At 40.9% G+C, this 72,089-nt stretch overlaps 1 protein-coding gene across 1 annotated transcript; it reads right to left on the bottom strand.

Moving 5' to 3' along the window:
* Positions 1 to 22,483: 22,483 nt before the first annotated feature.
* On the bottom strand, positions 22,484 to 45,087 carry LOC119515291 (guanine nucleotide exchange factor MSS4-like). Its single transcript, XM_037811153.1, has 2 exons — positions 44,986 to 45,087; positions 22,484 to 22,888 (listed from the first exon to the last, which is right to left on the bottom strand). The coding sequence occupies exons 1-2, from the start codon at positions 45,085 to 45,087 to the stop codon at positions 22,484 to 22,486; spliced, it is 507 nt and encodes a 168-aa protein (XP_037667081.1).
* Between the last annotated feature and the right edge of the window lie 27,002 nt (positions 45,088 to 72,089).

The raw sequence follows: 72,089 nt of genomic DNA, 5'->3' as shown, positions 1-72,089 counted from the left end.
GCTAGTGACCCTGGTTTTACTAACATCTGGATGGCCTCATCAGTTCCTATTTGGCTCATCATCTCATCTGACACATTAAAGCAAATTCCCTCTATTAAATTCCCTTCTTTGAAGTACCTGGTGTAGGCTCTGTTTTCCTGGCTGGTCTTGGAAATGGTTACTCTGCCTGATATACTCATCTACATTCCCTGAGGCCCATGTGACCATTTAAGTCAGTGATGTGTCTGATCAACACTCATTCATTCACTCAGCAAAGATTCATAGTGATTCTGTTCTGTCAAACCCTGATCCAGGCATGGAGGCCTCAAAGATTCAAAGTTCAGTCCCTGGCCTTGAGAAGCTTACAGCATGTGGCAGATCTGATGAATATGTGAACAGACAATAGTAACCTACCATGATAACCATGTACAAGGGGTGCTCTAGGGCTGTGGGAAGGGGCAACTCCCTCTAAGTGCCATGGTCTGGATATTGTGTGTGTGTGTGTGTGTGTGTGTGTGTGTGTGTGTGTGTGTGTGTGTGTGTGTGATATTTTGGAATAGTTCCTATTTTCCTACAGCTTTCAGGATTTGTCTCAAGGGACCTGGGGAGGATTCCGAGTCAACCTTTTCTGTCAATGATCATTAATGATCTTCCAGGGCTTAATCTGGACTTTGATAGGTCAGGAGAAGAAAAATCTATGTAACTAAGGAATGAAGTAAAGAGTAGAGGGCGAGACCTCTGACTGCATTCATGAAAGCTGGGAGGAGACAGTAAGGTCAGTTAACCCTTCAGGGAATGGATCTGAGGACCCAGTGCTTGTTCCCCAGGACCAGAAAGACCCTGACTTTATTCTTTACTGGGGAAATATATATATGGATTCAACTCCTAGGAGAGAATATACAAATAAAATGTAAATGTGTTCAGAAAAACTTAAAACCCTTGATACAGATGCCTAAGAGGCTCTGCATGGATAGATGGTATGTCTATGCAGATAGCTTATCTGAGCAACCAGGAGAGTATCCAGTGACCCTGGATGAGGAAAAATCCAGGACTAGATCTCTGCAGGCCAACCTACTGGTGAATGGTTCTAAGGGTCTCTGTGGTGGCTTGGAGAGATGTACCCCCCAAAACATGTTTTTAGTCTTAATCCATTCCTATAAATAGGACCTGTCGATGAGGTTACGTCAGTTAAGGTATGGCCCAACTGAATCAGGATGGGTCTTAATCCTGTTACTGGAGCCTTATAAGGAAGGTCATAGAGACAGAAAATGTGGGGAACAGCCAGAAGCTGGAAGTTAATGGAACCTGTAAGAGAAAGGGGAAGATGCTGCTATGTGCATTGCCATGTGATGGAAAAGCCAAGGACCAAGGATCACCTGCAGCCAGCCCTAGAGTGCCATCATCGCCTTGCTGACATCTTGATTTTGGACTTCTCTTAGCCTCAAAACTGTCAGCCAATAAATTCCCATTGTTTAAGTCAAACCATTCTATGGTTTTTGTTTTAGCAGCTGGGCAACTAATAGTTTCCCTTCTGAACTGACAACTCAAGAAACATATAGCGCTTTCCAGAAGCCCTCCAAGAATTGGCCATGATGCTTCTCTTTTTAGTCTAGGATGTGACCCCATCCCAGCTTCTCACCACTCTCCCCCATGACCCTAGAGTCCCACCCTTTCTTCTCGGCAGCATCTGTGGTGGAAAATGGAGACCTCACCCATGGAACCAATAGCGCACGTGTCCAATCCAATTGATTTTGAATTTCCCTGAGAAATCTTGAAACTTGATTTTGGAAAGCTCCTTCTTCAGGTTAGCAATTCCATGATGGCGGGCTGGCAAGAAAGAGAAGGGGCTTCGAGTTAGCGCATTTGGTGGGATGCAGCTTAGTATGAGTTGGGTAGCCAGGCTTTGGAAACACATGGACTGGGATTGAATCAAGGATTTACCACTTATTCTTGGTATAATCCTAAGCAAGTTCCCTAACATCTCAGGGCCTCAGTTTCCCCATGTATAAAATGGGGGATAATGTTACCAACCTGAACCTGAGAATTAAATTAGTTCATGAACTCAAAGTACTAGATAAATGGCAATCGTTATTAATTCATTCAACAAGATTTTGGAAGCAATGATAGAATATTTTGGGGTTTTTAAGGAATCACTTACTGTGGTTGTGAGTAAGCCTTCTGGTTTTTCAGTATTACCTGGGCCATATATGAACAATATAGATACCCAGGCCAAACTCCAGATATTTTTAAATGGATTCCAGGAATCTATATTTTAACATGTATCTCAGCAAACCTAATGTCAGAAAAATGTTGGGAAAAATGCTGATAAAGTCCTATCTTTACCCTCCTGTTTTCAATGGAGGAAATTGAAGCCCAGAGAGTGACACACCCAAAGTTTCTAAGCCAGGCAGTGGCAGAACTCCAATCATGGAGCCCTTGTCCTTGTTACCACTCCAGTCTGGTGGGCAACAAAGGGCACCAGAGGGAACAACCAAGCCCCCTTACCATATTTCAGGCCTTTTCTGGTGATCCTGACCACAATCCCAGGATCAGAGTTCTCTTCTCCAAAGCTGGAGACCTCTGCTAGCAGCAGTAGGGCCACCACCACACAATATAGTCTGGCTATCATCCTTGTCCTCAGCTCTTTCCTGGGAAGAGGTTGGTTAGAATCTCTTTGTAGGTGACAGCAGAGGCTGGGGTGCTTATAAAACCAGGGACCACATTAGGAGGTGAACAGACAAGGAGGGAAAAGGTTCAAGGCTTCGGGGTAGCCCAGTTTCCAGCAACTTGAGATGGGGAGAAGGTTGCCTGTGAAACCATTTGAGGTTTATTTCTGGCCTGAGAGTAGCGGAAGTGGTACCAAGGCCTCCAACCTCTTCCTTCTCTAATCTTTCCTGTCCAGGGCTGACAGAGGAGCTCCCCCCACCCCCCAAACCTCTGTCTACCTGAACACCCTCCATTCGTCCCCCCTTATCTGACTCTGAAATCCAGTCACTCAGCCTGGCAGCACAGGCCGCCCGCCTTGCCTACAGTGGACCCCTCCAGCCAGATCTGCCACTACCCCAGCTTGCCTGAGCCCTGCACTCTAGCTCTGCAGGAATCTGCTGTCCTCCTCTTATGTCACACACATTCCCATATTTGTCTGCCCCTCTTCCCCTGCCCAGAATGTTTCCCCCTTCTTTGGTCGCCTTGCAAGGCCGTCTAGTCTGGTCACAAATACAGTGGATGGATTCCACAACTTAGGCTCCAGACACTTTCACATTTTCTCTTGCCTACATCTGTTTTTACTCAACTTTATTCAGGTATAAATTATGTGCAGTGAAATGTACACATTACAAGTGTACAGTTCAGTGAATCTTGGCACATGTATACACCTGTGTAACTACTCTGTAATCAAGATAAAGAACATTTCTGTCACCCCAAAAAAGTACTCTCGTGCCTCTTCCCAGCCAATCTCCCTAGACATCTCTTGCTCCAGACTACCACTGATCTGTTTTTTGTTACCATAGATTCTTTTAGTCTGTTCTAGAACTTCATATAAATGGAATCATACAGTAAGTATTCTTTTGTGACTGGCTTCTTTCATGTAACATTCTGTTTTTGAGATTCATCCTTGCTATTGCTTGTATCAGTTCTTCATTTCTTTTTATTGCTGAGTAGTAGACTACACAGTAGATAGAACAATCCTTTTATTTTGTTTTATTATGTTTTAATTGTCTTCAATTAGGAAATAATTCACATGGTTCAAAAAATCAACCAATATACAAAAATATGCTGTGAAAAGTCTAACACTCATCCCTCCTTTGCATCTTCCCAGTTCTTATCTCCTCTCCATCAAGTCAACTTAGTCTTCTACTGTCATACTTGCCAGGAGACATAGAAGGTGCTTTGAGAGCTTACATTCTAGAGGCAATGGGAGCATTGAGAGGGAGCGATCAAGATAGCAGAAGTGCTTGAGCTTGGCTTTGAAATATGAGTAGGAATTTGACAAACAGACATAGAGAGAAAAGGTATCCTCGGAAAGAAAACAACGCAAGCTAAGACGTGAAAGCCTGAGACACACTGCCCGTTGGGGAAGGAACAAAGAATTGTGGGAGAGTAAAGGGTGAAGGGGGGGATGGAAGAGAGAGTCGTGGATGAGGAGCCTCAAACATTGGCAGGAAACTCATCTTGAAGGGCCCTATTAACCAGTCTATGTTGAAGTGTGGGCATGGAATTGTTTTTCTTTCTTTTTTTGTGTGTTGAATATCACTATGGTAGGGGTAGGGGAGGGACTGGTTCCAAACTCACACATATTATGTCTGTGCAAATCACATCCCTTATAATTAAAAAATATATATTTTTATCATGGCAACCCGTATACAGTTCAAATTTTCCTATTTTACCACTTCAAAAGTATATAATTCAGAGTGTTAATCATTTTCACAATATTGTGTACCATCACCACCATCCACTACCAAAATTTTTCATCACCTCGAACTGAAACTCTCTAACCATTAAGCAATAACTCCTCATCCCCTACTTCACTCAGCCCTTAGAGACCCGTAATCTACTTTCGGTCTCTATGAATTTGCATATTCTAGGTATATCATGTAAGTGGAATCATGCAATATTTGCCATACAGTATTTGTTTCTGGCTTATTTCACTCAACCTGATGTCTTCAAGGTTCATCCATGTTGTCATGTGTATCAGAACTTCGTTCCTTTTTATGATCAAATAATATTTCTTTGGATATATATATCACATTTTTTTAATCCATTTGTCTGTTGATGAACACTTAAGATTCCTTCCACCATTTAACTATTGTGAATAATGCTTCTGTGCCACTGATGGACAAATATCTCTCAAAATCTCTGCTATCAATTCTTTTGGGTATATATACCTAGAAGTTTGATTGCCAAGTTATATTGTAATTCCATGTTTGACTTTCTGGGAAACCAACAAACTGTTTTCCACAGTGGCTGCACCATTTTACACTCCCACCAGCAATGTTAATTGGTGCTATTTCTCTGCATCCTCACCTTGCTATTTTCCATTTTAAAAATTTTCACCATCCTAGGGGTGTGTGAAGTGGTATCTCATTGTGGTTTTTATTTGAATTTTCCTGATGACTAATGATGTTGAGCATCTTTTCATGCCTTATTGGCCATCTGTTTATCTTCTTTGGAGAAATGTCTATTCAAGTTCTTTGCCCACTTTTAAAATGGATTGTTTGCTATTTTGTTTGAGTTGTTAAAGTTGTGTATATATCCTGGATATTAAATTCTTATCAGATACATGATTTGCTATCATTTTCTTCCATCCTTTAGATTGTCTTTTCACCTTTCGATAATGTCCTTTGACATACAAAAGTTTTTAATTTTTATGAAGTCCATTTTATCTTTTGTTTCTTATGTTGCTCATGCTTTTTGGTGTCATAGCTAAGAAATCACTGCCAAATCCAAAGTCATGAATGTTTCTCCTTATGTTTTCTTCAAAGAATTTTATGGTTTTAGATCTTATGTTTTTGTTCTTGATCCATTTTGATTTAATTTTTGTACATGAAGCAAGGTAGTGGTCCAACTTCATTCTTTTCTTTTGCTTGTGGCATCCACACCATTTCTTGAAGAGACTATTTTTTCTCCATTTAATGTATATGGCACCCTTGTCAAAAATCAGTTGCCCATACATGTGCGTTTTCATTTTTGGTCCCTCAATTCTATTCCATTGGTCTGTATGTGTATCTTTGTGCCAGTATTACACTGTTTTGACTACTGTGGATTTGTGGTAAGTTTTGACATTGAAAGTATGAGTCCTCTAACTTTGCTCTTTTTCAAGACTGACTTGGCTATTTGTGGCCCCTTTTGATTCCATATGAATTTGAAGATTGGATTTTTCATTGACCTGCTGCAAAAGAGGCTGCTGGAATTTTGGTAAGGGTTATGTTGTATCTGTAGATCACTTTTGGTAGTATTGACATCATAACAAAATTAAGTCTTTCAATCCATGAACATGGGGTGCCTTGCCATTTATTTAGGTCTTCTTTAATTTCTTTCATTTCAGCAGCGTTTAGTAATTTTCAGTGTACAAGCCTTTTTTTTTTTTTTAATTTTTTAGTGAAATATATTCACATACCATACAATCAACCAAAATGTAAAACAGTTGTTCACAGTATCATCATATAGTTGTGCATTCATCACCACAATCGCTTTTTGAACATTTTCATTACTACAGAAAATAAAAATGAGAATAAAAATAAAAGTAAAAAGAACACCCAAATCATTCAAACCCCTCCTCTCCCGTAATATTCATTTAAGTGTACAAGTCTTTTACCTCCTTGGTTAAATTTAGTCTTAGATATTTTATTCTTTTAGATGCTATTGTAAATGGAATTGTTTTCTTGATTTCCTTTTTGAATTGTTCATAGCCGGTATAGAGAAACACAACTGAATTTTTTTTAAATGCAATTTCATTGAAATATAGTCACACACCATACAATCCATCCAACGTATACAATCTGTGGCTCACAGTATCATCATGTAGTTGTGCATTCATCACCATGATATATTTTAGAACATATTCATTACCCGAGAAAAAGAAATAAAAAAGAAAAAGGAAAACCCAAAACATCCATACCTCTTCCTCCCCCCCCCCATTATTGACACCTAGTATTGTTGTGGTACATTTGTTACTATTGATGAAAGAATATTAAGATATTTCTGTCAACAATAGTCCATAGTTTGGAATAGGCACATTTTCTCCCATATAACCCTCTATTATTAACTCCTTGTAATAGTGTCATATATTGTTCTAGTTCATGAGAGAACTTTTTTATCTTTGTATAATTAATCACAGTCATTGTCCACTACAAGATTCACTGTATTATACCCTCCCATGTTTTAACTTCCAGCTTTCCTTCAGGTGAAATACATGATGCTAAACTTCCCCTTTCCACCACATTCCTCACAATTCAGCACTGTTAATTATACTCGTAATAATGTGCTACAGTCACCTCTGTTCATTTCCAAACATTTAAGTTTGACCTAGCACTACTGATTTTTGAGTATTGATTTTTACCCCACAGCTTTGCTGAATTTGTTATTAGCTCTACTAGTTGTTTTTTTTTTTGTGTGTGTGTGTGTGTGTGTGGATTCTTTGGGAATCTATATAAAGGATTATGTCATCTGTGAATAGAGATGGTTTTACTTTTTCCTGTCCAATTTGGATTCCTTTTATTTCTTTTTCTTGCCTAATTTCTCTGGCTGGAACTTCCAGTACAGTATTGAATAGCAGTGGTGAAAGCAGTCATCCTTGCCTTGTTCCTGATCCTAGGGGGAAAGTTTTCACTATTGATTATAATGTTAGCTGTTTAATATGCCCTTCATTATGTTGAGGATGTTCCCTTCTATTCCTATTTTTCTGAGTATTTTTATCATGAAAGGGTATTGGGTTTTGTAAAAACTTTTTCTGTACCAATTGAGATGATCATGTGATTTTTTTTCCTTTGTTCTATTAATATGGTGTATTGCATTGATTGATTTTCTTATATTGAGCCACCCTTGCATTCCTGGGATAAATCCCAGTTGGTCATGGTGTATACTCCTTTTAATATGCCTTTGGATTCTCTTTGTTAGTATTTTGTTGAGGATTTTGGCCTCTATATTCATAAGGGAAATTGGTGTGCAATTTTCTTTTCTTGTGATATGTTAACCTGGCTTTGGTATCAGGGTAATGCTGGCCTCAAATAATGAGTTAAGAAGAATTCCCTTCTCTGAAAATTTTTTCAAAGAGTTTGAGAAGAATTGGTGTTAATTCTTTTTAATATTTAGTAGAATGTACCAGTGAACCTGTCTGTCTCTGGACTTTTTGTTTTGCAAGGTTTTTGATTACCGGTTCAATCTCTTGTTATTGTTCTGTTGAGACCTATTTATTCTTGAGTCAGTTTTGGTAAATTGTGTGTTTCTAGGAATTTGTCCATTTCACCTAGATTATCTCATTTGTTGGCATACAAGTGCTTCTAGTAGTCTCTTATAATCCTTTTAATTTCTGTAAAATCAATAGTAATGTTTCCACTTTCATTTCCGATATTAGTTATTTGCATCTTCTTTCTCTTTTTCTTTTTCAGTCTTGCTAAAAGTTTGTCAATTTTATTGAAGTTTTCTGAAATCCAAGTTTTGGTTTTATTGATTCTCTCAATTGTTTTTCTGTTGTCTATTTCATTTCTCTCTAATCTTTATTATTTCCTTCCTTCTACTACTTTTTTTTTTTTTTTGGCTTAGTTTGCTCCTCTTTTCTTAGTTTCTCAAAATGTAAGCCTAAATTATTTACTTGAGATCTTTCTCTTTTTTTAATGTAGGCATTTACAGCTACAAAGCCATAAAGTGTCCAAGGTAACACATCAGCAATAAGGTACCTTCACTGGAGGATGGCCAATGGCGTCCGGAAAACCTCTGTTAGCTGGGAAGGCATGTGGCTGGTGTCTGCTCCAAAGTTCTGGTTTCAAAATGGCTTTCTCCCAGGATGTTCCTCCCTAGGCTGCAGTTCCTCAAAAATGTCACTCTTAGTTGCACTTGGGGTATCTGTCCTCTCTCAGCTTCTCTGGAGCAAGAGTCTGCTTTCAATGGCCGTCTTCAAACTGTCTCTCATCTGCAGCTCCTGTGCTTTCTTCAAAGTGTCCCTCTTGGCTGTAGCTCCTCTTCAAAATTTCACTCACAGCTGCACTGAGTTCCCTCTGCCCATCAGCTCATTTATATGGCTCCACTAATCAAGGCCCACCCTAAATGGGTGGGGCCACACCTCCATGGAAATGTCCAATCAGAGTCATCACCCACAGCTGGGTGGGGCGCATCTCCAAAGAAACACTCAAAGAAATCTAATCAAAACTGATAATGTCTGCCCACACAAGATTACATCAAAGACAATGGCGTTTGGAGGGACATAATACATTCAAACTGGCACAAGGTCTATTGGATTTATATTATTGTTGAAATCGTTTGTTTCCTTATTGATCTTCTCCCTAAATGTTCTATCCATATTGAAAATGGTGTTTTGAAGTCTACAACATTATTGTAGAACTGTTTCTTTCTTCCTTCAGTTATGTCAGTGTTTGCTTCATGTATTTTGGGGCTTTGTTATTAGGTGCATAAATGTTTATAGTTGTATTTTCTTGATTAATTTATTCTTTTATTAATATTTATTATCCTTCTCAATCTTTTGTAACAATTTTGACTTAAAGTCTGTTTTGTCTGATATTATTATAGCCACCGCAGCTCTATTTTGGTCATGATTTACATGTAATAATTTTTTATCCTTTCACTTTCAACTTATTTGTGTCTTTGGCTCTAAGGAAAGTCCTTGTAAAAAGCGTATATCTGAATTACATTGTTTTATCCATTCTGCCAATCTCTGCCTTTTGATTGGAGAGCTTGATCTAGTCACAATTGATGTAATTACTGAAAGGCCAGACTTACTTCAGCCATTTTGACATTTGTGGTTTTTTTTTTTTGTTTGTCTTATAACTTATTTGTCCATCATTTCCTCCATTGCTTCTCTACATTTTTTGCATAGTTGATCTTTTGTTTAACAGTTTAATTGTCTTCTCATTTCCTTTTCTGTATATTTTTAGATATTTACTTTGTGGTTATAATGTGGTCTACATTTAACAACCTAAATCTATAAAAATCTAGTTTGAATTGATACCAACTTTATTTCAAAAGCATACACAATCTTTGCTCCATATCCCTCCATTTCTCTTCTTTATGCTGTTCTTGTCACGGATTACATCTTTATACTTTTTGTGCCCAATAACATAGAATTGTAATTATTTTTATATATTTGTATTTTAGATCTTCTAAGAAATGAAAAGTAGAGTTATTAACCAAGAATATAACACTGCCATTTATATTTACCCATGTAGTTACTTTATTTCTTTATATGGTTTCAAGTTACTGTCTAGTATTTTTTCCTTTCATTCTGAAGGACTCTCTTTAGCATTTCTGTTATGGAAAATCTAGTGGTAACAAACTCCCTCAGCTTTGTTTATCTGGAAATTTCTTTATTACTTTCTCATTTTTGAAGGACATTTTTCATGATATTTAATTCTTGGTTGACAGTTTTTTCTTGCAGCACTTTATATATGTCATCCCACTCTTTTCTGCCCTCCTTGGTTTTTGATGAGAAATTGGCACTTAATCTTATTAAGGATCCCTTGTATGTGACAAGTTGCTTCCCTCTTGCTGTTTTAGCATTCTCTCCTTGTCCATGACTGTTGGTAGCTTGACTATAATGTGTCTTCATGATTTGTTTGCATTTATCCTATTTGGAGATTGTTGGGCTTCTAAGGTGTGTATATTCACATCCTTTGCAAAAATTTGGGAAGCTTTTGGCCATTATTTGTTCATATATTCTTTCTGCCTCTTTCTATTCTCCTTCTAGGACTCCCATACTGTGTATGTTCATATACTTCACGGTGTTTCACAAGATCCTTAGGCTCGGGTTTGAAAATTTTTTTTCTTTCTGCTCTCACACTGAATAGTTTCAATTATTCTGTCTTCAACTTCACTGATTTTTTTATTCTGCCTGTTCAAATCTGCTGTTGATCCCCTCTAGTGAATTTTTAATTTCAGTTTTTGTTTGTTTTTTGTCTCCAGCATTTTTGCTTGGGTCCTTTAAAATTTTTCTAATTTCTCCTTTTGTTCATGTATAATTTTACTGATTTCCTTTAGTTGTTGTCTGTGTTTCCTTTAGTTCATTGAAATTTTTTAAGAGAGTTGACTTAATGCCTTTGATTAGTAGTTTCAATGCCTGGGCTTTCTCAGCAGATAGTTTCTTTTACTTTATTAGGTCCTTTGGATGGACCATTTCTTCCTGTTTCTTTGTATGCCTCATGATTTTATTGTTGAAGTCTCCACATTTGAATATTTTTATCTGTTAATTCTGGAAGTCAGATTCTTCCCATTCTGTAGGGTTTGCTTTTTTTTTTTTTAATTGTTGAGGGCTGTATTTAGATTGGCCCTGTGTTGAGCTTCTCCTTCAATGCTTACTCAGTTTGTCCTGAACTTACAGATTACCCTGTGGTGAACAGTTAGGTCCTTCTCATGACTTTCTGAGCGTGTGTGGTAGCTTTCAATAATCCCACCATATTCCTGGGAGTCCTCATTCCCCCCAACTGCCCAAGAAAAGAAACTACCCAGGTATTCTTCCCATGCCCCAAGCACTGTATTTTATGCCTCATCCACCATCTTTCACCCCTAGTTGCAGCAGTTTGCTTGGTTTTGTACCTCTTCTCCACACCACTTCTCCATTCTGACTATATTCTAGGGTACGTGACACAAATGAATGCCTTGAGTCAGTCTTTTAGGGAACAAGCACACTAAATTTTCACATTAAGTATGCTAATGTGAAATCTAATGACTAGTTTCAAAACTTTTTCATCATCTCAGGAAAACACCCTGAGCTCTTTAAATAATCACTCCCCATTTCCCTCTTTCCTTAGCCCCTGGCAACTACTAACCTGCTTTTTTTCTCTATGAATTTGTCTACTCTGGATAATTCATATAAATGGGATCATACAATATGTAATCTTCTATGCCTGGCTTCTTTCACTCAGCACCATGTTTTCAAGGTTCATCCAAGTTATAGCATATATCAGAACTTCATTCCTTTTTATGACTGAGTAATATTCCATTGTATGGCTATACTATGAATTATTATTCTCTTCATCCATTGATGAACATTTGGGTTGTTTGCACCTTTTGGCTTTAATGAATAATGCTACTATAAACATTTCTCTACAAGTTTGTGTGTGAACATATGTTTTCATTTATCTTAGTAATGTACCTAAGAGTGGAATTTCTAGCTCATAAGGTAATTTTAGAACTTAGAATAGTTTTAATTTTTCAGTAATTTCCTCATGCTCTGTTTAACTCTCCTTTTCCCCTGGGAAATCGGCTCCTTTTGTGACATCTCAGTCCTGATTCTATCACAAAAAAAGTGAGGCCTTTTTTTTTTTTTTTTAAAAAATCCAGGAAATAGTTTAATCAGAAGAGTGGTAGGGTCAGGTTTTGGGTTCTCAGATAGGTTGAGCAGTAGTTGCAGGATGGAAAAGACCTGCATTAAGGATGTAGCATGGGGATAGACCCCAGATCTGTTTAAGGGACAGAACAGAGTACCATCAGTGGTGGCAAGAGAGGGAGGCAGTTAAGGTCATGGTGATGCTGAAATTTGAGTCCAGCTCCTTTACTACTGCTACTCTCTGAGGCTATTACTACCCCCCACCCCCACCCCCAACTCACACACACACACAATGGGTGTAATAGTACTGACTTCACAGGTTTCTTGAGGGACTTAGCACCTGCAGCCACTTATCCTGGACATGAGGTCACCTAAACTGGGGACCATCCTCTGAGCTGACTCCTGAGACACCACATATTGCTGGAAATGTGGAACCAAGAGCTAAGAAGTACTCCTAATCATGGCTTTCACATCTCCTTTGGCTGAAGCTTGAAGCTAGGACCAGGAAACTGGAAGCTAATACTTCAGAGCTCAAGGGTTAAAGCCTCTTAGAAGCTCTGGGCTGAAAAAAACTGCCTTCTTAGAGATATTTTTAAAGAAACTGTTCTCTTCATTGGACCCCTCAGGGCATCTTGGGCATGTCTGACTTGGTGTTCCCTTTGCCACCTATCCTGGGATTGGTCTCCCCACTCTTCTCCATCCAAATCGCTTTTCTCTCAAGGACAGAGAGCTCACTCCATCCTGTGAATGCCTGTGGCCGGCCTAGCCTTTGCATTTTTCTCCTCTGATCAGGTAGGGGACCACCTGACCTCTACCTTGTGACTACTCCAGTGCCTTAAAGATCTTGACCTGCAGTGGGAGCTTTGTGTCCTCTATTGGTCTTTTACTCCAGGCTCAATTTCATTCATCTGCTTCTTTCAGTCTAGACCGAAGCTCGGTTTTAGCAGATTAAAAAATATTTCAATAAGTAATACCTGTGCATGATAAAAATGGTACAAATGGTATAAAGGGGTGAAAATAACTCTCTCCCACAGTGGCAGTCTTTCTCATCTTTCAGAACACCTCATGACTACACAAGCATAAATTGCCCTCTACACCTTGCTTTTTGTGCTTAGCAATAGAGTTTGGACATGGTTCCATATCAGTACATACAAATCTGGCTCATCTATTTTAATGACTTGAGTATTCCGTTATATGGAAGTTCGCAATTATTTAACCGGACTCCTTTTTTTTAATGCAATTTTATTGAGATATATTCACAGAACATAACATCATCCAAAGTGTACAATCAGTTGTTCACAGTATCATCATATAGTTGTACATTCATCACCACAATCATTGAACATTTTCATTACTCCAAAACATAAAATTAAAATTAAAATAAAAAAGAACATCCAAAACATCCCCCCTCCTCCTCACATTGTTCATTTACTTTTTTAAAAATACAGTTTTAATGAGATATATCACACACCCTACAATCATCCACAGTGTAAAATCAGTTATTCATAGCACCATCATACAGTTGTGCGTTCATCACCAGAATCAATTTTTGAAGCTTTTCCTTACTCTAAAATAAAAATAAAAGCAAAAAAGAACACCCAAAACTTCCCATCCCCTCCATCCTACTCTATTCTTCATCTAATTTTTGTCCCCATTTTTCCCCTCATCTGTCTATACACTGGATAAACGGAGTGCGAGCCGCAAGGTTTTCGCAATCACACAGTCACACTGTGCAGGCTACATAGTTATACAGTCAACTTCAAGAATTAAGGTCACTGGGTTGCAATTCGACAGCTTCAGCTATTTCCCTGTAGCCATTCCAACACACTAAAAACTAAAAGTGATATCTATATAGAACATAAGAATACCCTCCAGAATGACCTTTTGACTCCATTCGAAATCTCTCTGCCACTGAAACCTTATTTTGTTTCATCTTTCTTCCCCCTTTTGGTCAAGAAGATTTTCTTAATCCCACAGTGCTGGGTCCAGGCTCATCCCCAGGAGTCATTTACTGCATTGCCAGGGGGATTTACATCCCTGGGAGTCAGGTTTCACAAAGGGAAGAAGGCAGTGAACTCACCTGCTGAGTGGGCTTAGACAGAGAGGGGGCCACATCTGAGCAACAAAGAGGCTTTCTGGGGGAGACGCTTAGGCACAATTATGAGTGGGCTTAGCTAACTAGTCTCCTCTTGATGGACATTTGTACTGGCTCCATTCCTGCTATGACAGACTATACAGCTGGTAGTATCAATGTGCAAATGCATTTGTGTACGTATTTGAATGTATCTGTGGGAAATACCCCATCACCCAGAACATTTGTATTCACACAGTTTGTATATTTTACTATATTCTTGTCAAGCCAGTTGTACTCATTCACACATCTCTGTTTCATTTTGGGAAGGGCTGGGGACTTCGCTCTGAAAGTCGGGCCAGCAACTGCAGCCCACTTCTCATTTCCCGTCACATGTTCACTTCCTGCCCACATGGACCATTTTTTCTTTTAAATTTTTATTGTGGTAACACGTATATATAACATAGAACACTTCACTTTAACCACTTTTAAGTGTACAATTTAGTAGTATTAATTACATTGACAGTGTTGTGCTACCATCACCACTGCTCATTACCAAAATCTTTTCATCACCCCAAACAGACATGCTGTACTCTTTAAGCAGTAACTCCCCATTCTTCCCGACTCCTGGCCTCTGGTAATCTCTAATCAACTTTTTGTCTAAGTGAATTTTCTTATTCTAGATATTTTATAGAAGTGGAATCATACAATATTTGAAGGGCCATTTTTTTGTAGCTGTTTATTTTGTAACAGTTTCGTAGCTGTTTTTGGTAGTATTTGCTGTTACACCATTAAAAACACATACCAAAGTACATTTACCCTATGGGAGATAATCTTCCTTATCTTATTACAACTGCATAATTACCTGCCAACACACTATCTGACACATGGTAGGAACTTAAATATGAATGAATAAATGAATGAGTGAAGGGAGACTAATGAATTTAAGACCTTGATTTTTCTTCTCTTACACTCAAGTAGGAAATATGAAGAAATATTGTGTAGTAGTGTCTATTGTTTGCCTAACCCAAAGCAGTTTTCCCCTTCCCCTCCCCTGCAAACAAAGCCTGGATTTTGTTCTAGTGCCCACTCCTCCCCAATGTGATTTTAAGAGATTTTGATTTGTCTAAGTCAGTCTTGATAATACAAGTCCCTTGCCAGTGATTAGCTTAGAAGAGGCATGTGATTCAGTTCTGACAACTGATGGGTGTAGAAGTCCTCTGAGGAAGGCTTCCTGATAGATGTTTTTAAAAATCTGCATAGGAAGATATAGCCCCCCTTCTGCTGGAGGTTGTCATGTTAGTACACGATGCATGGATCTGTGGCAGCCATACTGGTACAATGATGGGAGCCAGCCAAGGACAAGCTGACTATGCAGAGCAGAAAGCTAGAAAGAATCTGTCTTTGGTGAACCATGGAGCCACTGAATGAACCAAACCTGGAGCTGATAACTGTGGCACTTGCTGTTATGTAAAATACTAATTTTCTCTTATTTGCAGCCAGAAGCCTAAATGAAATCTATTACTTAATACTTTATGAAACTGACATGCCTGAAGTGCACTTACTGTATAGATAGTACTTTTCTGGCAAGCATAAATATATTTTTTCTCTCTGCCATCAAATACAATTTTTGGTGGTTGAATGTATTTCTGGGAAATGCTCAGTAGGATTTCCTGTTACAGTCCTCTGTTCTCCTGTTAGGAATGTCTAGTTCCTTCACCCGCCACTTCTCTGGTTGCTAATAGACCAAAGGATGGTGGCCAGATGTTGTGATGAATGTTTCTTTCTCAAAGTGTTATCTTCTAGTCACCTGAATAAAAATCACCTGAAGAATATTAAAATGTAGATTTAATGTCCCACCACTGCCATACTAAAGAAGACTGTGGTGGGGCTTGGGGATCTGCAACTATAACCAGCTTACTGGATAATTCTGATGCATGCTGAAGTATAAGGATAATTATTGTAATCTTTGACCACTTGCCAGGTGAAACCTGCCTACTCGGTACCTGAGTTGGGATACCTCTTCCTTGCCCATCTTGGGTGGGGTAGGTTTTATGCCAGTTCCTCCCTCTCCCAGATTGCACTGTTCTTTTTCACTCTATAGTCAATTGTCTTATATCTCTTCTATTATCATCACTCTTCTATTATCAAAATGCTAATTGATAACTCTTTCCTGCTTCCCTGTAACTTCCACCTGTTGACCTCAGTTCTGGCCTCTAGAACTGCCAAGAAAAGGTCTGATCCTTTTCAAATGCAACTTTTCATTCATTCATTCTTTCACTTGTTCATTCAAATAAATGCACTGTGCACCTACCCCTTGGCAGTTACTGTGCTAAAGCTAAGGTACAGTGGTGAATGAGACATCTCCCAAGCCTGGCTCCTACTCATCCCTCAGGTTCCAGCTTAAATGTCCCCTTCTCAGTGAGGCTGTCCCTACTGACTCTGCATAAATGGACACTACCTCCATGTCATCCCCATTATTCTCTACCTTAGCACCTTCTTCAAACCTTTCTTTGTTTCATCTTCATTCTTGATATTTTTTGCTGGATGTAGAATCCAGTTTTTTCTTCCGACACTTTGAAGATGTTGATCCACTGCTTTATGGCCTCCATCGTTTCTAACGAGTTATTGATCATTCAAATCAGTGTTCAAATCAATGTTCCTCTATATGCTCTGTGGCTGCTATCAAGATTTTCTCTTAATTGTTGGTTGTCAGCAGTTGTGTTATGATGTGCCTAGGTGTGGTTTTCTTTGTATTTATGTTGCTTAACATAAATTAACATCCTGAATCTGTTCATTTATATCTTTTATTAAATTTGAGAAAATTTTGATTATTATTTCTTTAAATATGTTTTTTTTCTGCTTTATTTGCTCTCTTTTCTCCTTCTGAGATTCCAATTACATATTTGTTAGACCTTTGGGTAAAGTCCCATAGGTACCTGAGGCTCAGTTCATTACTTTTTCAATCTTTTTCTCTCTGTTCTTCAGAATGGATACTTTCTATTGAGCTTTCTTACTCTTTTTATCTACTATCTTCAATCTGCTATTGTTGCTCCAGTGAATTTAGAAATTTCAGATATTGTCGTTTTCAGTTCTTGAATTTTGATTTGGTTCTTTTTTTCTAGTTTCTATATTTCTGCTGAGGTGTACTATTTTCTCCTTTATATACTTGAGCATAGTTATAATAGATATTTTAAAACACTTACCTGATAATTCCAACATCTGGATCCTCTGGGTGTTGGTGTCTTGATTATCTTTTCTCTTGAGGGTAAGGTCATATTTTTCTATTTTCTCATGTTAAGTTTTATGTCCCATTGAACCAACAAGAGGACTAGCCCCTAAAGAAAAAATAGGAGAAAACCCACCTGGGACTGCCCCAAACTGGCCTGTATCAGGGCCAGTTGAGATTCTGAAGAAATAGGATGGGCAGTAGTCTTAACACAGTTCTTCATGCCAGAGTGATCAATCCAAAACCATTTATTAGGGGAACACAGAGCTTCAGCTACCTTGCAACAGACAGCAAGACGGCAAGAAGTTCTCTCAAGTATGTCTGCATCTATGGTAATCGCTCTACAGATTATGTATGTTTGAAGAACAAAGGTGGCTAAGTGCTAGGGGCTTGTGAGCAATTATTAGGAAAACATCAAATAATCCCACCAAGAGAATACATACTGTGCACTTCCCTCTCCAAACAGGCTCACTGAAGGGCACTGGGATTGTGTCTGATATCCTAGAGTACATCCAGGGGAAGCTAAATGTACATCACCCATCCACCCAGGTGGTAGCCATGACCATGTGTTTGTGCTACATGAGCACTGTGTACTGTTAGGGGAAATCCTGTAGATGCCAGGACATCAGCTCCAGTCAGCAAACAAGTCATTGCTAGTTAAGACAATGGTACGGGAGCATCCCATCTAGCTTTCCCACAGGCGAAACCAGGCTATTGAAAGGAATCTGGGATGGTCAGATAATTTGTACCTTTTCAATTCCAATACAGTTGCAGGTATTTCTCTGTGCCCCCCAAGCAGGTGATATTGTATAATAGCCATCTTTCTCCTTGATCATGGGAGAAGGACAGGTTCCCACCTGGCATGCCCTGCAGCACCACCTTCAAGCCTCTCAAGCTTAGGTAAAATTCTCCTATAGTGATGTCTAAGGTGCCCTCCTCCTTGGGGTGGAGACAGTTGGTTTTAACCCTTGTCTGTGGGGCCCTTTAGTGTATCATATTCTGGCTTTAGCCCCTTGCAGTATTTCAGTAGGATAGCATTGGGTTCGTTGTCGGTTTTCTCCTGTAGCACTCCAGTTTTCAGCTACAGGAAACCCTTTTTGCACTGGATTTGGGGGGAGGCAGTTTTCCTTTTCCTTGTATTTCACTCTCCAATTTGGCACTCCAGATCCTGGATGTCCTGGCATCCATCTCTTTCTATCCTATCTCATCAAGGGCTTGTCATACATCATGTGCAGGGATACCGACAAGAGGACGTAGAGCAGGGAGGAGGGTCCCCTTCCAAACAGGAGGTGCCACTTTTAATAATTTATTCCTCATACCTGCCGTGAAAGTGGTGTTTTCAGGACTCCAGAAGAGTGGGGCGTAAATGGCACATGTATTGCTAGTTCTCTCATGCCAAGTGTTATTTCTAGTGACCAAGGGTCCCAGTCACCTTAATACAAGATTGGGCACAAAAGGAGGGGAAAACATGAGAGTTTCATTTGTTTTATTGCCCTCAAGGGGATGGCCTAATACAGAGGAAGAATGGCCTACTAAAGAAAGGTCAAACTATGCATTGGACAGACATCTCTGAAAGGATGGGCAGTAGTCTTACCACAGGCCCTCAGAAACCTTATGAAGCACCCACCAGGGAGGTAAACCAGCCTTTGATAGGATCCTTACAGCACAAGCCCTCATACAAACCATGCATGTCTGGAAACAGACGGAGGAGGCATGTAGCAACGACCTAAATGCCACCCAATATGGGAAAACACTAAAAACTAATCACTATCATCCCAGGAACTGGAATACCTTGTGGTCTGGGTAGACAGCACCCAAAGGATGGATTAGGATTCTCTTGCCAATAAGGCAAGTAAGGCAGGAGGCTCCCCCACCCTAGAGGTAGCACCAACATTCCTGGAAGAGAGATTCTCATAGAGACATGGTAGCAATAGACAAAGGAGCATCCAATCCTGAAAGGCACGTCAGTGGCAATGGTGCACTGGATTAGGGTTAACACTATTAACATAGAGTGGCAGCCTCCTTCACACTTTCATGGTGGGATGAAAGGTATGGTATCGTCAGCTGTGCTGAAGGAGGAATCAACACTAGTCTTATAGTAATAGAAGGGTGAGATAGCTCAACCTGTGTTCCTAACAAGTTGTTATCTTTTTGCTGCTAGGTTATGCTGTCTTTTATGGTTAATTGCTTATGCTAATGTTTGGGGCACCATTGAAAAGATGTTTTTAGCCTGAGCCGACTACATGGCAGACACATACACAGCCTGTCCAACTTTTGGGTTTGTAGCCTCGTGCCTTTGAGCAACTATGGAGACGCTCCATCATGGGTCAATCCGCTTTGAGTTCATGACTGGGAGGCAGATCAATGCTGGATTCAAGAGCAAGAGAAGGAAATGTCAATCTTGAACATCACCAACACCATAAGTGATATAGTCAACTCGTGGAGGGGGTGGGTGGGGCGGGAATGGAACTAAACACCCTGGGGCACAACCTAACCTTTTCCAGCAAAGGCTTGGAAAGAGAATCCATCAGGAAGGCACATAATGCCACAAAGGACAGCACCTTCTTCCAGTGGAGGTCCTATGTCCAATTGTGGGATGGATTTATTTGGCTAACTCCTACCATGGGGATATTATCACAACCTACTGCTTGTGTTGGCAACAAAGAAACCACACAAAAGACCATGAACCAATTATTACTAGATATCTGGGCAGTCTATCTCCTGAAACATACTCCCATTCCATTGTCCTAACTAGCAATGACTGGCTTGCTGACTGGAGCTGACGTCCTGGCATCTATTGGATTTCCCCTAACAGTACACAGTGGTTATGTGGCACAAACACGTGGCCATGGCTACCACCTGGGTGGATGGGTGATGTATTCTTAGCTTCTCATGGATGCACTCTAGTGCCTTTAAATGAGCCTGTTTGGAGAGAGAAGTGAAGCAGGTCTGTATTCTCTTGATGGGATTATTTGATCTCTCTTTTTGTTCCCCAAGGAGGTGATACTGACATCATGCTCAATATGGGAACATTCCAAAAGTTTGTAACCATGGTGCTCAATGACACAAGACTCTTCACACTCAATCAAGAAACTATGCCTATGTGCAAGGTGATGCTACAAAACTGTATGGCCCTTGATGTTATCACCGCAGAACAAGGGGGTTCATGAACTTTATTAAAAACTGAGTGCTGTGTCTACAGTCAAGATAAAGAAGCTGAAGTGAATAAGTCCTTAGCACACTGTCAAAAACAAATGCAACTCATAGATCAAACGAAGGCTTGGTTCACAGGATGGGGTAGCTGGAGGAAAACACTTTAGATGAGGCTTCTCAGGTGCTGTGGCCTCGGCCATATTATGCACTGATATATATTGTTGGTGTAGGTTCCGTCTCCAATACTCCTCCAAAGCAGGAAAAACAGTGTTACAAGCCATATCCCCACCCTGCCCATGGCCCAGGGAGCATGTGAGATTGTAAGGACTAGTCAGGGGGTTGACTATGTAATAGATATAGCCTCTCCTACCTGATCAAGGATTGCTCTCATCCCAGCCCTCCTCCTCAGACATCCCTTCCCATCACACCCTGGAAGCATGACAAGCTTTGCTGCTATAACCTGGAACACAGCCTGTTCTGAGCACATCTTGTTTTGAGAAAAGAGCACATACCAAGCTGTTTTCCTAATACTGTTCATAAGCCCATGGATTTAGCGCCTTTGTTCCTCAACTATATATAATCGTAGAACAGTTGCCATTGTTGTGTACATATGCGAGTGAACTACTTGCCATATTGCAGTCTGTTGTGAGATAGCTGCAGCTCTCTGTTCATAAGTTCCTCTAATAAATGCTTTTGAACTGCTCACCCTGATATTTAGTACTGCTTTTTCAGAATTCAACCAATACCCAATGTAGGGTGGTTTGGGGAAGTCCCGGTTGAGTCTTCCTGTATTTCTTCTTTCAGGGTGAGTCCCATTGCTGATTCAGCCGGTCACAACAATTAACCTGGTCAGCAGGATTCCCAAGAAATGGGCTGGAGAAAAGAGGAAATCCCAGACTTTCTTTATGTAGTCCTTATTTCAATTCTAGGCCTCCTGAATCTTAAAGGTAAAGATGATGGGAGGACCTGAAACCTTGGTGTACAGATTATAAGGTGGCAAATCATTTCAGAATAGAAGGGTTAAACAAGTAATCATGCCAACATTAATCTGTGAGATCAACCTCATAGCTATAGAAATCGAGGCGTCTGAATGGAAAGTTTGTATGCTGAATTGGTATAGAAATTCTGATTGAACCAAAACTCTGCGGAGACTATGCCCAGTAAATTCAGTCAAGGATGGTATCCATTCAGAAAGTTTTTCCTAAGAACCAAGGATGTTACTTGTCCAAATGAGACAGACCTACAAACTCATGTATAATTTGGCAAAGGCCTGTCCCTCAAATATCCAATATCTTTCACGAGATCCTGCGAAAACAGCTAGGGCTGAGTTTTCCTTGGGGTGGCTGTCAGTAGGGTTGAAAAGCCTGTAGCAGTGAGTAGCTGAAATAACAAAGAGAAACCATCTCAGGATTTGAAGGAAAGATGGGTTGACTTCATCATTACAATAAAACATCACAATCAACCGAGAGCGGAGGCTCTCAAACATGGCATTAGAGATACATTAGAGGTGTGTCCAAAATAATGTGTTTCTGATTAGTGGTTTAAATACCAAAGTTCCTAAGCATTATATCCTTTAAAAGAACAAATTACTGTAGATACAAGGTTAGCCATACAACAAGGTCACTGTCAGACACTTGTATTCATATATGCTTTCTTGAATGAGAGAGAAAAGGGTGAAGTTCCCAACTATGAGCACATGAGCATTATCTGTCATGTCATCATGGTTAAGAGGTTGAACACTGCTCTTCTAAAGCAAGAAACCAGGGAGCCCCTGGGTAAAAGGAGCCTAGGCAAAACACTAGGGATGAGAACAGATTTGTGGAGGTATTCCAGTGTCCCCAAACTGGAAGAAATGGAGATGAGAAAATGTTGTGATGCAAGGCTAACTAAATAACAGGCACCCGCTTGAGGCTTTAAGGAAGAAGGATTAACCTTTTGCATATTTAAGTGGACATGTTGGTACTCATAATTTTATATTAGTACATAGAAGTCTAAATGTCAGTTCTTACAGGTAGTAGCTTTAATAGCTGGAGGTAGAGTTGAGGACCCCTCCCTTCAGTTACTCATGCAAAACCCTTTCCAAGGCCACACAGAAACTGTTCTTGTCATCTAGGCAATGCCAGCCAATTGGTCCAATTTCACAGTCTGCGCAGACCACGTCCTTGGTGAAGCCTGAGTTCTCAAAGATGAACATGTCATCAACCAGCCAGTGTTTCTGGAGGACATCACCATCAGCCTGAGCGGGTTTCCTTCTCATGGAGGGAAGGAAAAGCTGTCGGCGGAAGGGAGCGGTCCCTAGTTGCAGCACCCGGGAGCCACAGCGTTGGCACAGCACCGCCTTCCGGATCCGGCCCTCCGCTGGCGCCGGCTGGTTCCGCCGCTCCCCTGGTGCCACGGCCGCTACCGCGCAGGCGCCGTCCTCTGCGCCCTGTTTCTTAACTGCGCTGGCGCGGCTTGGCAGAGGCTGGGCGGGGAGCGGACTCTGATTTTTAAAGGAGGCAGTTAGTTGCCTTCGCTGAGCTCAAACTGCAAACTCTGCCTCCTCTGTGCTGAGCAGCAGCTGAACTGTCAGGTTAGTTATTTTAGGCATAATTGGGCTATTTGGAGTCTTCACTGAACATGCTTAGTTCAGGTGTCAGCCAGAGGTTTGGGCAGAGTTTATAACAGAATTTGTAGCTCCACTCTCTCAGAGATTCTCCCCTCACTTTTTAATCACGCAAGTTGCCACGAGCTCAGTTTTCGGGTTCTTTAAAGCAGCGAAGCAGTGGGTTTTTTATCCAAATTTTAGCTGCCTCGACTGGCCCAGACTTGGGCCTTCCATCAGATTAAAAGCCGTGTAAAATGAAAAACTCACCCGGTGTTGATTGCTTATTTCATGTTTTAACTCTCCTCCAGTGTCTGCCTGTTTTGAGTTGCTTGCCAGTGCCTTCATATGGTGGTTTTCCACATTTTGTCCAGGGTCGTAAATGAGAGGGTGGTCCAGTAGTTGTAACTCTCTCGCCAATACTTGGCAATACTTTGCACTCATTTAAAAATTTGTTTATTTTTAATTGTCTGTCTTCTCATCAGACTGTAAGTTCCTTGGGAGAAGGTATTGTGCCAATTTTATTCATGTTTGTTTACATAAATCTTGATACAGAGTACATGATAGGACTTAATACATGTTTGTTGACTGTGTTGATGAAGGATTTATGGTCCATACCCTCATGGATCATACAGTATATTGGCGAATATAGTTATTAACCAAACAATTACAAGGTTTGAAGAGGGAAGAAAGAGTTAAGTAATATCAATAAGGATAGCTAATGTTACTATGTGGCATGCATTGTGCTGAGTGCTTGACAAGCACCATATCATTTAATCCTCACTATAACCTCATAGGGTGGGAAATAACTTTTTTCACAGTTTTGCAATGAGGTAATTGAAGATCAGAGACATGAAATAAGTTCATACAATGAATACGCAGCAGAGCTAGGTATTGAGCCCAGGCCTGCCTGAGTCCCTCACTATTCCCCACTGCCACCTCTCTTCAACAGGGGACACTGGTTTAGCCAGGGGGAGGGTGGTGGTCCAGGGAAAGTCTCCCTGAGGAGATGATGTTGCTGTTTAGACCTGAAGGTGGGGAGGTGGGGAGAGGAGTTCCAGAGTAGGTGGCCACTCTTCAGCTATGCAAAGGCAGTGCTCATGTTTTCCCACCCCACGCTCTTCTTGCAGTCACTCTTAGGGAAGCATGGTTTTGTTCCGCTCACTAATCCTGGCTGGCATCTCTTGGAACACTCTAGTTCTGGTCAACAGCTCTCTCCCCAAGGACTGCCTAGGACAAACATGAGCCTCCATGGGAGGTCTAAATAGAGCTGGAGGTAAGTGGAGCTGAAACCCACCAGATCCATGAAGGCCGTCTGACCCAGCCCTTGCCATGGTGCTGATTCACTGCCTTTGTTGGTTTCTGTCTGAACCTCCTCAGTCTTTTGAACATAAGTGCTCTTTGGAACCTGTATAGATATGCAGTTGATTGTTTCAACCTCTGTGCAGAACCACATAGATATTATGATTACATTTTAGCTGATTAGACTCAGTCCATTGTTACAGTTGGTGGAGAAATTTTTATGTGACTTGGGCAAAATTTAGCCCTTTATAAGTGTTCACAGTTTTCCATTCAAGTCCCATTATCCAGTAACAGATTTTTCCCTTCATTTCACAGATTTGCCTCTCTCTTAGTTCCTGAGGAGAGCCCTATCTTTGCTAATCCCCTTTCTGGACATGTGGGTGGCAGAGTAGGGAGAAGGAGTAGGTAAGGACAGGACATGAGCAGTGGAAGGAAATGAGGAAGGACTTTGCCAGAGATGCTAAATTGATTAGCAAAGAATAAACTGGGAGAGGGGGAAAGTCGTGTAGGCTGAGCCTGGAGGAAGGCTGTGGTGGACACTGCTGACTGCCCACGCAGCCATTTCCACTCCCTTCTTTCTATTGAAGTGTCCTGATTTTGTTTTGTTGTTCACCCTCTCCATGAAGACGGAGGAGGAGATCCCTTCCCAGTCCCTGAGGAGGAATGTTAATTGGTTGAAGCCAACTGTGCTTCCATTATTGCTGCCAGTAATCAGGAACTGGTATGTGATGCACCTTCTGGGAAAGATTTTTCTTCCCTGCTTAAATATTAAATTTAAATATTAAATATCTATCACATGTATGTACTTGGCATATATTTAATATACAATATATAGGAGATACTCTTCTAGGAAGGTTGGTTGAGGATGTGACATCTAGAATTGAAGCAGCCATCTTGCAGCCATGTCTAGTCAAGCCCAAAGAGGGAAGCTAACTTCCCAAGGAAGGCGGAGTAGGAAGATGGAAAGCACCTGCATCCTTGACATTATTTGCCCCTGAATTAGCCACCCCTAGAACTTCCTTTCGTAAACTGCTTGGTATGTTGGGTAATAAACTCTTTACTGTTTAAGCCATGTCTAGGTATGTGTTCTGATACTCTAGCTTTAAAGTATTTTGATTCTTAAAGACAGCTTTGGGGTTTTGGAAATGAGAGGCTCAAAATCAATCATGGAGTAAAAAAGAATTGAAGAGAAAAGGGAGATTTAAGAAAAATTGCAGTAGTTTATAAAACAAATCCCCTTTAAAGTCCTTCGATAGATACAAATAAAAATGGGATGCTATATTATGCTTCTTTATATGGGCCTTTGTGAGGCTGGGCCACATAGGTGGATATACGGGTTATATCCCTTATATCGAGGGATATATAGTTACATTCAGTTCTGATTCTGATTCTGTGATGCCAACTTATAGTTTTCTCTACTGTCTTTCTTAATCTGCAGGTTGCATTAGTAGTTCATTCATGTCCTCATACAAGTTATGTATCATAAAGTGGAGAAGGCAAGGGAGAAGAAAGAGCTCTGTTGCATTCTATAGAGAAATCATTTTAAGGCAGTCTTATTGAGATATAATTCACGTGGTATACAATTCACACATAAAGTATACAATTCAATGGTATTTAGTATACTCAAAGCTGTGCAACCATCATCACAATCGATTTTAGAACATTTTTATCACTCCAAAAGAAACTCCATATCCATTAGCTGTCACTCTCCATTTCTCCTGCAACCCCAACCCTAGGCAACCACCAATCTACTTTTTGGGTCTGTGGTGTTGGTCAGAAGGAGAGACACCTAGAGTTGTCAGCCCACTCTGATACAGGTATTAGCGTTTCTAGCCAAAGCAAAACTCCCAGAGGCTCTTATGGAAAGATGTTTTACTCACATAGGGAAGAGACAGAGCAAGGTCAGCTTCACTAGTGGGAGCTGGTTTCTCACAGTCAGTGGGTCTTAATCTGTGGCTGACCCAGGGAGATGTTCTGCATGCAGCACCCCCTCTTGTGTTCATGCCCTGTGTGCCAGTTTGAATATACTGTGTCCCCCAAATACCATTATCTTTGATGTAATCTTGTGTGGGCAGATGTTATCAGTGTTAATTAGATTGGAATTCTTTGAGTGTTTCCATGGAGATGCACCCCACCCAACTGTGGGTGATGACTCTGATTGGGTAATTTCCATGGAGTTGTTACCCCACCCATTCAGGGTGGGTCTAAATTCAATCACTGGAGCCATATAAATGAGCTGACAAACAGAAGGAACTCAGTGCAGCTGTGAGTGACATTTTGAAGAGGAGCTACAACCAAGAGGGACACTTTGAAGAAAGCACAGGAGCTGCAGATGAGAGACAGTTTGAAGACGGCTGTTGAAAGCAAACTCTTGCTCTGGAGAAGCTAAGAGAGGACAAAGACCCCAAGAGCAACTAAGAGTGACATTTTTGAGGAACTGCAGCCTAGAGAGGAACATCCTGGGAGAAAGCCATTTTGAAACCAGAACTTTGGAGCAGACGCCAGCCATGCGCCTTCCCAGCTAACAGAGGTTTTCCAGATACCACTGGCCATCCTCCAGTGAAGGTACCCAAATGCTGATGTGTTACACTGGACACTTTATAACCTTAGGACTGTAACTGTGTAACCAAATAAACCCCCTTTATAAAAGCCAACCCATTTCTGGTGTTTCGCATTCCGGCAGCATTAGCAAACTAGAACACCCTGTCACAGTAGAGGACTCCGCTCCCTCCCAGCCAGGGACAGATATACCACTAGGGTGTGAGCGGGATGTCGTAAAACCTGCCCACCAGAGTCAGACTGTCTCCAGTGATTATTTACACATGCTTGGGACAGTAGGGGAAGGAATGTCCCAGCAGTCCCCTTATCTTCCAGGGGTTTGTGTTTATCCTGCACGGGATGTATTTGTGGGTCCCAGGGAAAGGCAGCAGGCCACAAGGACTGCCCCCTACTACCTATGGGTTTGCCTATTCTGGACATTTTGTATAAATAGAATCATATAATATGTGATCTTTGCTAACTGGCTTCTTTCACTTAGTATAATGTTTTCAAGGTCCATCCATGTTGTAGTATGTATCAGTACTTCATTTATTTTTATTGCTGAATAATGTTCCATTGTATGGATGTATCACATTTTATTTATCCATTCATCAGTTGCTGGACACTTGTAATCTTTCAGCTTTTTGGCTATTATGAATAATACTATCATGGACATTCATTTACAAGTTTCTGTATAGACATATGTGTTCATTTCTCTTGGGCATACACCTAAGAGAGGGTTTGCTGGATCATATGGTAAGAGATCCATGTTTAAGAGAAATAATTTTTACTCATTTATTCACTCAACAAATATGCATCAAGTACTTACCATGCTCCTGATTCTGGGCTCAGCATTAGGTTTACAGTGAAGAGCAACAGGAGATGTGATCCCTGCCTTCATGGGCCTAGTCCAGTGGGGAAGAGACGTAATAATCAAATAACCACACAGATAAATGGAAGGATTATGATTGTGGCAAAGGCCATGAGAACATATAAAAGGGAGACTTGACCTAGCTTTTGGGAGGGTTGGGAGTCAAAGAAAACTTTTCTGAGTAAATGAAAATTAGCTGAGATCTTGGTGGGGAAACATTGGCAGAAAAGGAGACAGCATAGACAGAAAGTGTCCCAAGTAGGGAGAATAGCAAGGGTGTGGTCTGCATAAGGAAGTCAAAGTAGATAGGGCAATCCATTAGTATAATTTCATTATACTAAGTGAAAGAAGCCAGTCTTCAAAGATCCAGCCAGTTCTGAACCCATCTCTTCATGCCTGCACCCATCTTTGCCCATTCTACCCCACTGGACCTTCCATGTCTCTATCCATTGAAGCTTAGCCCTATACTGATCCTGAGTGATGCTGGAAGTCTTTAGGGCCTTGTGCTTGACTCTCATTTACGTGACTTGGAAAGTGATGGCCTTCCACATTTATTGCCTCAATGGCAGCCCCCAGCAAGCAGTGTAGTTCCCAAACGCCTGCACCCAGGTGCCCAATTTATGGATGGGTCTTTTGCTTTGGTCCCTGCTGTGTTTCTACGTATTGTTTGGTAACACACTCAATGCCTCAGGCCCCTGTGATGACTTGGACCTGCCAGGTTCTTGGACCAGAGTTTATGAAACACTAGCTGAGGTAGACAAGAAAACACACAACTATAATACATTATGTGAATGCTAAGATAGAACAGAGAAAGGGTACTGACCCCAGCCCAGGATCGTGGTGGGGACAATTCTGGGAGTACTTTGTAAAGGAAAGGATTCCTGTCCTGAAGGAAAAGTAGACTTTAGTCTGAGTCAGGGAGATAAATATGTGCTGGGGCCCTGAGGCAGGGGTGTGCTTAAGTCAGTTGCTCTTTAAGTAGAATTTGATCAGCCAAAGTGCAAGGTGCATGTAAGGGAAATGGTGAGATGAAATTAGAAAGGTAGGCATTTGCCTCATTATAACAGATCTTAGATGCTGAACTATCATAGATGCAGCTGTAATCGATGTTGAGTAAGTAAGGAGCATGGACTCTGAGAGCAGAAAGGACAATGTTGCAGAGAAAAGAAGGAGAGAAGGATTCCAGGGCTGTTGCAAAAAAAAAAAAAAAAAAACCAAGTTCACCACTTACTAGCTGTATCATTTAAGATTCTGTTTGACTGTGAGTAATAGAAAGATTAGTAAACAATCTATATTAACAAAGTGTTTTTTTTTTCCAGGCATCACATAGTTTGAAGGTACATAGTCCAGAGCTGGGGTTGCTGCTTCAAGAAGTCATTGGGAACCCAGGCTCCTTTCCTTTCTTCCTTGCCATCCTTATGATAAGTCCTTGTGGTCACAAGATGACTGTTGTACCTGGGGATGCAGGTATCATATCCACATTCCAGGTAAGGAGGTGACAGAAGGACAAAAAAAAAAAAAAAAAAAGCTTCTTTTCAAGATTTTGTGTTCAAATTCAGGAATGGGTATCTTACCTGGGAACATCCACTTTTATCTCATTAGCCAGTCCTGTCACATGGCCCCTTCTTGCTTCTAGAGAGGCTGGGAGTTGGTGTATTTTTAACAGAACCATTGTTGTTTTGGAAAAAAAAAAAATGGGGCCTTTTAGGAAAAAAATATGAAAATGGATGTAGTGTCTGCCACACTAGCTCTGTGCCATTAAGCAGGTTCCTTGCTTTCTCCATGTCTTGGTTTTTCTCACTATAAATATATCTGACTGATTGCAGCAAGGATTAAGTGAGATTATTGAGGAAAATCCTAGAGCATAGTAAATACCCAATACATGCACACTATTGGTATTAACATTTGGGTAGTCTTTCTCTACTGGGATTTGCAAGAGAATTAAGTCCTACAGAAAATGACTTGAATGACTGAAAATTTCCCCAAGGGCGGTGCATAGTTAGTATCGTTTTAGATACATGAGAGAGTTTATACATTAGGTACAATGGATGCCGTAAGGCATTAGGGCTTCATTCTGTCCAGGAACCCATGTGAGAAGGGCCTAGGCCCTTTCCTATGACTTCATCTTATTCCTTCCAGCCTTGAAATAAAGATGGGTCAGAACACACTGAACTGCTCTTTCATCAGCCCTCCTTTCTCAATCCTGGTCCAAGAGAGACTGCCACATGCTTGGCTAAAATCTTCCTTGGATTTGCCAGCCCAAAAGAAAAATGAAGGTAGCCTTAGAGAACCGGTGTCAGCTCAGCCTAGCACAGAAAGATATTGAGAAGACCAGGGAAGAGAAAGGTTTAGCAGTGAAGAGTGTGGTATGATGTGCACCAGTTCTGCCATGACTAACTGTGGGACCTGGATAAATCATATCCCCTCTATAATGTTTGCATTTGTTGCCTAAATCCTGGATAATAACGTTGGCTTCCAGGGTTGTGGTAAGGGCCAGAGGGATGTGGACGTGTTAAACTCCAAAAAAAGAGACATTGAGAATTATGATGTTCTTATAAATGCAAAGAAGAGAGATGGTATGGGATCTTAAAAGCTGCTGGACTGTTCTTTCTCGGTGGGTTTTTTCCCCATCAATTATTGTGGCTGCCAGGAGATTTCTTGTGTGCACTGATTTGTATGGCATGTTGTAATTCATCCTCAGTGGGATGGCTGCAGAAGCTTTGTCCTTTCACTGCCCTCGCTGGAGGCCAAGGAGGGGGCATCTTGGGGTGGAGCACCTCCTCTTCTTCCTTGGGTGTTAGAAGTCAACCAGGGTTCACGAAGGAAGCAGTGGTGCCCAGACAGCTGCAGAACAAGAGGGAAGTGGAGCAGGAGTTCTCAGTTGTGGTTGGGTGCCTGCATTTCCAGGGAACTTCTTACGAACCTGTCGGAGCCCCCTGTTTCAGTGGATCGGGGTGTGGGTGGGCTTGGGTCACAAAAGTTTTAAAAGTTAAAAAATGTTGATGATACCCAGAGTCAGCAATGTGGGGCCAAATGCTTGAGTATAACTTGGCACATTTTGGAAGGGCAATTTGGCAATAAATATTTAAATTTAAAATACGCATATAGTTTGACCCAGTAATTCTACTGCCAGGAAATTATTATAAGGGTATTCTCTCAGATCTATGCCAATATATATGTATAAGGAGGCACTGTTTGGGAAACGGGGGATGGAAATTTACATACAATTTGACCATGCAAGAAGGTAACTTTATTTTTTGGTAACTTTTTATTTTGAAATAATTTCAGGCTTACATATAAGTTGCAAGAATAGAACAAAAAACTTCCATATACCTTTCACCAAGTGTTTTGGTTTGCTAAAGCTGCCGGAATTGCAAAATACCAGAAATGGATTGGCTTTTATAAAGGGGACTTATTAGGTTACATATTTACAGTTCTTAGGACATATAAGTGTCCAGACTAAAGCATCAGCAAGAGGATACCTTCACTGAAGAGAGGCCGATGGTGTCCGAAACACCTCTGTCAGCTAGGAAGGCAAGTGACTGGCATCTGCTGGTCCTTTGCTCCCAGAATGTGTTGCTTTCAGCTTCTGATTCCAGTGGCTTTCTCTTTATGTGTCTGTGGGTTCTCACTTAGCTTCTCCGGGGCAAACTCTGGGCTGCTTCTCTTAGCTTAGCATCTCCAAATGTCTTTCTGTCTGCATCTCCAAGCATCTGGGTCTTTGTTGGCTCTGAGCTCTCTCTCTCTCTCTCTGAGCTCTCTTAAGGACTCTAGTAAACTAATTAAGACCCACCTTGCATGGGTGGGATCACATCTCCATGGAAACAACCTAAGCAAAAGATCCACCCACAATAGGTCTGCCCTCACAAGAGTGGATTAAAAGAACATAGTCTTTTATGGGGTACATAACAGATTCAAACCAGCACACCAAGATGCCCCAATTGCTAACATTTTACTACATTTTCTTTATCACTTTTTCTTTCTCTGTATATATATTATTATTTTACTTTTCAGAACCATTTGAGAGTAAGTTGTCCTTTAACTCCCAAATACTTCAGTATATATTTTTCAAGAATAAGTACATTCTCTTACATAACCATATTATAGTTATCAAAAATCAGGAGACTTCACATTGATACAGTATTGTTTTTTATCTACAAATCTTACGTATATTTCACCGATTGTCCTAATACTATTCTTTAAATTCTTCTGGTTCAGGATCTGATCCAGGGTCACATGCTACATTAGTTATCACGTCTCTTTAGTCTCCTTTAATCATGAATAGTCCTTTAGTCTTTGTCTTTTGTGACCTTGACATTTTTGAAGAGTACAGGACAGTTGTGTTTTGAATATCCTTCAGTTTGAGTAATCTGATGTTTCTTCATGATTGGATTCGGATTATGCATTTTTGACTGGGATACAACAGAAGGGATGCCATGTCCTTCTCAGTGCATCATAGCAGGAGGCAGGAAATGTTGATGTGTCTCATTACTGGTAATGCTAACTTTGACCACTTGGTTAAAGTGGTGCCTGCCAGGTTTCTCCACTGTTAACTTATTACTTTACCTTTGTAAGGAATAAATATCCTATGGGGAAGTATTTTGAGATTATGTAAATTTACTGTTCCTCATCAAGCTTTTACCCACTATTTTATTTACTATAAGAAAGGGTGTTCCCATTGGACCTATTTATTTGTTTGCGGTCGCAGTTGATTTATCTGGGGGGGGGGGCGGCCGGTTGCTGAACCCTCGGCTCTCGGCGTTGCTCGGAGGGTACCGGCGGCGGGGGCTCTTTCCCGGAGGCGAAGGCGAGGCGGGGGACTGGGCCCGGTCCCTGGCGGAGGCGTGCAAGGTGTGGAGGGCGGCGAGAAGGAACAGGCAGGACACGGTTCTTTGAGGGTGAAGAAGCCAAGAGAGCTTTATTAGGGGAGAGCACCAGCTTATATTGGGCGCTTAGGGGGCGGGGTAGCTGTAGAGGTCAAAGGCTTGGATTGGTTCAGAGAGGGCGCGGAGGTTGATAGACAAGGGGCGGGAGTAGTTCCGGTGACTGTGCATGCGCACTGGCGGTGGGGGAGTTGCTCTGGCAACGGGGAGTGTCCAGGCGAGATAAGGGGGTGGGGAAAAGGCGGTTCCCTCCGGCAAGCCTCTCCCAACAGTAGTATTTTGGGTGAGGAAATGGGGCCTGCCTCCGGCCTCACTTTCCCAGGCCCGGGGGGCTGTGGAGGGCGCTGTCGCCCGTGCCCACCACCCTCCCCAGGGGCTGATCAGGTCCCCCAGCCCAGGCCCGCCAAGTCAAAGCACGTAATCAGTGTCCCGCATTTGTTCATCCATCCATCCATTCATTCATACCAAGATGGAGTCACCTATCTTTATTTTATTCAATAGGTTATAATTCATCAATATCATTATTTGTTTATCCAGGGAGAGTCCATCAAGCTGGCTCATATGTCCTTTTGATATGTCTCCATCAGCCTTTGAGCACTTCTTCACTTCTGGTGCAAGAAGATGTTTCAGGCTGGTCTTATACTCTTCTTGCTCCAGCCTTGGATCAGCTCTTTCTCCAAGAATCCTGGTTTCTTTTAGGAATGGTGTTCAGAAATCAAGAACTGGACACTAGGAGTGCTCATTGCACGCAATAAGATATTATGTAATTCCTGATATGATGCAAACAGAAGTACACAGAGCTACCTATGTGTATTTTTTTTTTGCCAAAATATGAAATTTGAATCTGATCAGTCTCTAAATCTCATTGATATTTTACAGGAAGTACAGGGGAAGGGAAATATTCGATGACCTCATAGTGATGCAATTAGAAAAATTCCAAATGAGGTGTGAGAAACCAAGCACTATTCCTAAAAAGGAATAAACACTCACCCGATTGTGGAGAAGAAAAGGATTTATTCATGATCTTGCAAGAACGGGCGCACAACCAAAATGTGGGGGGTTGACATGCAGCACAATAGACCCAGCACTATTTATTCCCTATGCCTAACTTGCAAATCCCTCCCCTGTTTCTCCAGGGGCTGGATACTCCAGAGGTTACATTCTATTGGACAGGCCTAACTAGCCCATGAAATTTGAAACATGCAGCCCACCCAAATTGGAAACATTTGAAAAAAAGTCTACTGGGCAAACTTGAAACATTTGAAACAAGTCTCCACCGCTCTTTCCTTTGTTCTTTTTTTTTTTTTTTATTCAGTTTTATTGAAATATATTCACAAACCATACAGTCATCCATGGTATACAATCAACTGTTCACAGTATGATCATATAGTTATGCGTTCATCACCACAATCTATTTCTGAACATTTTCCTTACATCAGAAAGAATCAGAATAAGAATAAAAAATAAAAGTGAAAAGAGAATACCCAAACCATCCCCCCATCCCACCGTATTTGTCATTTAGTTTTTACTCCCATTTTTCTACTGATATTTTTTCAATTTTTTAACTTTGTTTATCAAAAAATTAAAAACAAACAGGCAAACAACAACCAAAAAAACCCCACAACATTTCAAACAAAGCAATGGATTAAGGAAAACAAATAACCTAAAATAACTACTTTGCTTCCAATATGTTCCTACCATACCCCAAGAAAATTAATAAACCATGTCCAAACAGAGGAGTAAGAAAAACAAATAATCTAAAATAACTACATTGCTTCCAACATGTTCCTACCATACCCCAAGAAAATTAACAACCCCTAAGAAAACAAAGGAATAAGAGAAAAAAAAAAAAAACCTAAAATAACTCTATTGCTTCCAACATGATCTTACTATATCCAAGAAAGTTTGCAAACCATAATCATTCCTGAGCATTCCCATAACATTGAGATTACCCTCCATAGTTTATCTGTTCTTATTAGATTATCATTCCCCCTCCACTAATTGGTATCTCCAGGTCCCCTACATTCTACAGTATAAAACATTGTACATTTTTCACAGAATTCACATTAGTGGTAGCATACAATATCTCTCTTTTTGTGCCTGGCTTATTTTGCTCAGCATTATATCTTTTTTTTTTTTTTTTAAATCTTCATTTTATTGAGATATATTCATATACCACGCAGTCATACAAAACAAATCGTACTTTCGATTGTTCACAGTACCATTACATAGTTGTACATTCATCACCCAAATCAATCCCTGACACCTTCATTAGCACACACACAAGAATAACAAGAATAATAATTAGAGTGAAAAAGAGCAATTGAAGTAAAAAAGAACACTGGGTACCTTTGTCTGTTTGTTTCCTTCCCCTATTTTTCTACTCATCCATCCATAAACTAGACAAAGTGGAGTGTGGTCCTTATGGCTTTCCCAATCCCCTTGTCACCCCTCATAAGCTACATTTTTATACAACTGTCTTCGAGATTCATGGGTTCTGGGTTGTAGTTTGATAGTTTCAGGTATCCACCACCAGCTACCCCAATTCTTTAGAACCTAAAAAGGGTTGTCTAAAGTGTGCGTAAGAGTGCCCACCAGAGTGACCTCTCGGCTCCTTTTGGATTCTCTCTGCCACTGAAGCTTATTTCATTTCCTTTCACATCCCCCTTTTGGTCAAGAAGATGTTCTCCGTCCCACGATGCCAGGTCTACATTCCTCCCCGGGAGTCATATTCCATGTTGCCAGGGAGATTCACTCCCCTGGGTGTCTGATCCCACGTAGGGGGGAGGGCAGTGATTTCACCTTTCAAGTTGGCTTAGCTAGAGAGACAGGGCCACATCTGAGCAACAAAGAGGCATTCGGGAGGAGGCTCTTAGGCACAACCATAGGGAGGCCTAGCCTCTCCTTTGCAGCAACCGTCTTCCCAAGGGTAAAACCTGTGGTAGAGGGCTCAGCCCATCAAACCACCAGTCCCCTATGTCTGTGGTCATGTTAGCAACCATGGAGGTGGGGTAGGCGAATACCCCTGCATTCTCCACAGGCTCCTCAAGGGGGCACTGCATCTTTTTTTTTTCCTTGTTTTTTTTTTTGTTTGTTTGTTTTTTGTTTTAACTTTCCCTTCTTTTTTAAATCAACTGTATGAAAAAAAAGTTAAAAAGAAAACAAACATACAATAAAAGAACATTTCAAAGAGACCATAACAAGGGAGTAAGAAAAAGACAACTAACCTACGATAACTGCTTAACTTCCAACATGTTCCTACTTTACCCCAAGAAAGTTACCTGATATAGCAACATTTCTGTGAACTTGCTCCTACTATATCCATCAGAAATTAACAGACCATAGGCATTCCTGGGCATCCCCAGAACGTTAAATAGCTTATCTGTTCTTCTTGGATTATTGTTCCCCCTTCCTTAATTGCCCTACATTCTACATTATAAGCCATTTGTTTTATATTTTTCAAAGTTCACATTAGTGGTAGCATATAATATTTCTCTTTTTGTGCCTGGCTTATTTCGCTTAGCATTACGTCTTCAAGGTTCATCCATGTTGTCATATGTTTCACGAGATTGTTCCTTCTTACTGCCGCGTAGTATTCCATCGTGTGTATATACCACATTTTATTTATCCACTCATCTGTTGAAGGACATTTGGGTTGTTTCCATCTCTTGGCAATTGTGAATAATGCTGCTATGAACATTGGCGTGCAGATATCTGTTCGTGTCACTGCTTTCCGATCTTCCGGGTATATACCGAGAAGTGCAATCGCTGGGTCGAATGGTAACTCTATATCTAGTTTTCTAAGGAACTGCCAGACTGACTTCCAGAGTGGCTGAACCATTATACAGTCCCACCAACAGTGAATAAGAGTTCCAATTTCTCCACATCCCCTCCAGCATTTGTAGTTTCCTGTTTGTTTAATGGCAGCCATTCTAACCGGTGTTAGATGGTATCTCATTGTGGTCTTAATTTGCATCTCTCTAATAACTAGTGAAGCTGAACATTTTTTCATGTGTTTCTTGGCCATTTGTATTTCCTCTTCAGAGAACTGTCTTTTCATATCTTTTGCCCATTTTATAATTGGGCTGACTGTACTATTGTCATTGAGTTGTAGGATTTCTTTATATATGCAAGATATCAGTCTTTTGTCAGATACATGGTTTCCAAAAATTTTTTCCCATTGAGTTGGCTGCCTCTTTACCTTTTTGAGAAATTCCTTTGAGGTGCAGAAACTTCTAAGCTTGAGGAGTTCCCATTTATCTATTTTCTCTTTTGTTGCTTGTGCTTTGGGTGTAAAGTCTAGGAAGTGGCCGCCTAATACAAGGTCTTGAAGATGTTTTCCTACATTATCTTCTAGGAGTTTTATGGTACTTTCTTTTATATTGAGATCTTTGGTCCATTTTGAGTTAATTTTTGTGTAGGGGGTGAGGTAGGGGTCCTCTTTCATTCTTTTGGATATGGATATCCAACTCTCCCAGCCCCATTTGTTGAAAAGACCATTATGACTCAGTTCAGTGACTTTGGGGGCCTTATCAAAGATCAGTCGGCCGTAGATCTGAGGGTCTATCTCTGAATTCTCAATTCGATTCCATTGATCTATATGTCTATCTTTGTGCCAGTACCATGCTGTTTTGGCAACTGTGGCTTTATAATAAGCTTCAAAGTCAGGGAGTGTAAGTCCTCCCACATCGTTTTTCTTTTTTAGAGTGTCTTTAGCAATTCGAGGCATCTTCCCTTTCCAAATAAATTTGATAACTAGCTTTTCCAAGTCTGCAAAGTAGGTTGTTGGAATTTTGATTGGGATTGCATTGAATCTGTAGATGAGTTTGGGTAGAATTGACATCTTAATGACATTTAGTCTTCCTATCCATGAACATGGAATATTTTTCCATCTTTTAAGGTCCCCTTCTATTTCTTTTAGTAGAGTTATGTAGTTTTCTTTGTATAGGTCTTTTACATCTTTGGTTAAGTTTATTCCTAGGTACTTGATTTTTTTAGTTGCTATTGAAAATGGTATCTTTTTCTTGAGTGTCTCTTCAGTTTGTTCATTTCTAGCATATAGAAACATTACTGACTTATGTGCATTCAACTTGTATCCCGCTACTTTGCTAAATTTGTTTATTAGCTCTAGTAGCTGTATCGTCGATTTCTCAGGATTTTCTAGATATAAGATCATATCATCTGCAAACAATGACAGTTTTACTTCTTCTTTTCCAATTTGGATGCCTTTTATTTCTTTGTCTTGCCGGATTGCCCTGGCTAGCACTTCCAGCACAATGTTGAATAACAGTGGTGATAGCAGGCATCCTTGTCTTGTTCCTGATCTTAGAGGGAAGGCTTTCAGTCTCTCACCATTGAGTACTATGCTGGCTGTGGGTTTTTCATATATGCTCTTTATCATGTTGAGGAAGTTTCCTTCAATTCCTACCTTTTGAAGTGTTTTTATCAAAAAGGGATGTTGGATTTTGTCAAATGCTTTTTCAGCATCTATTGAGATGATCAATTGATTTTTCCCTTTTGACTTGTTAATGTGTTGTAATACATTGATTGATTTTCTTATGTTGAACCATCCTTGCATGCCTGGAATGAACCCCACTTGGTCATGGTGTATGATTTTTTTAATGTGTCTTTGGATTCGATTTGCAAGTATTTTGTTGAGGATTTTTGCATCTCTATTCATTAGGGAGATTGGCCGGTAGTTTTCCTTTTTTGTAACATCTTTGCCTGGTTTTGGTATTAGATTGATGTTAGCTTCATAAAATGAGTTAGGTAGTGTTCCATTTTCTTCAATGTTTTGAAAGAGTTTGAGTAAGATTGGTGTCAGTTCTTTCTGGAAAGTTTGGTAGAATTCCCCTGTGAAGCCATCTGGCCCTGGGCATTTATTTGTGGGAAGATTTTTGATGACTGATTGGATCTCTTTGCTTGTGATTGGTTGGTTGAGGTCTTCTATTTCTTCTCTGGTCAGTCTAGGTTGTTCATATGTTTCCAGAAAATTGTCCATTTCCTCTACATTATCCAGTTTGTTGCCATACAGTTGTTCATAGTATCCTCTTATAATTTTTTTAATTTCTTCAGGATCTGCAGTTATGTCACCTTTTTCATTCATTATTTTGTTTATATGGGTCTTCTCTCTTTTTGATTTTGTCAGTCTAGCTAGGGGCTTGTCAATCTTGTTGATCTTCTCAAAGAACCAACTTTTGGTGATATTTATCCTCTCTATTGTTTTTTTGTTCTCTATGTCATTTATTTCTGCTTTAATCCTTGTTATTTCTTTTCTTGTACTTGGTTTAGGATTGGTTTGCTGTTCATTTTCTAGCTTCTTCAGTTGATCCATTAGTTCTTTGATTTTGGCTCTTTCTTCCTTTTTAATATATGCGTTTAGTGCTATAAATTTCCCCCTTAGCACTGCTTTTGCTGCATCCCATAGGTTTTGGTATGTTGTGTTCTCATTTTCATTCGTCTCTATATATTTAGCAATTTCTCTTGCTATTTCTTCTTTAACCCACTGATTGTTTAGGAGTGTGTTGTTTAACCTCCAGGTATTTGTGAATTTTCTAAGTCTCTGATGGTTATTGACTTCTAATTGTATTCCATTGTGGTCAGAGAATGTGCTTTGAATAATTTCAATCTTTTTAAATTTATTGAGTCTTGTTTTATGTCCCAGCATATGATCTATTCTGGAGAAAGTTCCATGAGCACTAGAAAAGTATGTGTATCCTGGTGATTTGGGATGTAATGTCCTGTATATGTCTGTTAAATCTAATTCATTTATCAGATTGTTTAGGTTTTCAATTTCCTTATTGGTCTTCTGTCTGGTTGATCTATCTATAGGAGAGAGTGATGTGTTGAAGTCTCCCATAATTATTGTGGAAACATCAATTGCTTCCTTTAGTTTTGCCAGTGTTTCTCTCATGTATTTTGTGGCACCTTGGTTGGGTGCATAGACATTTACGATTGTTATTTCTTCTTGCTGAATTGCCCCTTTTATTAGTATGTAGTGGCCTTCTTTGTCTCTCAAAACATCCCTGCATTTGAAGTCTATTTTATCTGAGATTAATATTGCTACACCTGCTTTCTTTTGGCTGTAGCTTGCATGAAATATTTTTTTCCATCCTTTCACTTTCAGTTTCTTTGTGTCCCTGTGTCTAAGATGAGTCTCTTGTATGCAACATATTGATGGTTCATTTTTTTTTGATCCATTCTGCGAATCTATATCTTTTAATTGGGAAGTTTAATCCATTTACATTCAATGTTATAACCGTGAAGGCATTTCTTGAATCGGCCATCTTATCCTTTGGTTTATGTTTGTCATATTTTCCCCCTCTCTCTATTAATATCCTTTATTGTACCCATACCGAATCTCTTTATTACTGAACCTTTCTCCAAGTCTCTCTGTCCTTTCTTTGTTTCTCTGTCTGTAGGGCTCCCTTGAGTATCTCCAGTAGGGCAGGTCTCTTGTTAGCAAATTCTCTCAGCATTTGTTTGTCTGTGAAAAATTTAAGCTCTCCCTCAAATTTGAAGGAGAGCTTTGCTGGATAAAGTATTCTTGGCTGGAAATTTTTCTCACTCAGAATTTTAAATATATCGTGCCACTGCCTTCTTGCCTCCATGGTGGCTGCTGAGTAGTCACTACTTAGTCTTATGCTGTTTCCTTTGTATGTGGTGAATTGCTTTTCTCTTGCTGCTTTCAGAACTTGCTCCTTCTCTTCTGTGTTTGATAGTGTGATCAGTATATGTCTCAGAGTGGGTTTATTTGGATTTATTCTATTTGGGGTTCGCTGAGCATTTATGATTTGTGTATTTATGTTGTTTAGAAGATTTGGGAAGTTTTCCCCAACAATTTCTTTGAATACTCTTCCTAGACCTTTACCCTTTTCTTCCCCTTCTGGGACACCAATGAGTCTTATATTTGGACGTTTCATATTATCTATCATATCCCTGAGGTCCATTTCGATTTTTTCAATTTTTTCCCCATTCTTTCTTTTATGCTTTCATTTTCCATTCTGTCATCTTCGAGGTCACTGATTCGTTGTTCAGCTTCCTCTAGTCTTGTACTATGAGTGTCCAGAATCTTTTTAATTTGGTCAACAGTTTCTTTAATTTCCATAAGATCATCCATTTTTTTATTTAGTCTTGCAATGTCTTCTTTATGCTGTTCTAGGGTCTTCTTGATTTCCTTTATCTCCCGTACTATGGTCTCATTGTTCATCTTTAGTTCTTTGAGTAGCTGCTCTAGGTGCTGTCTCTCTTCTGGTCTTTGATTTGGGTGCTTGGGCTTGGGTTATCCTTATCATCTGGTTTTTTCATGTGCTTTATAATTTTCTGTTGTTTTCGGCCTCGTGGCATTTGCTGAACTTGATAGGGTTCTTTTAGGATTTGTAGACCAATTGAAGTCCTTATCTCTAATTTATCAGATCTACAGCTTCGTGCAGTACACTTTCTCTAACTAACCAGCAGGTGGCGTCCACGAGCCACCTGTTCTCCACAAGCCAGTTCTCCCCTGCTTAGCCTTTTTGGTGAGTGGGGGAGTGAGTCTTGTGGGGTCCAATTGGTGTCCCAAGCTTGCGTGTGTAGTTGGTGTTGCCTGCCCTGTATATGGGGCGTGTTTCTGGGCAGTCAGGGAGGTGGGGGTGGCTCTAACAATCAAATCTCCCTGATGATCCTGGAGTTTTAAAGCTGCTGCAATAGTCTAATCCTTCAGTTCAGTCCTGCCACAGTTTGTCTCTGCCACTGACCCACAAGTCCTTGGTATTGGCGTATGGCTCCTGAGACTTGCAAGTGGGCCCCTCTTCCAGGCCGTGCACCCCGGGTCCTCTGTTGAGGGATGACTGTGCTATGTCACAGGTGAGTGCCGTCCCCCCAGGGCAGTTCTGGGCTGCTGGGCTGTGTAGGGAGGCTCCCAGTCTGCTGAAATGATGGCTGAATGGGGCTTTGTTAATTCACACTGCTCTACCTTCCCAACTCTGGGACAATCAGCTGAGGTTGCAGGGAAGGCTAATGTCCACGCCCAGTTTTGTGGTGTGTGCCTGTTATTTGAAGCACTTCCGTCACACTGGGTTGTCTGGGGCAGTTCTGGGCTATGGGGCTGGCGATGGGCAGGAGTGTTTCCTGTTCACCAGGATGATGGCTGTGAGCGGACACCCCCCTTTTCTTGGGAAGTTGTGGTGTTTAGTCAATTTTCTCAGCCACTGGATTATTGCATTTTGTCTCAGAGCTCTCCTAGTTCTGCTCTTGACTTGACCTGCCCAAATAGCAAGTCTTTGAAGCTTTCTGTATTGGGCTTCTTAGAGTAATTGTTTTAGAAAAAGAAAAAAGGATTAAAATAACAAAACAAAACAAAACAAAACAAAAAAACAAACAAAAAAAAAACGGGCCCTCCTCAGAGATCTAATGGGTTATTGAAATGCTAAGAGACAAAGCAACCAGGGCCATTAAGGAAAGGTCCACAGGGCAGAGAGATCAGCTTTGCTTCGGGATTTGCATATGCGCCTCAGGGCCCTTCCCCTTTCTATGTTCACCAGAACTCCAAAAATCCTCCGCTTTTATTTTGGAGTTTTTCGTGTTGTTTTTTTCTATGCCTGTCTCCTCTCTGCTGGGCTGGCTGCTCTCAGATTCTCTGGTGTCTGGTCCCAGTCTATCTATGGTTGGAGTTTGAATCAGTAGAATGAGTTTCCGATAAGGGCTGCCACTGCAGTTCTCCCTTCTCCTTCCCAGAGCTGACAGCCCCTCCTCCCAGGGGACTGAGCCTGGCAGGGAGGGGCGCGGGTTCCCTGGCCGCAAAAACTTACAGATTTTGCTGATCTCAGCAGTTCCACATTTTCATGAATGTTGTATGAAGTATGCCCAAAGTCAGATTGCTCTGTGGTGTCCAGTCCACGCAGTTCCTGGCTTTCTACCTACTTTCCTGGAGGAGTAACTAAAACATACAGCTCACCAGTCTGCCATCTTGCCCCGCCACTTTCCTTTGTTCTTAAACTGAAGAGCCAGTCTGAGCTAGTTTGGTAACAACTTATGAAGCTATTTTAGGAACCTCTACCCTGGAGTCTCCACGTTGCAAAGATAGTGGGTGGATAAACAGGAGGACCCTCCAGGGATTAAAGCTTGGCTTCTTGACCCTCTGCCATTCCCCTGAGCTGCCCCCACCGTGTGCGAAAGCTAAACTTAATTTAATTGTCACACAGGGGAGGGGAAATATTTGATGACCTCATAGTGATGCAGTTAGAAAAATTCTAAATGAGGGAAATTCTACAGGACAAATGACCTGGTTTCTTCAACAAACAAATGGCAAAGAAAAAATATAAAGGGATGGAGACCCTATAGAAACTTAAGGGATGTAAAAGATCTTGTTTGGATCTTGATACAAACAAATTAAGTTGGGAAAAACATTTATGAGACTATCAGGGAAATTTAAACACTGACAATATTTTAAGGACATTAATGAATTATGGTTAAATTATTGGTATGGTGGTTATGTAAAAGAGATTCTTACTTTTTAGGATCCATACTGAACTATTTATGGATAATTGTCCATGATGTCCAGGATCTTCTTTCAAATAATCTAATTGGGTGACTGTGTTTTAAAACTTCAACTTCCATGTGAGACCAAGGGAAGAGATGTTTATTTGGTGCAGGATGTATATTTTCTGAACAATGCAACTTTTTCAGTCAGTTTGTTCAAACACCATAATTACATGTAACTTTGAATAGGAAGTGAGATATGATAGATTTGTATAGGTTAGAGTGAAATAGCAACACATCCCAAAGTAATTTGGGCAGAGAATAATATATATGCAGGGCCCCCCTGAGGAGCTGGGGGAGATATGGAAGTGTTGGACTTCCTCACCTGGATTGTTGCTGATGTTCTCACAAACACTGAGGACTGATGGTTTAGTATCCTGAGCCCTCTATCTTGGGGCTTGCCCTTATGAAGCTTGTTACTGCAAAGAAGAGATTAAACCTGCTTATAATTGTGCCTAAGAGTCTCCCCAAGTGCCTCTTTGTTGCTCAGATGTGGCCCTCTCTCTCTAGCTAAGCCAACTCAGCAGGTGAACTCACTGCTCTCCCCTCTACATGAGACCTGACTCCCAGGGGTGTAAATCTCCCTGGCAATGCAGGATATGACTCCCGGGGATGAATCTGGACCTGGCATTGTGGGATTGAGAACATCTTCTTGACCAAAAGGGGGATATGAAATGCAGCGAAATAAAGTTTCACTGGCTGAAAGATTTCAAATGGAGTTGAGAGGTCACTCTGGTGGACATTCTTACGCACTATATAGATAACACTTTTTATATTTTAATGTATTGGAATAGCTAAAAGTAAATGCCTGCAACTGTCAAACTCCAACCCAGTAGACTTGACTGTTGAAGACGATTGTATAGCAGTGTAGCTGACAATGGGTGACAGTGTGATTGTGAAAACCTTGTGGATTACACTCCCTTTATCCATTGTATGGATGGGTGGGTAGAAAAATGGGGACAAAAGCGAAATTAAAAATAGGATGGGATGGGGGGCATGACTTGGGTGTTCTTTTTTACTTTTATTTTTCATTATTATTCTTTCTGGTGTAAGGAAAATGTTCAAAAATAGATCAGGGTGATGAATGCATAACTATTGGATGGTACTGTGAACAGCTGATTGTACACCATGGATGATTGTATGATTGTGGGTATATCCCAATAAACTGAATTTATTAAAAAGGAAAAAGTAAAAAAAAAAATCTAATTGGGGTGGGGTGGGGAAGTGGGTGATGATTAGATAACATGAGAGTGGTCATGAGTTACTTGCTGAAGATAGGTAACGAGGTCATGAGTCCATGGAGTTTTATAATAATATTCTTTCTACTTCAATATATGTTGAAATTTTCCACACTAAAAAGAAACTTTTTAAAAGTTCCCCAGCTCCCTGCATAATTCTTGGCTTACAGCACGTATAAGTCAGGGTCCCAACAGGAAACGGAGGGCACACTCAAGTTAGGACCATTCGAGCAGCGTTTATTCACATACAATAGCATATGATACATATATGATTTACAAAGGAATTATTTTCAAAGGGGTGGGCAGCAGGTGGGGTGGGGTTGGAGCCACAAGGGATAGCGCAGGAATTCGGGTTTAGTGGCAGCTGGACTGTTACCTCCTAGGCCCAAAAAGAGAAGAGAGGAAGCAGTTACTGGAACTGGAAGCTGAGAGTTGTAGAGACCCTGACTCACCTTCTTTTTCTCCTTCCCACATCCTGCCAGACCCACAGAGAGTAAGAAACCCATGGTGTGGTCCATACAAGTAAGCCTCCCCGGGCACAGAACAGGGTAGAGGAGTGGAGTGTGGATCATAAGGGGAAATTAATAGCACCAGGCAAAACTCCTTTGTTGAGTTGTCTAGACTCACAATCTCCACTTCCTCCTTTCTTGTTCTTAACTCATGGTAATCACGTTTCACCCCTACCACTCCACCAAAGCTGTTCTTGTTGAGGTCACCTACAACCGTCATCATTCCAAATCTAATGATCAGTTCTCATTCCTCATCTTGTTCAGTCTCTCAGCAGCTTTTGACATAGTTGATCCCTCCCTCCTTAGAACATTTTCTTCACCTGACTTCTAGGACAATGCCTTCTCCTGGATCTCCCCCTACCTCACGTGCTATTTCTTCTCAGGGTCCTTTGCTCTAAATATTGAATTATTTGGCCTACCTCTCTTCTCTCAGTTCCTAGAGGACCTCATCTAGTCTCTTGGCCTTAAATGCCTTCTAAATGTTTAAGTCCCAGCTCCACCACCACCCCCCCCCAACATTATATCTCCAGCTCTTACCTCTTTCCTGAGCTCCAGACTCATTGACTCAACTGTCTGCCCAACATCTCAACTTGAATGTCTACTGGACATCTTAATGTTTACAGGACAAAAGAGGACTCTTGATTCATTCTCCCCACCTCTCTTCCCATTTCAGTAAATAGATCCATCCCACATCCATTCTGTGGTTAAGCTAAATATTTAGGGGCCTTCTTCCCATCAAACCTCATTCCAACTCACTAGCAAGTCCTGACAGTGCTACTGTCCAGAATCTGATCACCATGGCCGCTGATCATCCCAGCTACACTGTATGTTTTGCCTTGACTATGGCAAATAACTTCTCCTCCAGTCTCCCTTGTTCCGTACGTCTTCCCCTCTAGCCTATTCGCCACGCAGAGGCCAGAGTCATCTTTCAAAAATGATCTTCTGATTATGTTACTTCTTTAAAACATTTCAGTGGCTCCTCATCTCTCTTAGGATAAAATCTAAATCCCACAAGACCTTACTCTGACTGCAAGAGAGGGATTGTCCCCTCTCCATCTTGAAGGCTGGCTACCACAGATCATTTTCCAAGATGTACCCCCAATTTCTTCTTTTCTTATGTTATTATTAAAAAGTATTGAAGCTTGTGGGCATGTGCACCACAAGCAATTTGTAGGGATTTTTAGGCATGTGGGATTGAGAAAATTGGCATTGTTCTAAGGAGGGGTGAGTAATAAAAAGCAGAACTTTTTGGTGGTGAATTCCTTATTGTCTGTACTAATGCCACTTAACATAGCCTTCCATAATTACAGAATAACTTTTGCAAGGCCTAGAATGGGTAGGGGTGGGATGATGGTGGGAAATGGCCCACGTGTGGCTGGGCCTCCCTTTCTCAAAGGATTTGGTTTAGAGTCTCAGGAGGTTAATCCTCAAAGTTAAATTTGTGTCTCCTTCCTGAACTAACTTTGCCTGTGGTGCACTGTGCATTAATTTTTTAAAAAACGTATCCTATAATTATCTTGTGAATAGCTTGGTTATTTTGCATTGTACTTTTATATATTTTAATACTGTTTTTTTGTTGTTGTTGTTAGAAGTAGGTATCTAAATTTTTGTAAACTTTGTAAATTAAATCTGTAAAACTACTTGGAATTTCTTCATTTTTAATATGTTAGAAGCCTACAAAATGGAAAAGATCTGAACTTGTAAAAGGCTCAGAATTGTTTTAGGTTACTCACAGTTACAGATTGTTTCTTATCATGGTGATAAAAATGCTCTGGAATTAGATAATGGTGATGGTTGCACAACTCTGTGAATGCACTAAAAACCACTGAATTGTACACTTTAAAAGGGTGACTCTTATGGTGTGTGGCATATCTAAATAAAGCTGTTATTAAAAAAAATACATAAAAAATGAAGAAAAATAAACAGAGCTTGAGGAACCTGTGGGACACCATCAATCATACCAATATACCAGGGGGAAAAAAAGAGATAAAGGGGCAGAGAGATTATTGAAAGAAATAATGCAGAAAACTTCCCAAATTTAGCAAAATGTATGAATATACACATCCAGAACACTCAATGAACTCCAAACAGGATAAACCCAAATAAACACACACCATGCCATGTTGATTGCCTAAGATGAAGTGAGGATTCTGAAAGCTGCAAGAGTGAAGCAACGTGGTACCCACAGGGAGCCTCAATGAGATTAAGTGCCAATTTCTCATCAGAATCCATGGAGGCAAGAAGGCAGTGTACAGACATATTTAAAGTGCTGAAAGCAAAAAATTGCCAGCCAAGAATTCTGTATCTGGCAAAACAGTCAAAACTGAGGGAGAGGTTAAGACATTCCTATTTAAACAAAAGCCGAAGGAGTTTGTTACCACTAACAGGCTCTACAAGACATGATAAAGGGAGTTTGCAGGTTGAAAGGAAAGGACACTAAACAATTGACTGAAGCCACAAGAAGAGAAAAAGATCTCTGGTAAAGATAATGACATAGGTAAATATAAATACCAGTACTATTGTATTTTTTATTTGTATCTACACATTTTACTGCCTACAGGATCTAAAAGGCAAATGCATAAAATGTAATAATAGATCACTGGTTTGGGGACTCATAATACGTAAATATGTAATTTGTGACAAGAATTGCGTAAAAGTGGGGGGACAGGGAGGGGTATAAGAACATAGTTTATGTAGGTTATTGAAGTTGTCAATTGTGGTAGCATGTATATATAACTTGAAATTTGCCATTTTGACCATTTTTAAGTGTACAATTCAGTGGCCTTAATTACTTTTACAATGTTGTTCCTCCATCACCACCTTTCAATACTAAAAATTGCATTACCGCAAACAGAAATTCCGTGCCCATTAAGCAATAACTTCCCAATACCTCCTCCTTCCAGACTCTTGTAAACTCTAATGTTCTTTCTGTCTCTGTGAATTTGCTTAGTCTAAATATTTCATATAAATGGAATCATACAATATTTGTTCTTTTGTGTCTGGTTTATTTCACTTAGTCTAATCAAGTTTCTTCCATGATGTAGCATGTATCAGAACTTCATTCCTTTTTATGACTGGATAGTTTTTCATTGAATGGATATACCATGTTTTGTTTTTCCATTCATCTGTCAGTGAACATGGGCTGTTCATACCTTTTGGTTATTGTAAATAATGTTTCTATGAGCATTAGTGTACAAGTATCTGTGTGAGTACCTGCTTTCACTTCTTTGGGGTATATACCTAGAAGTGGAATTGCTGGGTCATATGGTACACAATGCTATGTTTAACTTGTTGAGGAACTGCCAAACTGATTTCCACAAAGGCTGCAGCATTTTACATTCCCACAAGCAATGCATTAGAGTTCCAATTTCTCCACATCCTCGCTAACATCTGTTATTTTCCATTTTTAAATAATAGTCATCCTATAGGTGTGAAATGGTATCTCATTGGGTTTTGATTTGCAGTTACCTAGTGGCTATTTAGGTTGAGCATATATTCATGGGCTTCTTAGCCACTCACATATCCTTTTTTGGAGAAATGTGTATTCATGCCTTTTGTCCAATTTTAAATTTTGCTGTTGAGTTGTGGGAGTATTTTATATATTCTACATATTAAACCCTTATCAGGTATATGATTTCCAAATATTTTCTTCCATTATGCAGGTTGTCTTTTCTTCTTCTTGATAATGTCCTTTGATACAGAAATGTTTTAATTTTAATGAAGTCCAGTTTCTCTATTTTTTCCTTTACTGCTTGTGCTTTGGGTATCATAATCTAAGAATCCATTGCCTAATACAAGGTCCTGAAGTTTTTCTCCTATGTTTTAAAAGTTTTATTATCTTTGCTCTTATATTTAAGTCATCAATCCATTTATAGTTAATTTTTGTGTTTGGTATGATGTGCCAGTTTGAATGTATTATGTTCCCCAAACACCATTATCTTTGATGTAATCTTGTGTGAGCAGACGTATCAGTGTTGATTAGATTTGAGTGTTTCCATGGAGATGTGCCCCACCCAGCTGTGGATGATGACTCTGATTGGATAATTTCCATGGAGGTGTTACCCTAGCCATTCAGGGTGGGTCTAAATTAAATCACTGGAGCCATATAAATGAACTGACAAACAGAAGGAACTCAGTGCAGCTGTGAGTGACATTTTGAAGAGCAACTGAGAGTGACGTTTGGAGAGAAGCTGAAGCCTAGAGAGGAACGTCCTGGGAGAAAGCCATTTTGAAACCAGAACTTTGGAGCAGACACCAGCCACATGCCTTCCCAGCTAACAGAGGTGTTCTGGACACCATTGGCCATCCTCGCGTTAAGGTACTCGATTGCCGATGTGTTACCTTAGATACTTTATGGCCTTAAGACTGTAACTGTGTAACCAAATAAACACCCTTTTATAAAAACCAATCCATCTCCGGTGTTTTGCATCCTGGCAGCATTAGCAAACTAGAACAGATTTTGGTACTGAGAGTGGGATGCTGCTGCGTTTGCAAATACCAAACATGTTGGAAAGGCTTTTTAAATGGATAAGGGGAAGATTCTGGAAGAATTGTGAGGAGCTTGATAGAAAAGGCCTAAACTGCTTTGAAGAGACTGTTTGTGGAAATATGGACTCTAAAGATACTTCTGACAAGGCCTTGAGCAGAAATGATGAATGTGTTGTTGTAAACTGGAAGGAGGGAGATCCTTGTTTTAAAGTGGCAGAGAATTTGGCAAAATTGAGTCCTGGTGTTGGATGGAAGACAGAATTTGAAAGCAATGACCTGGAATATTTAGCTGATGAGATCTCCAAGCAAAATATAGAAGAAGTAGCCTGACTTTTACTCGCAGCTTATAGTAAAATGAGAGAGGACAGAGATAAGCTGAGAAATGAACTCTTGGGTTCAAAGAAACCAGAAACTGATGGTTTGGAAAATTCCAGGCCTCCAGGGGGTGGAACCACAGAAGTTACAGTCCCACGTGAAGATTTAACCGAACATGGTATCCGACCGCCATTTCAGTACAAGCCAAGATTGGAAATGGAGTTATTGAGAAAAGATTTGTGGAAAGTTCTATTGTCTGACGGCTTTGATCCCTGTGTGCTTCATGCGAAGCCAATAGAATTTTTGCGAGATCTTTATAGACAGAGCCGCTGCCGGTCTGAACTGGAGGGGACAGACAAGGAACAAATTGAAGGAAAAATTTCTTCAAAGACAGAGCCATGGAGGTTGAGGTCTGGAGTCAAGAGGCCTTGGGCTGGGAGAGCAGAGTGGCCCACGTGCATGGAAAGGGTCAGTTTGCCCCAAAGGTTGAGGGTGGACATTCTGCCTCGATGCTCCGGAAGAGTTTTGCCACCCCAGGCCCCAAAGAGGGTGGAGCACATTCCTAGGTATTTGAGGAGAGCCTGGCTTCCACTCCACTGTTCTGAAGGGGTTGAGCGTGTGCCCCGGAGATGGAAGGGAATCTGGGTGCTGCCCTGATATTTGAGGAGGGTGGAGCTGAGAAGGTGGTCTCCCCAGTGTATGGATATGTTGGAGAACTCACCCGAGCATTTGGAGAGGAAAGGGCTGCCGAAAAGGCCCTTAGGAAGGGTTAGACTCCTGCTCTCTCAAGCCCCAAGGATGCAACGTCGTTCTGTAAATGACTCTCAGACTTTGAAATCTAATGGAGTTTGTCCTGCAGGTTTTAAGAACTGTTTTGGTCCTGTTAACCCTGTTTTCCTTTCAGTTTCTCCTTATGGCAATGGGAATGTTTATCCTGTGAATGTCCCTCCTTTGTATATTGGAAGCACATAACTTGTTCTGAGTTTACAGGTCCACAGAGGAGAATTTTGCTTTTGGACAGACCACACCTGTAACTGATTTAATGGGATTTTATACTAAACTATTGTTACTGAAATGATTTAAGTTTTTGTGATATTGTGATGGGATGAATGTATTTTGTTATGGAAAGATCATGTCATTTTGGCGTCCAGGGGGTGGAAAGTGCCGGTTTGAATGTATTATGTCCCCCCAAACACCATTATCTTTGATGTAATCTTGTGTGGGCAGACGTATCAGTGTTGATTAGATTGTAATTCTTTGAGTGTTTCCATGGAGATGTGCCCCACCCAACTGTGGGTGATGACTCTGATTGGATAATTTCCATGGAGGTGTTACCCCAGCCATTCAGGGTGGGTCTAAATTAAATCACTGGAGCCATATAAATGAGCTGACAAACAGAATGAACTCAGTGCAGCTGAGAGTGACATTTTGAAGAGCAACTGAGAGTGACATTTTGGAGAGAAGCTGAAGCCTAGAGAGGAATGTCCTGGGAGAAAGCCATTTGAAACCAGAACTTTGGAGCAGACACCAGCCACATGCCTTCCCAGCTAACAGAGGTGTTCTGGACATCATTGGCCATCCTTGCGTTAAGGTACCCGATTGCTGATGTGTTGCCTTGGACATTTATGGCCTTAAGACTGTAACTGTGTAACCAAATAAACCCCCTTTTATAAAAAACAATTCATCTCTGGTGTTTTGCATTCAAGCAGCATTAGCAAACTAGAACATATGAGTTAGAAGTCCATCTTCATTCTTTTGCATGAGAATATCCAGTTTTCCTAGCAACATTTGTTAAAGAGACTATTCTTTGCCTGTTGAGTGGACTTAGCAGCCTTGTTTAAAGTCAATTGGCCAGAGATGTATGGGTTTATTTATGAACTTTCAATTCTGTTCCTTTGGTCTATATGTTCGTCCTTATGCCGGTACCATAACATTTTTTAAAAATGCAATTTTATTGAGATATACTTATTAAGTTTTGAAATCAGAAAGCATGAATCCTCCAACTTTGTTCTTTTTCAACATGGTTTTGGCTATTCAGGGCCCTTTGCCATTCCATATGAATTTACATTTGGCTTTTCCATTTCTGCAAAAGTGCTGCTGGAATTTTGATTGAGATTGCATTGAATTTGTCAATCGGGAAGAGTAACATTTTTCATACCTAAATTTCACAGAATTTAGAGCCCAAGTTCCAATGCTGAGTTTTATTGAATTGCCTAAGATCATTCATGATTCTTTTCCAGGACTTCTCTCTTTGTTGGAAGTTCTGGGTTTGGATGGCAAATGGGCCGTGAAGGATTATATTAAAGTCATTCTCTATTTCCTCTAATCCAGTGTCTTATCTTTAAAGGGAAGATTGGGTGGGAAGGAACACTTGGGCATTTGGGATTTTTGAAGATAGGTGCTGTTTTTAGAAGGGGTAGGAGAACCATTACATAGAAATTTTTGGCACATGATTCCCCTAACTGGATACCTCACCAGCACCCTTATGCAATAGACCAAATATTAAATTTGTTATCTTCCCCCTATAAAAGGCCTTTTTAGTGGTACAATCTTCCTCAGGTTTATGCTTAATGATTGGGAGATTTGACTTCTCTCAATGACTCCTCCCTTCTCATAGCCACTTGTATTAGTTGCCAAGTCTTAAGAAATGTTGTCTTAATGTCTCCATACATCTAATCATCTATCTACTATCATCTATCTTGCTATCTACCTACCTATCTATCCATCCATCTATCCATTAATCTATCCATCCATCCATCATTTATATATCCATCAATTCATTCACACATGCATCCATTCATTACCAGGACACTGTATGGTTGTGTAGGTTGAATTCCCCACAACACAAGAGAGCACCATTCATATTACAGCCCTTGTGAACGGCGCCCCCTAGAGCTCTGCAATGTGCAACATTAAAAAAAAAATTCATACACAGCAACCCTGTATCCATCTATTCATCTAGCTGATTCCAGAAAGGATTTGAGATGGATTTGATTATATTTATTAATTCAACATATATTTAAAGCATAGCAGAAAAAAGGAAAAGGCCAAGTAATTAAGGAGAAGGAAGAGTGATGTAACCAAAAGCTAAGACTGGGGAAATTTATAGCAGTTGAACATAAAATAACATGTGACTTCCCTGTACCAGGGCCCAAGAGGGAAACATAATTGGTTCCAGAGCTCTCAACTGCTGATAAAAGATAAGCAAGCTAACATCAGGAGGAACAAACTCTGCTAGATTTAAGCTGACCGCTGAGAAATTCCTGTGCCTACAATCTCAGGGGGTTGAAAGGTAATTAAGCATACAGCCACATTAAAGTGTGTTAAAAACTGGAATCTGGGCTGAGAAAGTATGGGGTGCTTTAGGAACACCTAAGAGGGACTAACAGACTTACAAGGTCAGAGAAGGCTTTCTGGTAAAGCCATATCTAAGATGTGGTCCACAGGGTAAGCAAAGAGTGCACCAGTAAAGTGGGAGAGGGCAGCTAGCATATACAAAAACCTGATGGGCTGAATGAACTAGGCACATTCTAGGAATGGGAAGAAGTTCATTGTGCTTATAAGGAGCATTCAAGGTTGGGAAAGGAGGAGAGACAAGACTAGAGCTCTAAGCAGGGGCCAGAACCTGAGGGCCTTCCAGCCGTGTTTGGTTTGTAATTTACCCTCAGGGAATTGGGAAACCATTGTGAGTTTTTTAAGAAAAGAAATGTTATATGAGTTTTATATTTTGGAGAGCTAATCAGGGACACAGAGAGACCAGCGAGGAAGTTGTTGCAGCCATCCAGGTGAGAAATGATGGTGGTCTGGAATGACATAATCAGGTGGGGAGGGAGAACTGTGGCTGAATTTGAGTGTTTGAGGAGTAGAATTAACAAGGCTTGGTGATCGGTTATTTGGGGCAGTGGTGGGGTTGAGAGAAAAAGAGAGTTTGGGGGTGTGGTGATATTGAGAGAAAGAGAGAAAAATCAAGGATGAGATCTGAGCTTCTGGTTGCATAGTTTTACAACTCACCGAGATGGAAAAACAGGAAAGAAAGTAAATTGGTGGGCGTGGAGGTGGGGGCCATAGATGGTTGATTCCATTTTGGATGTGTTAAGTTTAAAATGTCCAGAATTCTGGATAGAAATGTCCAATAGAAATTTTGATATAAATCTAGAGTTAGGAAAGAGAGGTTTATGACAGATAAAAAAAAATTTGGCATCATCAGCATTTGGACAAGTACTCAAAAGAGTTAGTGATGAGGGGGCGTGTGTACATGTGTAATTTGAAAGAACATATTCAATGTGGAGTCCATGTGATGCAGCTAAATATAGGGAGTGTAGTTGACCGAGACAGCCCCAGCTGCTCTGCTTTGAAATCGAATGCAATACTTGCCCCAAAGCCATGTTTCCCAGGGGCTGCTCCCAGCCAATGACTGCATGCAGCAGGGGTACTGCTTTGGTTTCCTAAAGCTGCCAGAAATGTAATATACCAGAAATGGATTGGCTTTTACAGTGGGGGGTTATTAGTGTGCTGGTTTGTATATATTATGTCCCCCAGAAAAAGCCATATTCTTTAATGCAGTCTTGTGCGGGCAGACATATTAGTGTTCATTAGGTTGGAACCTATTGATTGAGTGTTTCCATGGAGATGAGGCTCAATCAGTTGTGGGCAAGACCTTTGATTGGATAATTTCCATGGAGGTGTTACCCCACCCATTCAGGGTGGGTCTGAATTAAGTCACTAATCAAAAGGTCCCACCCACAGTTGGGTGGGTCACATCTCCATGGCAACAACCCTAATCAAAAGATCCCACCACAGTAAGTCTGCACCCACAAGATTGGATTAAAAGAACATGACTTTTGTGTGGTACATAATAGATTCAAACCAGCACCTATACTAAGGCAGGCCCATGCTTGGGAGAGGCAGGGCTCCTCTAATGAGCATCTTTGGCTCCAGGGTTTCCTAAAAGCCTTTCCAAACTTTCCCTAGATTAAATCATGGACTACAATGCTTACACCCAACTTTCCTACCCTCTGTCTTTCACTCAGCTCGGACCTGCTCTGTGATCTGTTGACTGTCCCAGGCTCTCTCAGATCCCTCCCTCTTTTTATTATTATCCCCCAATAAAATTCTTACATGATTAATTCTGTCTTTGTGTCTACTTCTTGGAGGTCCTAGATCAACACATTGAATATTTTAACAATACTTTGCATTTTAAAATTAAAAAAAAACTATTTTCATATTACAAAATAAAAAAAAAAGCTTATTGAAAACTTTGTGACTGACTGGTGAATATTCACAAGAGGGAAGGATCCTCACAAGGGACCCATGCCTGCTTATTGGAGTCTCTGGAAAGAGAACAAGATTTTTATTTTCATCGCAAAGGGGCATGGTAATGGAAGTCATGAAGATGGTTGAGATCACTCAGGGACAGTATTTAGGGAAAGAAGAAAAGAAGGTTTCTGAGACAACTCTGAGGAAGCCCAAAATTTATAAGATGGGGAACAAAAGTAGGGTAGATACAGAAAATTGAAAAGATTGGCCAGATAGTGTGGAAAGAAAACCTGAAGAGCGTGGTTATCACAGAAGCCAAGAGAATAGGGTTTCAAGAAGAAAGTGATAAGTGTTGTCAAATGCTGTGAAGAGTTCATTCAAAACAAAGCCTCTTTGTGGAGGGTATCCCAGATCTGTTTGTATGCAGATCTTCCAAAGGGGGATCAGCCATGGAAGCTTGACACTTGGGAGCCAAGTCATGGCTCAAGGGTAGCTCTAACAATCTCTGTAGCTAATCCTGATGGAGAAGCAAAAATATCTGTGAGGGACATCTCTGAGCTTTCCCAGTGCAGCAGTGCCCAGTAGATGTCGGACAACCAGTGTTCAACAGTGGCATTCTTAATTAGAAAGAGAAGGAATCAGGGTGGAGCTCACCACGATCTCGGAAGCCCATCTCTCATTTTGGAGGTTCCATTTAATATGGGAGGACCTCACTCTTAAAGGCTGAGACTTAATTTTTCTCCAATTCTGGTGGGTGTAGACTCAGGGAAAACACAATTTGATTTGGAGAAACAAAACAAAATGGTGTGATTTGATTTGCACCTGAGTGTTATGGATCATGCCTGCTCTAGTGTTCAGCAAGGCAGCCAAAGTCCATAACCATGGAGGTGCTCTGCTCTGATCTCCTTCCAAGAGAAAACCTGCTCCAAGGAGGGCAGTTAGCCCACAGCCTCCGACTGCCACAGCTTTGTAATCCTCTTCACTGTTCACGTTGAGGCCCTACTCCATGGCTGCTCCCAGCCAATGACTGGGCATGGCAGGGGTACTAGAGCCAGACAATTTCTACCTGATATGAGACTCCTCTAATGGGCAATCATTACTGCAGGGCCCCCATCAGCTTCTACCCAATCCTTCCTCCCCTCTTCCCCTGCACACATGTCAGACCTGCATTGAGAATGAAGGCTCTTTCTGCCTACTCCTAATTCCTTTCCCCTCTGTCCTTCTGTTATGGGTTGAATTGTGTCCCCTTCAAGTCCTAACCCTCAGTGCTGTGAATGTGATCTTATTTGGAAACACGGTCTCTGAAGATGTGATTAGTTTAGAGGAGGCCAAACTGGATTAGGATCCGCCCTAGTCAGTATAACTGGTGTCTTTTTAAGAAGAGGAAATTTGGACACAGAGAAAGACAGACACAAGGGAGTAGGCCATGTGAAGATGTAAGAGATAGAGATAGGAACGATGCATCTATAAACCAAGGAATGCCAAGAGTGTTCCATGCAGGTAGAAGGGAAAGTCCAAGTGTTCTAAGGTGCCCAAAGGCTTGCTGTGTTTAAGTAAGAGAGAGAAGGCTGTTGTGCTTGGAGTATGATGAGTGAAGTCAAGAGGGGTAAGAAATAGAATCAGAAAGGTCAGCAGAGTCCAGCTCATTTGGGCTTCGGGGCCATGATAAGAAGTTTGGACTTTGTTCTGAGAATAAAGAATTTAAAGCAATCACTCTGGCTGTTGGGTGGAGAATAGAATGGAGGATGGTGAGAGTTGCAGCAGGAAGACCTATAAGGAAGGCGCTAGATCTGGGGAGTGGGTAACAGTGGCTTGGATTAGGATGCAGTGTAAGTGGGGTTTGCTGTTGTCCTGGATATGGAGGTGAGGAAGAAGGGGAATCAAGGATAACTTCTGACTTCTTGCATTAAGTAATGCATGTTTTGTGATTCCACTTATTAGGGTGGATAAAAACAGGACACCATCAAGTATGAAATAAAAATCTCCATTTGTATATATGTAGATTGACTTGCCTGTTATTCAGCCAAGTGAGACTGTCAAGCAGGCATCTGATGTAAGAGAGCAGGGTAGTGATCTGGGCTGAATATATAAATCTGAGAGCCTTCTATCTTTGGATGGTGTGTAGAGCCTGCTGGATTAAAGTAGCTGAATATTCTCCACTGGCCCCTCCAGATCTCTTCACTAGCCTATCTGTGGCCTGGGAGGCTGACCTCTATGGACACGTCAACTGGACTCAAGTGTCCTTGGGCTTTGGATTGGATTTAGACAATGGGAGGCAATGGAAGAGGAGATCAGAGCATTGGGTGAAGAGAGAGACCAGGTTCTTTATTATCTTGGCTTTCTCCCTGCCAGGCTATGGTTGACAGTGGCTGGTTCCTCTCCTCAAGGCCACAGCTCCTGCTGGGTGGCCCCTCTCCCATGGTTACAGCTCTTTCCGGGTTCTGGCAATAGCTCCTTGCCTTGGCCCTCAGGCCTAGGGGCAGTAAATGCTCCCCACTGCTGCTAGTCCCCAGTGCATTATCAATCCTTGGTTCCCCCAGCCTCGCCCACATCTTTGTAAACTCCTACCCTTATATAATCAAATGAAAAATCAAGGTCAAGATACAAAATTTTAAAAGGGAAATTTTGCCAGGGAATTGGATGTTTGATGTTACAAATAAAAAGCAATAGAGATTCCAAATGATGTAATCTTCCACGATCAAGGGTTCCTGTTAGGTTCAGAGCCATTTAAGAATCCACACAAACACAGCGAGTCATGGTTTAAGTAGAGAATTTAAGGTTTATTAGAGGAAGAAAGCAGAAGAAAGCAAGTGGGAGCCATTGGAAAAGAAAGAAAGGAAAAAATGGCTCCAGCCCTCTATCTGAGAGCAGCATTTTTAAAGGAAAAACCCACATGGGGAGGGAAGGGTGTTGGGGGAGAAGGGTCCTGCTGAGTGTGTTCTGGGCCTCGATTGGGTGGGTGTCTGTCAACTTCTAGGCTGATAGGTTGTTAGGCTTCTAGCCCATTATTCGTCTCAGAAAAGCAGCTACATTATCTATCTAGGGAGAGCAGGCCTTTTCAGTTGTTTGTCCTACAGAAATATCTGATCTTGTTTTTACCCGCCTTTTGGGGTTGGGGCGCCACTGTGTCTGAAACAGCCTTAAACAGCCTTCATTCTTTAGTTTATGGGGTGCCTGTTTTCTGTGAGATAACCTGCGGGGCCTCTGGGTTAGAAACTCCTTCTACATGTTAGTTCCTTTCTTTCTGGGATCTAACATTCCTGCTTTTTGCTTTTAATAAAATTGGCAGGGTTTTCGGGTTGTATTAGGGTTAAGGCTTTAACTTAGCTTGAGGCAACCTTTGCAGGGGACTGGGGCATCGTTCTTTCTTTGGCTACTTCCAGCTGCATGGGAGTGTAGTTGGGGATAGTTGCCTCAAACTAAGCTTTAGCATTATTAAATTGATGCTTAAATATCTTTTGATGGAACTGGTTGTTAGTGAGGCTTCGGTTGCGGCAGGAGCAGGTTTTCAAACTTCTGCTGCAGTAGGAGTATGTTTTCGGGATTTTGTTGGTGGGTTACGGCTGCTATTGACCTATTGATAAATTTAATTAGACAATGTATGTCGGAAATAAAGCGGTACCTGTAAGGGAATAAATGCTCTCTCGGTTCTGGAGGAGAAAAGAATTTATTTACGATCTTGCAAGATGGGGCGTCCAGCCAAACACGCGGAAGGCTGGCGCCCCAGAGGAAGAGAATGGCGATGTTTAAATCTCCTACTCCTAATTCGCAAGTCCCTCCCCTGTTTCCCCATTGACTGGGTACTACAGAGGTTACAGCCTATCCGAGAACACTAACTAATTCATCTTTTGAGATTTTAATTTGTACAGCCAATCCCAGAGAGCCAACTAGCTCATTATTGAGATTTTGAACTGATTAGCCAATGCCCCCCCAAATTTTTATTTTTTTGCTGTGAGTTCCCACCTCTGATACTACCTCATGTCTCTTTACATCAGGCAGATTCTCTCTTCTCTTTGTCTGGGGCTTGTTTAAACTGGTTTTGCCTCCATTTCCCTTATTCCATGCTGTCTCTATGTGAAAACGAAACTTATTCCTTTCTTACAGATTCCCTCCTCTTTCTTTTTTAAACACTTTTAGTTTTCACATTTTAGATTCTCAAATTTGCTAAGGGCTTTTTCACATTCCTCATCATACGGATCTTTCTTATTTTTGATTCTAGTGGTTTTGATGGGTTTTTGAACTAGCCTTTGAGCACACGGGATTATGTAGCACCCAGCTGTTATAAACATTTTGGCTGGAATGATAAGGAAAATTAAAATAGATGTTGCAATTCCTTTCCATTTCTCGAACCAATTTTCCAACCATTCTATGAGTGGGTTGTTAATGCTAGAATTCTTTTCTAGTTTCTGAAATAAGGCTGTTAAGCCTTGTAGGGCTTTGGTGATAGTTCCATTAGGCGCGGTATTATAGGGGATGAATGTGCGACAATTTCCCCCAACTATAGCACAGACGCCTCCTTTTTCAGCTAGCATCATGTCTAGGGCCATTCTGTTTTCCCATGCCATTCGGCTAGTGGCATCTAACTGTTCTGCTATTTCTTTAATGACATCCCTGGTATAGTTGATAAATTTTAGCTGATGATTGACATTTTTATTGATGGTGACCCACCAGAATAAGGACGATTTAAATTCTGCAGCTACTTGATTTTTAGCTTTAAACTCATTAGGAACTTTCTGGGGAACCCCTATACTATCTACAAACATTTTTTTATTGAAGGAACTAGGTACAGTTTGTACATTTTTCTTTTCTCCTTTGCCTTGGGTTGGTACTTTTTTATTACTTTCAAATGCCAGGGTAAATGAGATAGCCAATTGAACCAGAGCACAGGTTCCTCCCCACCTTTCAGGTAGTGTTGGCCAGAGGATGCCCTTCCCACAGTACCACCAGAGGTCTGCTCGGGGTATAGTTAGGCTGGAGAAGTTGCCAGTACTATCCTTGCTCACATTCCACACCTGTGTACACAGAGCCATGGTACCAAGATCCTGGAGCCCTCCTTCCCATCTGGAGAGACAGGCAGAGTGGTTTCTGGGACCAAGGTGAGACGCTGGTATGGCTTTGACACTTCCCTTCTGGACTGGAGGGAAAAGGGAGGACAACGTACTACAACTTTCACCAGGAGTAGCATTTTGAAAGAGGAGTGTTATACATTTAAACTCCCTTTCATGCTTTTTCATCCCCAAGGGGAAGGGCATAATCTGAACAGTGGGTTGTTTGGTTGTACAAGCATAACAGTCACTTCTGTTTAGACTCTGGATGGTATGTTTGCCCCATTCTACCCAGGCATTTGTATTTCCATAACCTGTCTCTATTTCTGTGGTTTGCTTTAAGTCTTTGGTCTTAAGTGTTCTAATGACCTTGGGGTCAATTCGAACTGGAGAGTTAAATTCCAGCCAAGTTTCCCTTAATGGTTTTTCCTCCAACCTGGGTAAGACCCATCCCTCATACTGTGTGGTCCACCAAGCAGTGTTCCAAGAATAACAGGGGTTAGGTGTCTCGTAAGTTATACTCTCAAATGTTCGCCCCCCAACAATCTTGCTTTCTATTTGAACAGTCTGCTTACATAAATGCTTATATTCCTCACTCAGTTGTTGCTGACGTTTTAGATTTTTACAGCTCATTACTTGACAAACATCAAATTGTACAGTTTGAGACTTTAAGCCTTTGACTACACTTATAACCAGCTTAGCAGAACCTGTTACTCCTTGAATATAGAACATTATGATCAGTATAAGCAATTTCATCATTAAGCTATACACAGAGCACAATGCAAACATAGGGTTTAATCCAGCCCTTCCTCCCTCCTAGTATGTTCTTTCAACTGTTGCCTATTTAAAGTGATCCTTAGGGGATCTGAGGTAGGAGTCACTTTCCAGGATTCAGGTTGAGTTGCTGGATACTTATCGTCTGGTTCAGGCACCGGTCCCTTCACTCGTGTGTAATGAGTCCAGCCTCTTTCTGCCGTTCGGACTGCCGTCTCAGTTGTCAGCAAGACCTGATAGGGTCCTTCCCAGATCGGTTGAAGTTTGGATTCTTTCCACGACCGGATCAGAACCCAGCTGCCAGGCTGATGTCGATGGGCAGCAAATTCAAGAGGCGGGGTCTGAGCCAGCAGTCCACGGTGCCTGAGAGATGATAAAGTAGAAGACAAGGCCAGTATATAATTCTTAAGAAAAAGATCTTTTGTGTCTAGGGAGGGGAGCTCTCCAGTCCACCTGGGGAAAGGCAAACCAAAAAGCATTTCATAAGGGGAAATTCCCAGTTCTTTTCTAGGGGCAGTCCTGATTCTTAGTAGAGCTATAGGTAAGCACTTGATCCAAGGTAACTTTGTTTCCAAAACTAATTTAGAAAGATGTTTCTTTATGGTTTGATTCATTCTTTCCACTCTCCCAGAGGATGGTGGATGCCAGGGAGTGTGGAAGTCCCAAGTGACACCCAGGCTTCTCATGACATTTTGCAACACACGGGAGGTAAAGTGACTGCCATTATCAGAGTCTATATTTTCCACTAACCCATAACGGGGAATGATTTGTTCAAGGATAACTTTAGAAGTTCCCAATGCTGTAGCTGAGGATAGAGGGTAGGCTTCCACCCATCCAGTGAGGTGGTCGACAATTACCAAAATATATTTTAAACGACCGATTGGGGGCATTTCAGTGTAATCAACTTGAATGCTCTGGAATGGTCTCAGGCCCAGCTCTCTTCCCCCTTGTACCTGTTTTCTTAAAACCTTTTTATTAATTTTCTGACAAATTATGCACCGCTCACAGATTTGTTTAGCAACTGTATAAAGGCCTACACATCCAAATTGTCTAAGTACTACATCACACATGGCTTGTACCCCCCAATGACTCCCCTGGTGTAGGACTGCTAATATCTCCCTCATTATTTGTTTATTTAACATTTGTCTGCCATCTGGGAGAAACCATTTCCCCTGATCATTTAAGGTTGCTCCTAACTGTTTCAACTCTTCTACTTCTTTGGCAGAGAATGTAGGGACCCCAAATTCCTTAGGGATAGAGGGTATTAGGATCATTATTTTTAAAGGGGGGTAGAGAGAGGCCTCCTTAGCCTTTTCATCAGCCAACCTATTGCCTTTTGCCTCAAAAGTAGGTCCCTTCTGGTGTCCATTTATATGTACCACTGATATTTCTCTAGGTAAGAGTAGATTGGTTAATACTTGTTTCACCAATTCCCCATGAACCAGTTCTTTTCCTTTGCTACTGATTAATCCCCTTTCTTCCCAGATCTTTCCAAAGGTGTGGACTACCCCAAAGGCATACTTAGAGTCAGTGTATATTGTACCATCCTTTCCTTCTAATAATTTGAGGGCTTGATTTAGTGCATACAATTCACAAGTTTGAGCTGACCACTTATTGGGCAATCGGCTAGCTTCTTTTACTTCACAAGTTATCCCATCCACAACTGCATAGCCATTGTGCCTTTCTCCTTCTAGGACTTTGGAGGATCCATCTATGAACAGTCTTTCCCCCGAGTGCAGGGGAAGATCCCTTAGGTCAGGTCGGACTCGAGTTTGGTATTCAATTAGGTCTAAACAGTCATGCTCAGGGGTCTCTACTTGCTCAGGCCCCTTCCAGAGGAAGGAGGCCGGGTTTAGGCTATGATCTGTTGTTAAGACCAAATCATCTTTTTCCATTAGGATTGCTTCATATTTTAAGATTCGAGAATCAGTTAACCATTTCCCTGCCCTTTGAGACAGAATAGTTCTCACTTGATGAGGAGTACTAACTACTAATGCCCCTCCAAAGGTTAATTTCCTGCTTTCTTCTACTAAAAGGGCAGTTGCTGCAATGGCTTGAACACACCCAGGCCACCCCCTAGAGACTGGATCTAAAACCTTCGAAAGGAAAGCCACCGGCCTTCTTTGGCCTCCCCAGATTTGGGTTAGGACCCCCAAAGCTGTTCCCTTATCTACTGTAACAAACAGGTGAAAGGGTTTTTCGAGGGAAGGAAGTGCTAGAACAGGAGCTTGCACCAGTGCCTGCTTGAGTTCATTTAATGCCTTTATTTCCACTTCCTCCCATTCTATCTTGTCAGGCTCTTCCTCTAGTAATTTTTGGTATAGCTCTTTAGTTCGAGATGCAAAAGAATCTATCCACAATCTACAGTACCCTACCAATCCCAGGAATTTTCTTAGCTCTCTTTTTGTTTGAGGAAGAGGCAACTCTACTATGGCCTGGATTCTTTCTGGATGGATTTTTCTTTTTCCTTCACTTATGAGGTGGCCTAGGTACTTAACTTCCCTTGCTACAAATTGCAGTTTACTTTTAGATACCCTTAATCCTTGTTCCCCTAAAAAGTTCAGTAGATTTTTCGTAGCTTGAGCCACCACTTGCCTTTCTTTACCTGATATTAATAGATCATCTACATATTGCAGAAGGGTGATTTCAGGTGGGACTGGAAATTTTTCCAGTACCCTCTCTAACTTTTGCCCAAAGAGATTGGGGGACTCTGTGAAACCCTGAGGTAAGACCGTCCATCTGTATTGCTGCTTTCGCCCATTGAAGGGATCTTCCCACTCAAAGGCAAACAGGTCTCTACTTTCTGGATCAAGGGGACAGGCCCAGAAGGCATCCTTTAAATCTACTACACTAAACCACTTATGATGGAAGGGAATTTTACTCAGGAGAGTGTAAGGATTAGGAACTACAGGGTGTCGAACCTGGACAATTTTATTAATGGCCCTTAGATCCTGCACCATTCTCCAGCTACCATCTGGTTTCTGAATGGGGAGAATGGGAGTATTAAAAGAGGACATACAGGTTTCCAAGAGTCCATCCTGAAGGAGACCCTCAATGATGGGTTGGAGTCCCTGTCTTCCTTTAAGAGGAATAGGATATTGTTTCTGGCACACGACCTCCCCTTCCTTTTTTAACTTGATTTTAATTGGGGGAATTTGCAACCCTCCCCTGTTTCCTTCTTTTACCCATACCTCCTCCTTAATGTCTCTTTCATCTTCTTCAGTGAGCAGGGCCAAAACCTCAATCCGTCCATTCCTTACCTCTAAATCCAGTCCCATAGGTATTATTAGGTCTCTTCCTAATAAATTACTCCCAGCTTCTGGGATGTGCAACAAGGGAGCTATGATTTGATTATTTTCCCAACAAATGTTAGTAGGTTCAAGAATGGGAACTTTAAATCCCTCCCCTTTTACCCCTGTGACGGTGAGGGAACTGCCAGAGAGCCTGGCCCCCTTTGGAAGATGATTTACAGAGGAGCAAGCTGCTCCAGTGTCTACCAAGAATGTAATTTCCTCTTGATATGGGCCCACCTTTAAATTTACTAAAGGCTCCCGGTGGGCTTCTGAGATGAGGAGCCTCTGACTCTCCTAGTCTTCAAAATTCATTAGCGGTATAACTTGACCCTCCTTCTGTAAGTCTGGGCACTCCCTTTTGAAATGGCCAGGCTTTTCACAATGATAACACCCTGCAGAGTTCTGCATTTTCCTTGCTCCTTTTTTTAAATCAGCCCAGCCCCCTCCCCTATCTCGCCTCTGTCTGCATCCCCCATTTCCTGTTTCTAATCTTTTCTTGACCAAGTGGTCAACAGTGGCTATCATGACTTTAGCCTGCTGCTTTTGTTTTTCATCCTCCCTTCTTACAAATACTTTCTGTGCTTCCCTTAATAACTCCTCCAATGGCTTATTCATCCATCCATCTATTTTCTGAATCTTTTTCTGAATATCAGGCCAAGATCCCTTCACATAGCTGACCTTTAACATTCCCTGGGCTACAGGTTCTTCAGGATCCATACCTGAATATTTCCTTACTTGTTCTCTCAATCTTTGTAGATAAGCAGAGGGAGACTCATCTTTCTCTTGATTTACCTCAAAGGCCTTATCCAAATTTTGAGATTTGGGTACCGCCAATTTTATTCCCTCTACAATGAGGTCTCTGAGATCCTTCATTTGTGCCCTATCCTCTTTATCATTATTATCCCAATCAGGGTCAGTATTTGGAAATTTTTGCTCTGCTGCCATCACCCCTTGCCCTGGCGGGTGTTGCCTTTCCCATTCTTTCATAGCAGCCCCTCTTATCATTCCTCTCTCCTCTTTTGTAAAGAGGATGTTTAATATGGACATAAGTTCAGACCACGTGTATAGGCTAGAGCCTAGGAACTGATCTATTTGCTCAGCCAGCCCCATTGGGTCCTCTATTAGCAATTTCATCTCCTTCTTAAAATTTCTTACTTCTGCACTCGTTAATGGGGCATTTACATACCCGACTTCCTTTGGCCCCATAGGCACCTCCCTCAAGGGGTAAAGGGATTTAACGGGGTGATGTTCCCTTACTCTCTTTCCTTCAAGAGTTTTTGGAAATGGAAAATTCTGTACATCCTTTTTGCACTGTGTTAATTCTTTCCTCAACCATTGATGGGTCATATCTGGTGGGGCAGTTGGCGCCGATGGGCCTCCTGATTCCCCTGGAACCTGTGCGGACCTTATTAGGTCCTCAGACTCTAACAATCTCTGCCCTGGGGGAGGAGGGGAATAGTAGGGAGGAGGAAGGCTTAATAAGGGGTCCCAGGGTTTAGATTCTACCAACTCATCTTCCAAGTTTGGGTTTTTATCTTTCACAAGGTAAAGGGGAGTTTTTTTGTTCTTTAGCCAGCACGTGGCATAATCAGACTCCTCCTTAGAAAAGGTTTTCTTCTCATTAACATAAATTACAAGGTTGGCACAGAGCCAGTCCTCCTCTGACCCATACTTTGGCCAGAATACGTCTGGCGGTGAAATGCTTTCTTCAGTCCAAATGTAACAACAGTATTTAATCATTTTCTTTTTGTCCTTTCCCTTGGTCCGATCGCTATCGGTCCAATATTTTAACATCCTACCTAGTGGGCTATCTGGAGGGATGTCCCCGAGGGACTCTATAGGTGCCCCCTTTTCTTCTTCCCCGGCCGGCCAACTGCCTCTATTTCCCATCCTGAGTCTTGTCTGGGCTTCTTTCTCTCAGTTCCTTTCGCTTCGTCTGTCTCTGGCCCTTTCCCTCGCGGGAGAAGGGAACCGCAGATTGAGACTCCGCACTCGCTTCGTGCAGTATGTCGCACGTCTCAGTCACACACAAGCAGCTCCAGACTCATCAGGAATTCCCGACCACCAAGGCAATATATTACTTTCCTTACCTTGGTCCGTGCACGGAGTTGCCTGGTCAAACAGAGGCAAGCCCTTTCCCCCTTTTCTCATCCACAACCGGCAGATCCAAGCGTCTGGTCTCGGGCCCTTTAGCTGCCGGAGATGGGCCCCCAATGGCGGAGTCCGAGACCGCTCAATCAGCGGGGCGCGCCTTCCCTTTGTCCACCTCGGGGGTCCCCCTCCGAAGCTTTGGATCCTGGACGAGCCCCCAAGTTGTCGGAAATAAAGCGGTACCTGTAAGGGAATAAACGCTCTCTCGGTTCTGGAGGAGAAAAGAATTTATTTACGATCTTGCAAGATGGGGCGTCCAGCCAAACACGCGGAAGGCTGGCGCCCCAGAGGAAGAGAATGGCGATGTTTAAATCTCCTACTCCTAATTCGCAAGTCCCTCCCCTGTTTCCCCATTGACTGGGTACTACAGAGGTTACAGCCTATCCGAGAACACTAACTAATTCATCTTTTGAGATTTTAATTTGTACAGCCAATCCCAGAGAGCCAACTAGCTCATTATTGAGATTTTGAACTGATTAGCCAATGCCCCCCCAAATTTTTATTTTTTTGCTGTGAGTTCCCGCCTCTGATACTACCTCATGTCTCTTTACATCAGGCAGATTCTCTCTTCTCTTTGTCTGGGGCTTGTTTAAACTGGTTTTGCCTCCATTTCCCTTATTCCATGCTGTCTCTATGTGAAAACGAAACTTATTCCTTTCTTACATGTAAGAGACAAGGAGCAAAAAGAAAAATTAATATAATGATAATTAATGGCCCAATAAGAGGGAGTAGAATAGCTCGTAGAGGTATGGAGAAGAATGAAAGAAAAATTTAGAGAAAGTTTTATTGAATATTGCATGGAAAAGAATAAAAATTTGAGAGAAAGTTTTATTGAATATTTCTTACTTACTTAGACTTACTCAGCAATTAAATTTCTCCTTTTTATGAGACATTTTCTTATTTTTAAGAAACTGTATTTTGTAAGCATCTTCTATAAAGGGGGAAGTGGGTGGAGGTTTTTCTTGTAATTGCTTTTTGCTGAGCAAGGTTTAATAGGCTCTTATATTAATCTGGAAGATGCTTTGGACATAAACTTATACATACAATATTGGCAACAATTAAGACAAACAAGTGACAAGCAGAACACAAACTATGGTAATAAGGGCCATTTTCTATTTTATGGTAAATTCATTAACCACTTAGAAAATGCATTTAGTTTACTATAATTTTAACATTATTATTATTTTGCATATCATTTATTATTGAAGAGACATTGTTATATTTATTTGGTGTATATGTGTAGCACTGAATGCTAATGAATGTTTAAGTTTTTCCTGAGCTGCATTGGGTGTTAAGTTTATAATACCATACATGCTGTCCCCTCATAAGAGCAGGCCTTAGTGTTAATTATGTTTTTAGGTTTTAACCACATTACACTGGCAATTGCAGCTCCGGGAGGTATCTTCTTTGTACAGTTGTAGTGCAGCATCGTTGGTCCTCTGGGAAGCAGGACGGTGGGCTTCAGGGTTTCATTGGTTGTTCCACAGCACCCTGTGGCACCATGCAGCAGAGCTAGTCTGGAGGCGATGTTCACCTAAAAGCTTAAGTGACTGAGTCTTTTCTGGCAGGCAGAGGCAAAGGTGTCTGTAGTAAAAGGTGTTTGCAGTAACAGCATGTGTCCATTTACTTCTGGAGCACGTCCATGTGATGTGGTTGACACCCTTATAGCTTTAGGGACCACAGAAATGGGTCTTACCAATAACTGTGATGGGGAGAGAGCATGCAGGCACAGCACTAGGAGCTTGGTTTAAACATGCAAGCACTTTAATTAAAATAGAGGTCTAATTTTTCTTTACATTTTTAGTAGGGTTATGTTAGATAATGGGTAGAACACAATTTATATACTTGCCTTGCTTCTTTTTTAAAGTGTTTCTTTGTTGTTGTTGTTGAAGATGAAGCTTTGACTTGTAGCTAACTGCAAGCACTTTTAGAGAAGCATTAGAGTAAACAATGTAACTTACAAGGAAATTTGGCTGTTTTTGTGACAGATGACACTTTAAAAATAACAAATTATAACTAGCAGTACTACGTTGTTGTTTGATGTTATGCACATTAGTAACCAAAAGGTTAGAAGTTTTTAATTTTTATAACATTGTTTAAATGTTTGTTCTGCAACCTATAATATATTACATGAATTTAATCATTTTGCCTTTTACATTGATTATTGAGGAAAACATTTTATAACATTTTACTAAAAATATAGGTTTAAACTTGTTAGAATATTGCTAAATAATTAAAACACTTTAGTTAATGCATCTTGAAATAGTAATAAACAATTATTGGCAAGGATTAATGGAATGTATAGGTGTTACATTATTATTATTATTTTTTTAAATGCACACAATGATTTAACTTTGCATGAATTTTGAAATTCATGAAAGTATTTTGTTTTCTTAGTTTTGTTAAATTTTAATATAAAATAAGTAAACATAGTTTTATTTACTAGCTAAACAAGGCTGTTAAAGGGACTTTGTGCTCATGTTACAGGTTTGTTTGTTATACTTTAAACCTATGGTTTCTATTAGAAAAGGCCTGAGCCTTATCAGGTCATTGTTTAGCCAGTTCGGGTTTCATTAAGTAACCTCCCATTTAAATAAGAGTATAGGGACAGACAATAATTTAAAAGTAGAGAGTGCCTAATACAAGAATTTAAATAAACATAATAATGTTAACATAAAGTGCAAGAAGTTATTTTGATAAAAGAGACTTTTTGCGTCCTACACTGATTACTCAGAAAAACACTTTTACAACCTTTTATCGAGAAATAACACCTTAATAATTTAAGGAAACCTTTTCTTAATAAAAACAGCAAGAGATCTTAATGTGAGAAGCTTGCAGTACAGTGAGGAATGTTTTATTTTGTGAATTATTAGGCACATATCCATAACATTGCATATTACTGCTTTGGGTGGTGGTTAAAATATTTAATGCTATTTTGTTTTATAAAACCACTTTTTTCTTTAAGTTTTGAGGTTTTGTTGTTAAGCAGTGTTATTACTAGTTTTTACCATTTTTTTAACTTTGACCACAGAAATAATTGTTTTTACAAACTTTTTACAGCTTTCTGTACTTATCTTTTAAATTTGATTACAGAAATAAATTTTTCACTCTACAAACCTTTTACAACTTTTTGTATTTATCTAAGCTTTATCCCACATTTCTATCTTTCTAGGCTTTCTTTTACATTCCTAAATGATCAGTCATTTAGGACAAAGCTACTTGCTTTTTTCCCTTAATTAGAAAAACATTCTTTATTCCTTCTATACAACATGCTATTACCACTAAAATTAAACTTGTTAGAATGATGCTAAATGTTTTAAAACAAAACATCCTTTATAGAGAGAGTCAAAGTTCTCATTATCAGATTTTTTAGAAGAGATATTATTTTATGACACTGGTTTGATAATTTGCACTTTTGCTGATTTTTAAATTGTATTAGTTACTTTTGATGTTCTTTTAGCAATTTTAGGTTTTTGTAAGGACCCTTTTTACTAGGTCTTTTTGACTTCTTAATTTTAAAAACTGATAGGCTAGCACATTTACATTATTACTATAGTTTTTAATTGCTTTGGAAGTAGTGATATTAAAGCAGAGGTGGAAGTTTCACATATATTTTTTAAACTGTAACTTTTCTTTTTAACTTACAGATTTCTTTTTTTTTTTTTTTTTTTTTGAGGCAGTTTGCTATAGCTAGCCATACCACACATAAAGGCTAGCTGGCTACAGCTATAGCTTATTAACAATTTTAATGACACTTTCTAAATTTAGACTAATTATTAAGAATAGTTTTTAAGAAAGATGTAACTGGCACATTTTGAGAGTTTCCCATGGCTGAACAACAGCAAAAGAAATTATAAAGACAGAATATAGGAGTAGGAGCTGTTTAAATGTTACTTTTTTTTTAAACAAATGCAAACTGTGCAAACTGCACAGAATTTAAAAGAGAACTAGAAATTTGGGGTTACAGTTAGTGGGGCTTAAGCCCACTGAGTTTGCATGCAGACCCTTGGATTAACTTAATTAGCATTACTGCACAATAGATTAATTGAAACAAAAGAAAGCAAAGTGAGTATAATAAACAAAAAAAAATTACACACTTACCAAACACAGGGAAAGTCTCAACTGTAAAGCTATTTTAACTTAGATGCATTTGGTGTTTGCAGCAGGTGCTTCCATTTGGACTTCTGAGTCCTGGTACTCTAGGAAAAATTTCTGGGTAGCTGAGGGGAGCTCCACAGCTCACAAGACATGGATTAGGGCATTTGAAAACATGGTTTTAAATAGTTAGGCTTGCCTGATCTCTCATTAAATAGAAAAATAAAGTTTTCTTTTTGTTAGGGGAGAGGGAAATTTTTAAGTAAGTGACTTGTGGCTTAGAAAATTGTTTTTTTATTCTTGGAAACTTTATATCCTTTTTGTTGGAGGAAGTTAAGGGGAATGCGACAAGGCTAGGGCAGCTGCACAGTAGGAGGTCATTCACACATTGAAGCAGCTCACTGGGATGTAAATTTAGTGTTTGTAAATTAGAGGCTAAACATTGTTAGGGATGGGGTAGGTTTGTTGATAGTAAAACAGCAGCAGACAGTAATTGAGGAGTTTTTGCCTTATTCATTTATCCTCCGGTTACACCAGGTGTGCACGCTTTAGGTTTGTGCTGCACTCTCCTGCCCGGGAGAGGCGGGCTGGAGAGGGAGACGGGGGAGGGGTCCACAGGCAGCCAGTGGGCTGCGCATGGGTGGGGTGAGATGAGGAGGCAGCCGTGATGGGATGAGAAGTGGGGGAAGGGGTTAACAGCGAGGGGAGGGGAGCGGAAGGGGTTAGAGGAGAGTTACAAGGGGGATGGTTTGCAGGGTTAAAGAAGAGAAGCTGCTTAAAGGCTTTTCAGGGTTAACTTTTGTAGAGAGGAAAGCGGAGGACTTAGAAGAATTTTTTTGTGAAGGAGGAGGATTTGGTAGGAGAAGACAGAGTGGCCCAAGAATAGCCGGGACCAAACAGTTTAGAAAGCTTAAGATTAAAAACTACAGACTACTTGTTGTTGTGCCGAATAAAATTATTAAGTTTAGCGAGAATTTGACAATTAAAAGTGCCATTTTCTGGCCAATGTTTTTGTTGTTCTAAAGGATACTGCAACCAAATTGTATTGGTTCTACTTCCCCTTTTAATTGAAGTTTAAACATCTGAGTGGTGGAGAAAATTTAGCTTTGGAACTATTGAAAAGTGACTGTATATTATCTATGATTATTTAAGAAATTTGACAGGCTTGTGATTTGTTAGGGAATTTTTGCTCATCAGAGGCTTATAGAGATTGCCTGTGAGAGATATTCACGGTTTCCTGCTCCTTTAGAGGCTTACAGTTTCCCTGGATGAGGCTGACACAAATTGGGGCTACACTCGTCAGAGGCTTACGGAGATTGCCCATGGGAAGACCCATGGTTCCCTGCTCCTTTAGAGGCTGACAGAGACCACCCAAAACATTGCCCAAGTGAGACTAATGGCCCAGACCCATACGACCTGGTCGCAACAACAAAGCAGGCGTCCCCGGTTTGTCATTGGGGGTCAGGAAATGCGTGCAGTCTTTCACCAAAGGCGTCCCCCGGGTTACTTTGACTGCTGCAATGGGGAAAGACACTCACGGAGTGTTGGAGAGTTTTGACTGAGCGCTCAGGTTCCCTAGGCTTACGAAGCCGGGCATCGCGTGAAAGTGAGCCGAGGCGCTACCCTCACTCAGGTGGGCCAGGGTGTCCACGGGACACCAAACAAAACTCCTGAGGGGGGATCTGGACAGAAAGACGTCACTTACCTACCTAAGGCCGAATTAGTTGTAGGTGTTTGAGAGCCGTGAGGGTGAGCCGGCATCGCATCAAGCTGGTCTGAGTTGATGGACTCAAGCCGCTGAATGC

This window comes from Choloepus didactylus, chromosome 19 (assembly GCF_015220235.1).
Source record: "Choloepus didactylus isolate mChoDid1 chromosome 19, mChoDid1.pri, whole genome shotgun sequence".
Lineage (NCBI taxonomy): Eukaryota > Metazoa > Chordata > Mammalia > Pilosa > Megalonychidae > Choloepus > Choloepus didactylus.
This window is presented reverse-complemented; position numbering and strand designations above follow the sequence as displayed.

Bases quoted from the DNA above. Each gene is read 5' to 3' on its own strand.
- LOC119515291 (XM_037811153.1), bottom strand. From the start codon at position 45,087: ATGACGGTTGTAGGTGACCTCAACAAGAACAGCTTTGGTGGAGTGGTA. The intron at 22,889-44,985 runs GTGAGTCTAGAC...CTCCCCGCCCAG, and splicing joins GAAAGGAGGAAGTGGAGATT to CCTCTGCCAAGCCGCGCCAG.